The sequence below is a fragment of the Salvia splendens genome, chromosome 13 (assembly GCF_004379255.2).
Source record: "Salvia splendens isolate huo1 chromosome 13, SspV2, whole genome shotgun sequence".
Classification (NCBI taxonomy): Eukaryota; Viridiplantae; Streptophyta; class Magnoliopsida; order Lamiales; family Lamiaceae; genus Salvia; species Salvia splendens.
In genome coordinates this window covers 8,799,587-8,871,675 of record NC_056044.1, presented here as the reverse complement: position 1 = coordinate 8,871,675, position 72,089 = coordinate 8,799,587, and the positions used below count along the sequence as shown (strand labels likewise).

At 37.0% G+C, this 72,089-nt stretch overlaps 4 protein-coding genes across 5 annotated transcripts; 3 read left to right on the top strand and 1 right to left on the bottom strand.

Annotated features, from left to right (window-relative positions):
* Window positions 1–19,454: 19,454 nt before the first annotated feature.
* LOC121761398 (ethylene-responsive transcription factor 1B-like) lies at window positions 19,455–20,233 on the top strand. The gene has a single exon (XM_042157048.1). The coding sequence runs from the start codon at window positions 19,463–19,465 to the stop codon at window positions 20,021–20,023; it is 561 nt and encodes a 186-aa protein (XP_042012982.1). The 5' UTR covers window positions 19,455–19,462; the 3' UTR covers window positions 20,024–20,233.
* A 3,587-nt stretch (window positions 20,234–23,820) lies between these two features.
* Window positions 23,821–29,106, bottom strand: LOC121759965 (geranylgeranyl transferase type-2 subunit alpha 1-like). The gene is made up of 8 exons (XM_042155550.1): window positions 28,862–29,106; window positions 28,607–28,778; window positions 28,195–28,355; window positions 28,005–28,109; window positions 26,197–26,949; window positions 25,911–26,100; window positions 24,546–24,732; window positions 23,821–24,428 (listed from the first exon to the last, which is right to left on the bottom strand). The coding sequence occupies exons 1-8, from the start codon at window positions 28,975–28,977 to the stop codon at window positions 24,040–24,042; spliced, it is 2,073 nt and encodes a 690-aa protein (XP_042011484.1). The 5' UTR covers window positions 28,978–29,106; the 3' UTR covers window positions 23,821–24,039.
* An 8,827-nt stretch (window positions 29,107–37,933) lies between these two features.
* On the top strand, window positions 37,934–41,722 carry LOC121762289 (protein root UVB sensitive 2, chloroplastic-like). Of its 2 annotated transcripts, none has more exons than XM_042158119.1 (10): window positions 37,934–38,071; window positions 38,176–38,307; window positions 39,004–39,092; window positions 39,198–39,282; window positions 39,408–39,467; window positions 39,553–39,646; window positions 39,752–39,849; window positions 39,922–40,101; window positions 40,980–41,102; window positions 41,183–41,722. In XM_042158119.1, exons 1-10 carry the CDS (start codon window positions 38,060–38,062, stop codon window positions 41,606–41,608), a joined length of 1,299 nt encoding a protein of 432 aa, XP_042014053.1. In that variant the 5' UTR covers window positions 37,934–38,059; the 3' UTR covers window positions 41,609–41,722. The 2 variants fall into 2 exon arrangements, with proteins under 2 accessions (XP_042014053.1, XP_042014054.1); XM_042158120.1 differs by having other exon boundaries at window positions 37,973–38,103.
* Window positions 41,723–66,811: 25,089 nt separating this feature from the next.
* On the top strand, window positions 66,812–68,020 carry LOC121760276 (transcription factor MYB14-like). The gene is made up of 3 exons (XM_042155928.1): window positions 66,812–67,016; window positions 67,236–67,365; window positions 67,478–68,020. The coding sequence occupies exons 1-3, from the start codon at window positions 66,884–66,886 to the stop codon at window positions 67,869–67,871; spliced, it is 657 nt and encodes a 218-aa protein (XP_042011862.1). The 5' UTR covers window positions 66,812–66,883; the 3' UTR covers window positions 67,872–68,020.
* Window positions 68,021–72,089: the final 4,069 nt, after the last annotated feature.

Here is a 72,089-nt window from a genome sequence, read left to right as displayed (position 1 = left end):
TTTCCAGCAGGGATTTCTCCCTTTTACCTACCTTGGAGTGCCTATCCGACAGAAGATGGTGGACCGGATTCACAGCTGGTGGCATAGACATCTTTCTCTTGGAGATTGCCTTGCTCTGATCAAGAGCACCCTTGTCACAATCCATCTTCACATCTTCCAGGTCCTGAAGCCGTATGAGTATTGGATGAAGGATTTGGAGCAGATTTTGGCAAGGTTTTTTTGGGGTACGGTGGCGGAGCAGAGGAAGATTCACTGGGTTAGCTGGAAGAAGAAGATTTGCTTGCCTTTGGATGAGGGAGGCCTCGGCATCCGTCGTTTTCGTGAGCTCGTTAAGGCTTTCATCATCAAGCTCTGGTGGAGATTCCTCGCGCAGGATTCTTTGTGGGCGCAGTTCACGTTGCGCAAGTACTGTTTCCATGCTGAGCGTGCTTTTATTTCCCCTTACTCTGTGCATGATAGTTCTATTTGGCATCGGCTCACTTATATTAGAGGTCAGGTGCATGGTCTTATTAGATGGTCCCTAGGCAAAGGGCGGATTAGTTTCTGGGACGACGTGTGGGTCGGGGATCGCCCCCTTAGGACCTATTGTCCGCCCGGGACTGATCTTCCTGCCGCTGAGGTTTCTAGGTTCTGGCATGATCATACTTGGCATTTTGAAAAACTGTTTGATTTTTTGGCTATGTATGATGTGCCTTTGTATGTGTTGGATCTTATCAGGGCTGTTCCGATTGAGGTGGGAAGGCGGGATGTGATGCGATGGAGCCTCACTGGCGATGGCGAGTTCTCGACGGCCTCAGCTTGGGAGCTCATCCAGACACGGTCCCCTAGACATTTCGGACTTCGCATGGTTTGGAATGTTGGGCTGACCCCGACTATCTCTGTCTTCATCTGGCGCCTCCTCCTCCGGCGGGTCCCTGTTGAGTGTTATGTTCAGACCCGTGGTATCTCTCTCGCATCCAAGTGTCTGTGTTGTGTCTCTTCTTTTTCAGTTGAGTCTTTTCAGCATTTGTTTGTGTCGAGTCCTGTGGCGAGATCGGTTTAGGATTTCTTTGATGGCTGGTTCCCCTACATTAGCACACACATTCACACGTGCACTGATATTGCACATAGATTAGGTTTTTGGTGGAGGTCCTCTCACAATCCCTTGTTTAGTATACTGGTTTATTTGGACGGAGAGGAATAGCTGCAAGCACCGCGACATTTCTTTCCGTTCCTCCCATATTATTTGGTAGGTTATTCATCATTTGCGGATATCGGTGGCGGCGGGCGTGCTTTTACCCCTTCACTGGCGCGGTTGCACTCCGGCTGTCGACTTCATGTCTTCGGTTCCTTCTCGCCGGCGAGTTCTGAGGTCCCTGAGTGTGCTTTGGCATCCACCCGACGATCCTTGGGTGAAGCTGAACACCGATGGAGCCTTTATCACCTCGACGGGACAAGCTGGCGGTGGGGGAGTGGTTCGTGGTTCAGACGGTTCTCTCTCGGCGGCCTTTTGCACGCCACTCATAGTTGGGTCGGCCTTTGAGGCGGAGCTTTTAGCTCTTCTTCACAGGTTGACAATGGCTATGGAGTTCTCATCGCAGGTTTGGGTCGAGATGGATGCAGCAGCAGTGGTCGCGGTGTTCACTTCAGGACGCGGGGGAGCAGCGGATGTGAGACATCACATGGCTCGCATTCGCACTCTGCTCTCACAGCTGCAGGTCAGGTTCTCTCACATCTATCGAGAGGGCAACCGGCCAGCCGATTTCCTGGCAGGCAGGGGGGCCCAGACCCCTGCCGTCACCTTCTATGATGTGGATTCAGCGCCTCGGTATTTGAAGTCGCTCGTGAGGATGGACCAGTTGGGCTATCCAAACTTCAGATTCAGATATCGAGATGGATGACTTCTACACTTGGCTCGTGGTTTTGATTTATGGTTTTTATTTTTTTCCTTTGGAGTTGGCCAACACTTGGCCACCATCCTTGTATTTATTTGCTTCTTTTTTTAGTTCTCTCGTTAGTTAGATGGTTAGTACCCGGTCTGTGGGGATACCATTGTAGCTTTGTTAGCTCTTGTGATTTGTATCTCCTTTGCGGACCGAGTCACTTTTGGGCTTGGTTAATGTATGTTCCTTTCGTATTTTTTGATATAGACAGGTTGGGGGTCTGCCTTAACCCCCCACCATGATGGTGTTTTAGGAAAAAAAGAATTAATGTGCGTTCTAGCATGCAATTGATTGTTTAACATGTGAATCAATTAATCCCATAATCGGTCAAATAGATCTGTAGATCTGATTTATTTATTTATGCATGTCTTCCGCTGTGCAAGGGGCTCCAAACCCCAGCAGGGAGTAAACATGCCCACCGGTTCCGGTTCCGGCGGTTAACCGCCGAACCGGAACCGTGGACTTTTTCCCGAACCGGAACCATCGGAATTCGGGTTGCGGTCCGGTTCCGGTTCAAGATATTTCGAACCGGAACCGTGACCGAACCGGCGGTTCCGGATGGTTCGGAACCGGCGGTTAACCGGCCGAACCGCCGGTTTGGGTGCTAATTTCGAGGCATTTTGATGGGGGAACCGGCGGCAGCTTTTCAGCTGAAAAACCGGCCGGTTCCGGCGGTTAACCGGCCGTTAACCGGCGGTTAACCAGCGGTTAACCGTGAAAACCGGCGGTTAACCGCCGGTTCAGGGCTTCTGGATGCGGCACGAGAAATGAGGCGACATGACGCAGCTTTTGCAGACGGTTTCGTTGACTGAATCGGCGGTTCCGGCCCGGGAACCGGCGGTTTTGGCCGGAAAACCGGCGGTTCCGGCGGTTTTCCGCCCAAAACCGCCGGTTTTTGCGAAAATTGAATTTTTTTTTTTTTCAAATTTCAAATTCGAAATTCTTCCATTTTCCCCCCATTTTTATCTATAAATACCCCCCTCTATCCTCATTTACATTCACCCCACTCTTGTGTTAATGAGAGTTTCTCTCTTCAATCTCCCAATTCTCTCTCTTTGTCTCCAATTTCTCATTTGTGCTATTGTGCTTCCATTTAATTACGCAAGTGCTACTCTTATTACGCATTGTTATACACTTATACTTGTTCCCGTAGTTCTATCTATAAGTTGTCTTCCTTTCTCAATTGCTAAAACAAAAAAAATATTATTCCATATTTCTACATTTCTACTTCTATATAGCAATATGTCTTCATCCCGAGAAGGTCGTGTTGATAAGGGAAAGGGAAAGGCCAAGAGGCCATCTCGGAGATCCGTTATTGATGAAATTTCTCAAATGAACATGGATGAGTGGCAGGTTAATATTTATTATCTACTAATTTAATTAATTTTGAATTACATTACATTATTGTTCATAATTTTATTTTGTATTTACAATACAAATATTATTTTGTAGGCTCGAGAAGAGCAAGATGTGGCACATGCTATTGCTCTCTCTCGCTCTCAATATCAAGGCGATGCTTATGTTGGTACCTGTAGTGGTGCTCCCGGTCGCGGTGCCTATTCCCAACAAAGTCCAACCCCTGTGAATGTTGATGAAGACGATGATGATGATGACGACGAGGAGGAGGGGGAGGAGGTAGAAGAGGTTCAAGAAATGCCACCCCCACCCCCACCAAGGAGTCGGCGTGGTCGTGGACAACCTCGTCCTCCTCAACCTCCTAGACCAGCTGATAGGTCTTTAACCTCCAACATCATGGTGAAACACTTCAAGAAGGTACAAGATAGTAACGATCCTAACACTTATAATGTGTATTGCAACTATTGCGAAAACGTATGCACATTCCGAAGGGGTGGAGGATACGGTACATTTACCCGTCACATGGAGAAAGCGCATCCGGTCGAGTTTGGTATCGCTCCAACCCAAACTCAACTCAACTTTCAACATGGAGTCGGGACCGGTAGTGGGACGGGTTCATCCCAAACATCAGGTACGTGTAGCAATACTCTTTTGAAATATGATCACAAAAATGCTCTTAATGTGATGTCTAGATTTGCCGTTATGAAACATCTTCCATTCAATGCTTTTGATAACGATGCTTTTGAGTCGAGTATGCGGCAAGTTTATAATGCCGCTGCAAAAAAATTGAGTCGAACTTCAATGACTCGGGGCCGTTGTTCGACAATGCATGGAAAAGAAGGCACAATTAGGTACGTTTATTATTAACTTAGGGCATAAAGTTTCTATTTGTTCTGATGTGTGGACTGATTGTTTTTGTAAAAATTCGTATATGGGCATCACTGTGCATTTCGTTGATCACAGTTGGACTTTAAACAAACGTTTGATTGCATTTCGGGAATTTCCCGTACCACACACTGCACAAGCAATTGCTCAATTGATCATTCAAGTTTTGAATGAATTTCAATTGATCAATAAAATTTTTTCTATTGGTTTTGACAATGCTAGCGCTAACACTGCTAGCATAGATGAACTAATCAGTGCATGTTCTCCTGTTATTGATGGTAAATATTTTCATGTGCGATGTATTGCCCATATTTTGAATTTGTGTGTTCAAGATGCGATCGATTTGTGGCAAAAGTATGTTGATCCTATTAGAACTGCTGTGAAGTTGATTCATAACAAAGCTCCTATTGGTAGAGCTTGAAAGAGATATTGTCATGGTAAGCAATGCAGGTACACCAACTTTCGTTTGGATGTTTCAACTCGTTGGAACTCGACATATGATATGTTGGAGTCGACTTTGAACCACATTGAGTATTTATGTGATTTTTTTAGAAGTTGTCCTCATGTTCCTTCTGATTTGATTTTGATACCCGCTTGTTGGGACCACAGCATGGATTTATTTCGATTATTCCGCGCTTTCAAAAATGCCACTGTTGAGTTATCCGGAGTTTATTATCCTACTTCTGTGCGCGTTTTGGAGCATTGCATGTATGTGGCAATTGGTTTTAAAACTTGTGTGAAAAATACTCAATTCATTGAGTTGAAGGCTATTTTGTTTTACATGGTTGAAAAATGGTTAAAATATTTTTCACGTATTCCAAATGTGTTTTTGATTGCAAAATGCTTGGATCCAAAGTGGAAGTTGCATGGTGTTTATAAAATTTTAGACATGTACTATGGTTGTTTGCACGCTTTGGATTTTTCTCAACTCCGCGAAATGGGCTTGACAAGAGGAGAATGCTTCGAACTAAGTATTCCGGATGTTGATGAAATCAAACTAAGGTTAGATAGTGCACTTCGTTCTCTCTACGCGGAATATGAAATGCGGTATAACACCGCTCACCAGGTACGTGCTCCTCCTAGTCCGTCTACATTTGATTTTGGTGGAGGGGATTTTACCAATATCATGATTGATCCCGACGTAGTATCACAATTGCAAGATCTATACGGTACTACAACCAATAGGACTAGAGCGACTAGTGAATTAGATATATATTTGGAATCGCGCTCTATTTTTCAAGATGCAGGTCCTCCTACTCAACAAATTGACGTCCTTAATTGGTGGGGAACACATGACAAAGAGTTTCCGATACTCTCCATCATGGCTAAGGAGATATTCGCCATTCCCGCTTCCACCGTCGCCGTTGAACAAGCTTTTAGTGTCGGCGGTTGTGTCCTAGACGACAGAAGGAGCAATCTCTCCGCCAAGAACATGGAAGCCACTATGTTACTTGACGATTGGGCAAAGGCGGACATGAGAGCACAAGAGCCGGATTTCGACTTCCGTGTAGAGAGTGATGGTGAAGAATTTTCTTCCGATGGCGATGACGAGGTCAGAAGCGAGAGCACTCAACATTAGCAATGAGTCGACGGGGGGCGGTGAACGGCGAGCACAGCCGACCAAAAAGGTAAGCAAGGTAAGAGAACTACGTGGGCTTTGATTCCTCAATAAAATTGTGGATACGTAGGCACCTCAACTTAAATTTGAAAAGTTTAACTTCGAAAGTTTAAGTTGAGCTCAAGCCCTTTTCAATTTTTTTCCCCCCCCCCCATTTCATGTTTTTTTATTTGTAATTGTAATGTATCATTAAAATATATTCCCCATTTGATATGTATCTTATTGGTGAAAAAGTGGATATCTTTGGGGCAAATGGTACTGGAACACAAATTTATATATGATCTTGAAGTATCATCCAGATTCCATATATAAATTTGTGTTCCAGTACCATCTGCCTCAAAGATACCCACTTTTTCACCAATAAGATATTTATCAAATGGGGAATATATTTTAATGATCTTCAAGTACAATTTACCTTAGGATCAACCATTTTTTCTTGCAAAATGTTGCCCATTTTCTAAGCAAACACATATCAGCACGCCATATACACATTGCTGCATTTCTAATAGGGGCAATTTGATCTTCCAAAGCAATCAATGCATCTCGAACACATTGATTGCTTTGGAAGATCAAATTGCCCCTATTAGAAATGCAGCAATGTGTATATGGCGTGCTGATACGTGTTTGCTTAGAAAATGGGCAACATTTTGCAAGAAAAAATGGTTGATCCTAAGGTAAGAGAACTACGTGGGCTTTGATTCCTCAATAAAATTGTGGATACGTAGGCAACTCAACTTAAATTTGAAAAGTTTAACTTTGAAAGTTTAAGTTGATCCCAAGCCCTTTTCAATTTTTCCTTTTTCCCCCCCATTTCATGTTTTTTTTATTTACCTTCCGAGTCCCACGAGGCGACGACACTTGTAAATTATATTATATTGTTGTATGTTGTTGTATTGTATACTTATGTATTGTAAATTGTAATGTATCGTTGTCCGTTACAACTCAAAATCAATAAAATTTATTTCATTTTCTCCTTATTCGTCTTATTTGTGCTTGAATTATGCATTGTCTTGTTCCGATTTATTGTATAAAGCCAAATTTCAAATTTAAAAAAAAAAAAAAATTGAACCGGCGGTTCTGCCGGTTCGAAAACCGGAACCGCCAAAACCGCCGGAAAACCGGCGGTTCCGAACCGGAACCGGAACCGCCGGTTTTCGAACCGGAACCGGAACCGGAACCGTGAAATAGCCTCACGGTTCGGTTCCGGTTCCGAAGACGACCGAACCGGAACCGCCGGTTCCGAACCGGAACCGCCGGTTCGTGAACCGTGGGCATGTTTAGCAGGGAGCCCTAGAGAGAAACGACACTCGGGAAAAGCGCAAAAACCAGATGGCAAGAAGGCAGCTGGATGCAAGTGGGTGTTTACCATCAAACGGAGGCCAGATGGGTCTATACAGAGATACTCCCTTCGTTCCACAGTAATAGAGGCATTTAATTTTCTGCACTCGTTTTGAAAAAATGATATTAAATAGTTAAAGTGGAGAGAGAGTAAAGTAAGAGAGAGAGTAATGTAGAGAAGAGTCTTATCTGTAATATTCTCTCTCTTACTTTACTTTTTCTCCACTTTAACTATTTATAATTATTTTTTCAAAATGAGTGCGCAAAATGAAATGCCTCTATTACTATGGAACGAGGGGAGTACAAGGCACGACTGGTTGCAAAAGGATACACACAAACCTACGGAGTTGACTATGATGAGACATTCTCTCCAGTGGCAAAAATGAACACCATTCGAGTGTTACTATCAGTGGCTACAAACAGGGACTGGCCACTCCACCAATTTGACGTGACCCGCGCGATCCTACATGGAGAACTGAAAAGAAAAGTGTACATGGAGGCACCCCTAGAATTCTATGAGGGATTAAAAGGGGAGAAGGATGTTGGTTGAAGAAGACCCTCTATGGACTGAAGCAGTCATCAAGGGTCTGGTTTGGAATATTCAAAGAAGCCATGGTCAAGTATGGATTCAAGCAAAGTAATTCAGATCATACTCTACTTTTGAATAAGAAGAAAGACGACAAAATCACATGCCTGATCATCTATCTCAAATATTTCTTGGGATAGAATTATTGCATTCTGAGGGAGGAATCTTTTTAAGACAAAAGAAGTATACCCTGGATATTTTGGCAGAAACGGGTCTGATAGACTGTAACCCGTAGATACACCAATCCTAGTAAACTACAGACTGCAGATCTCTGAAGAAGAAGAATAATAATAATAATAATTAGCAAACCAAGGCAAATACCAGCGCCTAGTGGGAAAATTCATCTATCTTTCTCACACTAGACCAGACATCGCTTATGCAGTGGGAATAGTGAGTCAATTTATGCATCGACCACAGAAGGATCATTATGAAGTTGCATTGAGGATTGTGCGGTATCTGAAGGGAACATCTGGGCATAGATGGGCATAGAATACTGTTTAGAAAGAACGATCATCGAGGAGTATATGGATTTACTGATGCTGATTGGGCCAGTAATCCCGTCGATCGAAAATCAACAGCTGGATACTTCACCTTTGTTGAAGGTAATCTAGTAACATGGAGGAGTAAGAAACAAAAGGTGGTGCCACTATCAAGTAAATAAGTTGAGTTTAGAGGGATAATAAGTAGATTAATGGAGATCCTTTGATTAAGGAGACTGGTGGATGAAGTAGGGTTCACCCAAGACAAAAGTCGATTGTACTGTGATAACAAGACGACAATCTGCATATTTGAGAATCCAGTACAACATGATAGGACGAAGCATTTCAAAGTTGACAGACACTTCATAAAAGAGAAGCTAGAAAGTGGAGTTTTGGAGCTACCATTTGTTTGGTCAGAGGATCAATTAGCCGATATCCTCATCAAAGCAGTCAACTCAAGAAGTCTCATGAACGTACTTGGCAAGTTGAGTTTTGGAGACCTCACTACTCAAATTGAGGGGGAGTGTTAAAAAAGGAAAAGATGTTGGGGAATAATCCTAATTATACTCCACAATTATACTACAAGAATATAATAGATTAATTGATATTGTTCCTTATTTACACATGTATCAGCCCTATATAAAGGGTCAACCTCTACAATAATGAAATATCAAGGAATTATCAATCATAGCAATTCTTCTATTACTTCTCCTCCTTTATCTTCCTAAGCTATGCCTGATACACCATTCAAGAATGAAAATGCTCATACTTTTTTTGGACAAATGGAAATGAAAAACGCACATATTTTTATGTGACTAGAGGGAGTAGTTAGTTTCACCTGAAGAATGACTTGAAGAATGTAGTAACTTCAGATGGAGAACCACAAATATTAGCAACTGCAGGCAGAAGACAAAAGCCCACCTCTTAATACCATTTTAACCATTTTGGTCCAGACTATTCATCTCCCCACAATCCCTACGATTATTTTATCTCCCATTGCCATTGCCACTCTTCTGCAAAACCATCATCCATGCCGCCGTCGAGAAAACTCTCCCTTGCCATTGCCAATCTCTTCATCTGCGCCGCCGCCAAGCCTCACAACTTCTTGTCTTCCAGCAGCTTATTTCTATCACCGTTTTTTTTAACTGATTTTATTGGTTTTTTTACCGATATTTTTTGCAAACATTGGGTGATTTGCCTTTTTTGCTGCATTCGGCAGTTAATAATTTGGGACCATTGTTTTTGTTGAGTGAATTATGCAAATTTCGCTAGAGTTTTTTTTTTAATTGTGTTTGTGGTATTTTATATATATTGGACCATTTGAGGCAGTTTATTTTGTTACAATTTGATTTGCAGGTCTTTCTAATCATTTCTGATTTTTAATAGAATGATGTTGATCTTGTTTATTTACCAGCAGAATCCATCAATTAGTAGAATTCATGTCGATTTGGAGTGTAGAAGTTAGTGTTTTTATTTGGAGTAATTTATTTTAATTACTAATACCCAATATATCAAATAAAAATAATTTGAAATAGTTTAAATTTTATTTTAAATAATTATGCATTTTTATTATTTTGAATATTTTTTGAAAAATAGATAAATGTAGTTAATCTGGTCAACCAAACATCATACTACTAAAATTATCCAAGATATACTTTAGTAAACCAAACAATAATTCCAAATTCAATATTAATTTTATTCTAGACAAGGCCCGTCTTGTACTATATCTTCATACTAATTAGTCTCATGAATCGAACAGCCACTAATTGTACAGGTGTGTGCATTTAACAATGGAAAGCAACAATATCTAGGCACACATTCATGATCCAGTGTATGTAATTGCCAAAATAATAATACATACTTAATACAGGGCAACAGATGCATGTGCTATTATTTACTAGTAAATGACGAGACTATATAAAAAGAGGAATGATATGTTACATACCTGATGTGTAAGCACATTCTGTGAGCATCACGCTCGTTTAAGGCTCGTTTATCATAATTTGTTTTTGTTTATACATTTAGTTTGATTATGATACATTAAAATTATTGTTGGTACTTTTAATTTTACAATTTTCACAATAATCAAAGCTCAATTTATTCGCTTTCTCTATAATTTTAAATAAATAAATAAAATGACAAATAGAACTTTGATTTTTATAATAATAGGCATGGCCCTCAAGTTGTCACGATCGCATTTTGCTAATGATAGCGAAAGCGGGTAATCCGCGACTAATAAGAGGGATTAAAGAAATGGGGAAAGAAAAGGGGTAGAACTCAAGATACTTGCCGAATCGATTGATACCATAAAATAGAAGCCAAGTATTCAATTACATGGTCTCAGAAATAAAATAATCATCTCATCAACTAAATCAGAGTTCGATGGTGAGACTTTGAAATTCTCACTTAGCAAAAGTACAGCGGAATAAGTCCTTACTAAACGACTTCGTGTATGAAGACACGAATCGTGTAAAGATCCACTTGATTAATTAATAACGTCGACTCCGATCAATAATCCTTCCTCTTGACGTTCAACCTGCACATTTAGAAATACATGCAGGGCTGAGTACAGGACTACTCAGTGGACACGTGCCGAAAAGCAAAACATACATTATATAGTTGTCATCCATCAACAGTAACACACGGGAGTTTTCTTAAAAAGACCCGAGCTTACTAAATTCTTTTATGATCTTAAAAGTCCAACTGATCAGTCTAAGTTCTTCAAATTCATACCATAACTGAGAATCGTGTACCGTGAAGGTGGTCACCTTCAGCGGACACCATAGCAGGCCAACCCTCTTAGATGGCTCACAGCCGTCTCCGGCTCTCTCGCTCCCTTCCACGGCGGTTCAGCATTGCTGCCAGAGCACCGCTGTCGTTCCCTCCGCGAGATAGTCACACCGACGCCGGCGACCCGCGTCGGCTGCCTTCGTCGAGATCCCTGTCGCTACTCCGTCGGACAGCTCATTCCCTAAGCTAAGTCCTCTCCCCTTTCCCCTTCCACTCAATTTCTTTTGAGTTCTGGCATCAACCATGTGATTTAAAAGCATTGACTATGGGTGTGATCGAATTCTTAATCTTGTGATAACTTGATTATTGTATCTTGCTCTTTGGGGTTTATGGTAGAAGCTTCCTATTGTGAAACTTTGGCAGTAGCCGGGGCACTTAACTCTATGTTCTCTTGCTATCTATTTGTTCTAAAGATCATGCATTTGGTTGTCGATGTTACTCCTATGATTCTAAGTTCTTGTTCATGTGGCTGTTCTATATGATGCGATGGAGGGGTGTTGAGGGGATTACCTCACTTGGTGAATCCTTGGTTTCTTGGCTGACCTCCTTACTCCCTGCAACTGCCTCTCCTTTGATACTCCTTGATAATACTCGAACTTTGGGGTGCTTGAGAGGTGTGGGAGAGGAGTGGCCTTGGGTGGTTTATAAGGGCACCCGCAACGCTGTGCCGTTGCGGTTCCTATGCCGTTCCGCGGCGGCACGCGTTGCGGGGTGCGTTCCGTCGCCGTTCCGTGCCGTCGCCGTTCCTATGCCGTGCCGCGTTCCGTTCCGGAGGAACGCGGAACGGAACGTTCCGCCACGCGCCGAGGCGACGTGGGGGCCTCCCATTCGACGCGTGCAGCCCACTCGCTGCCCCGCGAGTGGGCTTCGTCCGGTGACGCAATAATTAATTTTTTTAAAAAAAATTCGAATTTAATAAAAAATTTTTTTTTTTTTTGCAACGGTAATGAGACCGTTTTTTTTATATCCGTTTTTTATTTTTTTTTATTTTTATTTTATTTATTTACTCTATAAATACTCCTATTTCATACTCATTTCAATCACAAACACACATCTATTCCTCTCTATTTCCACCCCAATTTTCATCTCAAATCAACTATATTTTCCTTCTCCCAAATTTAATCAAACTAATGGATCCTTATGAACAAATGCGTCAAAGTGGAGCGCATCCGTCTATACAAGAACGGTTATCTATTCGTGCAAGGACACGCGACTCTAGTGCCCACACCCAACTCCAACATGATCTAATTGAGCACATTTGGGCAAATTTTGGCGGATGAAATTATTAAAATTGTGTACTTTTATTTTTTTAGGATTTTAATTGTGTGTTTTTATTTTTTTACGTTTAAGTTGTAATTTTTTTTAATGTTGTGTGTTTTTTTAATAAAGTGTGTTTGTTTTTTAAAGTGTGTTTATTTAAATTGAATTGGGTTGGAAAAAAAATGAAATTGAATGAATAGTAATTTAAGGAACGGTTAAGGAACGGTTAAGGAACGGAGGGTTGCAGGTTCCGTTCCTTAGTTAAGGAATGGAGTAAAAAAGTACAGTGGGGCCCTCAAATAGTGGTTTAAGGAACGGTATAGGAACGGTATAGGAACAGCGTTGTGGATGGCCTAAAGCCACATTTCTTGGTTGTTTGTGACTAAAACTTGGGGAACAAAGGCTCCTACCTCTTTACTTAATTTGTGCAGGTCTTGGGACCTTAAACTGGCTGATCTCATGAGTTTGTAGGGGTGTCTTGGCTGCCCCTATGCTAGCTGCCCATTTCCTTTTTATTTGTGATGTCATATTTGTCCTTACTATACTTGATCTCCTTCCTTTAACTATTTTGGTATCACAAGTGTAGGTACTCTTGCCTATGTTGCTGCCATTCCGATGCAAGAATTTGCCAAGGAGAAGGAGGCATATGGTTGTCAAATTTGGAGTCTTATGTGGTCGTCGATCGAGAAGAAGAAAAGGGAAGGGACTTGTCCCAATCCTAATCTACTGTTTTTAGCTAACAACCAAATGCTTAGTGTTAGAATCTTTAAGGTGGAGGTTTTTGCATTCCACAATTGTGGTACCACATGATGTAAGCAACATAGCGAGTCTCTTTCACTTTGTCTTCTCAAAACATATGTAAAATCCTCTTCACAAAGTATTGCACTAATTTATTCTCTTTTGCATGAATGATTTCTTATTCCTTATTCTCAAAGATCGAGCACTTATAATTTCAAAAGGTCGGGATTACAACGAAAATTCTACGATCACACGTCTTCTAAACGAAAATCAATTAAGCTAATAAATCTGATTTATCTCGAAAGAAAGGAACGAAGGGGCGTCACACAAGTTGACTAATTCAGCCCACTTTACAAATCCATGTGCATCTCAAAATGAGAAGATTGAAGAGCTTTTATTGTTTACATATGAAGCATAATTTAATTTGATAATATTATTGGAATTATGGTTATTTAAATTAAAATATTTAGTCAAATTTTGAATATAAAAGATCAAATAAAAAAATTTAAATTTTCTCAATTGTCTCATACTTGTAAAAAAACACCGTCTTTAGTAATGTTCAAAACATAAAAGAAGAAAGGAAAATAGATACTAAAATGAAAAGAAAAGAATAAGAAGAAAAAATATGTAATCTAATTAAAAAAAAACATTGTTTCGAGCATTGTCAAACGACAACATTTTGTACACAAATGAAACGAATCAGAAAATTTTAACTTCGTAATTTAATTTTTAAAATTGATAAGACTGACTAAAGTTTGACTAAATTTTTAAATTTAAATTGTTATTATTCCAATGTTATTAAGGTTTAATTTTATTTTAAAATATTTTTAGTCCTTCTAGTAAAAGCACTATATATGAAGCCTATGATATTCCATAATACATCCATCCTTTAAAAGTAGAAATTATTTTCATTTTAGCTAGTCTTTTGAAATTAGAAAGTCTTTTTTATAAAAAAAATTTCTTTTATGAAGTGAGACCAATTCTTTACTAATAATACTTCAATCTATTCGTATCTTTATCTCTCTCTAACTAATTAAATGTGAACTAAAATTTATGCTATTTTTAAAGTTTCTATTTATAAAAAACAGTCATAAAGTATAATCGGTCATTATAACGCAGGAGTATAAAATAAAGTTAAAGTATGTAATATTCAAATTATATAGATTTGCGATCGTCAGAATTGAAATTTACTACAATAAATATGGTTGATGATTCCATGTGAGTGAAGCAAAATCATTTGACAAATTTGACATGGCACAGCCGCTACACGACAAAACATGCTTTGACTCAAATTATTGGCCAATTGACATTTTCAGCCCTACATGTCTCCATCGTCATTTCACAATAATACTATCCTATATATTCATATTAAATATCCTACCTCTAATTCAATATTAATATTTTCATTATTGCATCAAATTGCATAACTATTGTTTCTAATAATTATTATGTCTTTTACTATATACATATATATAACTCATTTTTATTTGATGAACTATTTTATATTAATTAGAAATTTTAGAACATTGTAACAAAAGTTCTTGTACAAGATTTTAATTATTTCCAATAATAAAATAAAAGCTTCAAGTTTTTCGTGGTTGATATGGCATATGATTATTTGATTTCTAGTCGTCCGTTTTTCCTCAATTCGTACTAAATTTATTGTCATCTTGTAACCTTTAAATGGGACCAAATATCATTTTTTTTCATACGTGACATTTATTATTGATTTTTCTCGCAACTATAATGACCATTTAACAATAACATTGAATGCCAACTGACTCTATCTAAACTGGTTAGCCGTCCCATAAAAATCTTAGAACACAAATTTTAATAAATTCAGATATTGGATATATACTCACTCCCGTCCCATAAAAATAAAAGACTATTTCCATTTTGGTTCATCCCATAAAAATTGTTTACTTCTATTTTTGATAATTTCTTTCTTTATAATGAGGTGAGGTCCATTCTCAACTATCAATACTTAAATTTCGTTTTATTTCTATCTCTCTTTTATTTGACCATTTATAAATTAAAACTCGAGTCATTCCAAAATTTCTATTTTAATAGAATAGAGGGAGTATGATTTTTTTGGTAAATAAAAGGTATTTTTAAATTTGAGATATAAAATATGGTTTGCAGTCAAATCTTAGAGAAAGAAAAGACTTTGTGAACATCAAATAAGATAAGTATTGTAGAGTATATTTTTTGGTGTACGGTGGTAGGGTCTTTTTATTGTAAGAAATTAATACGTACAATGCAATTAATTATATATGTATATAAAGTCATTGCACATATAGTAAAATTACAGCACTAAAAAGTAGACAAAATATTCGTCGATCATGGGTTTTGAAGCTTGGCATTGCACTTATTCAATAAGAAAATGCATCAATGCATAGTCGATTTTCACAAGAATGACTGAAAAATGATTCTCTGAATTTTGCAATAATATAAATTGATTTTTGTGTATTCATATACACACATACATATATGCAAAGTTTAAGGTAAAACATCAAGTATTTATTTTGAGAACTTCGGACCAAAAGTTCAAACAAATGAAGTCTCAATTTAACATTTTAGTCTCTCCCACAAATTAGTCAATTTCCAATATTTGGAAACAATTTCACTACTAATAAAATATATCTCAACTGACACTATCTCTAAGTACTTTTTTTCTCTTTTATATTTTACTATTTTCACCGAATTGAAACTAATAAAATTTGTACTCTTATATTTTACCAATTCTTCATTAACTAAATTGAAATATATAAACTTTTCTTAAGCCCACTTGCTACTAATTACAAATAACAAGTTGTTGGTCACTAAATGAGGACTTTCATTTCAACCAAACCCCCAAGCATGTAGGAACGACTTTCAGGGGCCTGAATCTGGACTCCTATTTTTGTTTTAAATGAATAATTTCACTATACGTAAATTTTGGAAAAAGGATTTGTTTGGATTACTCTCGTGCTAGTTAGTAGTGTTATCATATGAATTGAATTTTTTACACGTTCAAAAATCATTCATATTTCTTCTAGATTTTTCCTACCTCTGCATGTCACGTTTCAAGGATAGTTTGGTGACTTGGTTGGTATTTTTACAGAAGTCTTGACCAGATGTTCGACTTTTCAAACTTACCCTAAATATATGTGATAATTTGATTGTTACTAATTAACATATATTTAGTATCGGTAAATCTAAATGAAATTGACTATAAATAGACAGACAGGCGTAGATATACTTAATTTATCTAGTACTATCATTCTTAGTATAATTATAATATCCAGTACCAGCTTCCAGTAAAATGCTTAGAATTTAAGTACTGTACAATACTTCGTCTTAGAAGATAGTAATAACAATAAAACAATAATAATAATATTAATAGTAATAATAGTAATAATAATAAAAAAATAACCTGTTGGGTGTTGTGAATAGAAAAAAAACTACGAATGCACCGGTAGAGCATTTGTGTAATAAGAAATAATTCGGTAACAGTAAATATTTTTTAGTACATTATGGTTTAATAAGAATGGGTATAATACAAAAACTACATCATGTTGTCAATAGATAAAAGCTACAAATGCAACGGTAGAGCATTCGTGTAAATGTAATGAGAAATAATTCGTAACAGTGGATATTATTTAGTAAGTACTACAGTATATTTTTATAAGAATGTGTATAATACAAAATAATTTGTATATCAATCATGTTTTACCTCTAAGTGATGTAACTTGTAAGAGTTCTACAAAGTATTTTAACAAAATAAAATATTTTAGAATTTAACTATTCACGGATGAAGATAAATCTACAATAACCTCAGCTAATGCTAAAAAAATTTAATAAAACCAAGCTTATTCACAATTCTATGGAATTTTGGTGTGTTAGTAATTAAATTATACTATCACTATTAACCTTACTACCACTTCACATCTTCATAGTCTTTAAAATATTATTTCTCCTAGATCCGTCAGTGAAATTGATAAATATACACTAATGAATATCATCTCGCATTTGGCCTGATCCCGTATATTAATACATAAATGAATAGTAGTTGAAAACAAATTTGGTGAATTAGTGTAATCTTTAATACTCCTCCATCCCAAGTTAGTTGAAATGTTTTTTACCGGAAATTTAAGAAATTTATGTCTAAATGTTAATGTATAGATAATAAAGTAGGGGGAAAAGGGCAAAGTAGGAGATATACTCCCTCCATCCCTTAAAAATATACCACATTTGCATTTTTGGATGTCCTTTAAAAATAAACCAATTCTGTCTCGTTTACTTTACCAATTGTGCATTAAAACTTGCGTCGTTTCAAATGTTATCTAAGTATTTTTTAGGGATGGGGGAGTATAATAAAAAAATCCAATATAGGAATGATTCAACTACCTTAAAATGACTAAAAAATGAATATGACTTAACAATCTGGAGACGGATAGAGTATATATCATATGTGTGCATCACTTGTGCGACTTACCTCGCTTGAATATACTCCCTCCACCCTATTCTAAGTGGAACATTTCTTTTCCGGCAAGGGATTTTATGTAGTGGTATTTTGTGAGTTAAGTAGAAAGAATAAAGTAAGAAAGATGGAAAGAGTAGAGTCGTAGAGAGAGTGATATTTCCAGTTTTAGAAATGTGCCATTTATAGTGGAACGTTTCAAAAAGAAAAATGAGTTACTTAGAGTGGAACAAATAAGATAATAAGGTGATTTAGTTCATAAGTGTGGTGTTAAACATCCATCCACCCACCCACCCTACTCTCATGAACTCAGATTGAATTTTCAAACGAAAAATTCTAGAATTCAAAGAAAAAACTGATCAGTGTTTTGAAATTAAAAACAAAAGGCGTGTGCTGAATCTCAAAACTGGCAGTCAGAGAGAGAGAATTGTTTTTTTTAGTATTCAAGTGGGCTGACATGACTCAAATAAACTAATCAAACTATCTCTTGACTACTAATTTAAAGGTATATTATCATAATTATACTCGACATTTCTCTTTAATTAGAGTTTACATTTATGCATTTTTAATCCGACCAGATTTTTAATTCAGATATCATGATACTATTGGATTTTAGTTATAGCTGTAAAGTGAATGAATAATTAGATTAAGTAATAAATTAATACTAGCTAGCATATACTCCCTCCGTCCTATTCTAAGTGGAGCATTTCTCTTCCGACACGAAATTTTATATAATGTTATTTTGCGAGTTAAGTGGAGATAATAAAATAAGAGAGAGAGAGAAAAAAAAGTATAAAAAGTTATGTTTCTATTTTTGGAAATGTGTCATTTAGAGTGAGACATTTTAAAAAGAAAAATGGTTCACTTAGAGTTGGACAAATAGAGTATAATATTCTAAAATTGATTTAGTAAAAAGAAAATTCGTCTGGTCATTAGTATAAACGTTGCATGTTTGAATACATTTTTATTTACATTACTATCAACCGGCCATTTTGATTTCTTCTAGCTACATCATTAAATGTCTTTTAGTTTTCAACCTCTTTTTCATATACTGATTCCTAATCAAACCTCAAGAATATGTTTAATCATGTAGTGTATCGGTTTAATTATTCCAATTCCTTTACGGTGTCACATATTGTGGAGATAAGATATATCCTTCAAACATCATTACTTTGATATTCTATCAAATTCGATTACAACTAAAGATGAACGTCTTTCAAGATAAAATTATAAAATAACTCAGTCCCACAAAAAAAATACTATCGTACACCAAAAATTAAACTAGTTTTACCAATTTAAACTGTCCACCAAAATTATATCAATTTCTAAATATATAAAGTTTTAAACAATTAAAAAACTATTAATAATATGAACCTCACAATGCACTATCACTACTTCTATCATATTTTTTTCTTCATCTTTCTTACTTTACCAATTATGCACCAAAACGTGTACTATCATTTACTACAACTTAGTCTATTTTTTAGGAATGGTGATAGTAGTTTTCTTAGTTTCGTCCCACAAAATTAATTTACTTTTTATTTTATAAACATTTTCATCATACATTATATTACCAAAAAAATTGAATCTTCCTATCTATTAATATTACTTTTTTTAATCTTTAATACATGATCTCAGAAATCATACTTTAATTGACTGATTGAGTAGTATGATTGTTCAAACGAACATAACAAACAATTAGAGAGCTCAAAAAGAAACAAAAGCTCAAAAACCAAATGAAACAATAAAAAAGTTATGAGTCGCAAGCATATAGATTGTGAATTATACTGTGGGACCCGCGCCGCCGGGCGTCAGCGATCCAATTAAATTTCACCATCATTTTCACATATAGTGAAAATAAAATACCAACTCCAAACACATCAATTCCACCCCACCCTACTAATTTTAAATAATCTTAGGTATACTATTATTATTATTTAATCAAATAATCCACTTAATCGCAGGGTATATAAAGCCCCCTAATATTCAAAAAGTATCGTCAAACTTGTAAGAACAAAAATCTAAATTATGGATTCTTCTTTGTTCCAATTTGAATTCGAACACATGTCGTGGGGCAACGGCGTCTCCGGACTCCCTTTTAACGTTAACGACTCCGAGGAAATGCTCCTTTACGGCGTCCTGGCCGAGGGGGCGGCCTCCTCGGGGGAGAGAGCGTATAGAGGGGTGAGGAGGCGGCCGTGGGGGAAGTTCGCGGCGGAGATAAGGGACTCGACGAGGAACGGGGCGAGGGTGTGGCTCGGGACGTTCGACAGTGCGGAGGCGGCCGCGCTGGCGTACGACCAGGCGGCGTTCGCGATGAGGGGGTGCGCGGCGGTGCTGAATTTTCCGGTGGAGAGGGTGAAGGAGTCGCTGAAGGAGATGATGAAGTGTGGGGAGGAGGAGGAAGGAGGCTCGCCGGCGATGGCGCTCAAGAGAAAGCATTATTCGATGAGGAAGAAGAATAATAAGAAGAGTGTGAATAGGAAAAGAAAGAATGATCACAACAATAGTAGTGCTCTTGTGGTTTTGGAGGATTTGGGAGTTGAATATTTGGAGGCCCTTTTGACTTCTTCCTCATCACAAACTTAGCTGATTTTTCATTTTGTTATGTGTATTAGTAATCATTTTCTAATGGTGCTAGCTAGCTCTCTTTTGGTTTAGCTAATTAATGGATTTAAATGATGCGTTGAGACCTTCTATAATTTTTTATTGTCTTGTCTATAGTATCATTAGGGGTCGTTCGTTCGGTTGCTTGCGATTAAAGGTCATGACTAATATTATCTTTTTGTCTGGTCTGCCTCCATATTGTCAAGATTAGATTTTTATCTTGTGATTAACTATCTCACATGCACCCTTATGGCTAATTTAATCTTAGACAAATCATGGTATGGCTTATCCCATGTAGTACTGGTGTCTGTTATTTTATCTAATGAACCAAGCACCACCAAATATGTACTCCCTCCGTTCCCTCATAGTTGAGGTGAAACTTTTCGGCATGGAGTTTAATAAATGAATAGTTAGTATGTTAAAGAGAATAGAGAATAAAGTAGAAAGAGTTAAGTAAGAGTGAGAAAGTGTTTATTATTACTATGTATGGAAATGACTCAACAGTTATGAAACTTTCCAAAATAGAAAAATCACTCAACTATGAAGGAAGTGATGGAGTAATACATATAATTAGCGGGCTATAATCAAAATAAGTTTATGAGTGATTAATTAGAGTGATAATTGGATCATCATCTCTAACTTATTTTGGGTGAAATGAAATGTTTGAGAATTGATGTTCACTCCAATTGAATTGAGAGTGTGACATTAAATCGTTTGGATCATCTCAAGATTATCCAATTACTACTATTATTTTTGTTGCCCTTAAAGTTGAAAGTGATGTTGTAATACCCGAAAGTCAAGTCAGCATCCCACTTGGTGTGTCTATATTAAGCTAACAGTTAATGTTTTCATGTTTAGATTAAGCTAATACATGTTACCAAATTTAATACTCCCTCTTCTTGTTATTTGATAGCAATCATAAAATTTTGCAATAGATTAAAATTAAGAAAGAACAAATTCTTCATCTCATAGAACAATATAATATTATAAAGGGTAAATTGCCTAAAAAGTCACAAACTTTGGGGGAAATTTGGTTTTTCCCACAAACTACAAAAGTTGCGCCTAAAGTCACGAACTTTATCGGATCGTGCAAATTTTCCAAACTACCCTACCCGGTGGCATATTTCCGTTAACAACTTATCCCACATGGCATGCCGAAGGCATGGCTTGGCAAAATTTCTGGCTTAACCCTAAACTCAGGTAATATAACATCTTTTTGGCTGATTTCGAAAGCGCAACCCCAATTCAATCGACGAAAAATGTAATCGGCAAAAGTGAAATCGTCGGCAAACGGTTTAGGGATGAAATCGGCGACGTGTAAAGAAGATTCAATAAAAAAAAGCATAAAACGACGTCGTTTTATGCCCAGTCACAAATTTTGCCAAGCCACGCCTCTGTCATGTCACGTGGGATAAGTTTTTAATGGAAATAAGTCGTCAGGTCGGTAGTTTGGGAAATTTGCATGATCCGATAAAGTTCGTGACTTTAGGCGCAACTTTTATAGTTTGTGGGAAAAATCAAACTTTCCCCAAAGTTTGTGACTTTTTAGGCAATTTTTCCTATTATAAAGGCATGTTTAGTAGTTATGTTTTCCTATGATAATAATATTTATTTAATATTTATCGGACATTTGGGGTGCAATTTAAATTATCTCTTGGTCTATGTTAGTTTTTCAGTCCACCTTATTTTTTATATTTTAATGTATTAAATAAACCAACTAAGTAGCCGAATTAATTAGCTTATATTAGAAATCCAATCATGATAACTAACTTAAAGTATCTTATTCTTATTTTTGCCTTCAAATTTTTCACCTTTTCATTTAATTGAGATTTAATAAGGATATTTTAGTACTATTACAATTTAAACTTAAAAACAAACTAATGCAACCCGTAGAGTTTGAAAAATTGTTTTACTATCTCTCTAAATCATGGAATTAGAGTTTAAATATTATTTGTTTTACTATTTCTCTAAATCATAGAATTCAAAACTCAAAGACTGCAGATTAGGACGTGATCAACAAATCTTGATTTAACATTTTAAACTATCCCCCGTGTAATAGAGAGAAGAGCAAAACATTTTCCATGTTTGATGAATAAAATATTGAAGAAAAAGAACCTGGGATAGAAGTAATGTCGTTACATAGGACATGGAATTAAAGATAAGACAGAAACAATAAAAGAATTTGGGATATTCTATTCCTATATAAAGCCCCACTTTCTACAAAGCCACTACTGAGTTCAGTGAATCTATCAATACTTCATATCCAGAGAGAATTACAAAAATGGTCCATGAACTATGGATTTATCTAGCTCATAGTCTTTGGACTTTAAAAATATCATCAGATATCCATGGACTAATAGTTTATCTCGAAAATGGTCCTTTTTTACTGTTTCGGTCGAAAATATCCTTTTGGGGGTTTAGGCAATTTAGTCTTTTTACACTTTTAACATTTTAAATCTGATATTATTTCAGTCATGTATTAAATCTGATATTATTTCAAAATTATCATTCTTCTTCCTTTTATCATCATTCACTTTGTTTCTTTATTTCAATATTAGATTTAATTTTATAAAATTAAATTTTAAATTTAGATTTTTAAATATCAATAAATTTTTTTAATTAAAACTATTAATTCATGGACACTATAAATATTGATTAAAAGTATTAATTTTTGTTATTTAATATAATATTCAGCTGAATTGAAGAAGTATAGAAAAATAATATTAATCATGATGGAAAAATAAGAGCTATTCTATTTAGCCTTCGTTCGGTTGTTATAATTGCTTGTGATTGAATATTATGAAGTTAACTAAAAATTTGATCCTACTAAAAATTTTATATATGAGTATTTTTGTTGAAATTTTCTAGTAAATTTTGATTGTTTTCAAATTAATAAACGAAAATTATATTAGTCTTAAATTAGATGCATATTTATTTCAGAATATTGATTAAAACTAAGGCGTTGTAACACCTTATTGATTAAATATTAGACACTATCAAATATTGATTATGACTATTAATTTTTGTTATTTAATAATATTCATAATTAAAAAAAATTATTGATACTTAAAAATTGAAATTAAAAATTTAATTTTATAAATTAAATCTAATATTGAAATAAAGAAACAAAGTGAAGGATGACAAAAGCAAAGAAGAATGATAATTTTAAAATAATATCAGATTTAATACATAACTGAAATAATATCAGATTTAAAATGTTAAAAATGTTAAAAGTGTAAAAAGACCAAACTGCCCAACCCCCCCCCCCCCCACACAAGGGTATTTTTGACCGAAAACAGTGAAAAATGACTATTTTCGAGATAACCCCTTAGTACAGAGATGTCTGGTGATATTTTTAAAGTCCAGAGACTATGGGCGAGATAAACCCATAGTCCAGAGACCATTTTATAGTTCACTCTCATATTTATTTGATTTTTAAAGCTAAAATTTCAGAATAGTGATAAGGGCAGCACCATTTCATATAATATGCCAATTGGGTGCAGACATTATTCCTCAATTATCACGTGAAAAATATTCAAATTGGGTACATAATTGGGGGCTTAAACCATGTCCCATATTTCAAAACATGTTGTTCCTCTGTCTCATTAATAATCTCATTAATAATGAAACGTTTTCTTTTTCGGGTTGTCTTACTAAAAATAAAACGTTTTCTAAAATGAAAATAACACTATCTCTACTTTTCACTTCTCTTACTCCATTCTCTCTTCATTAACTTACAAACAACGCTATATAAAATCCTATGCTTAATGGGACGGAGAGAGTATAAATATCGATATTCTTATAAGAAATCTTTGAAATGTACACTGTTAAATGATGATAAAATTGTCATGGTAAAAAGAAAAGAGAAGGAAAAGAGAGACGCCATACAGTTAATTCAGTTAGTTTTCCGACTTCAGTTGGGTTGTTTTTCAGACAAAAAATTACAGAACAATAAGCAGATGAAACAACTTCTTAAATAGCCAACTGTTGAAACATATCTAATGGCAGCTCTCTCCATCAAACCACTTCAATGCTGGCATCAACTTGACCAGAAAAGCTTTCAATCTCTCGTCGACAACTGCATTTCCCACGATATCCAATTGCACCAAATTCAAGTCCCTGAAGAGTAGATAAGCATACCAGAAATGCTTCAAATCAGCATCTCCATCAGTGAATATCTTCGACTGCCACTTGGACCCCGTTGTACTATTGAGAGGAGACGAGCACAAGTATCTTCTTGTGTCGATGGTGTGGGCGCCAATCTCGTTGTATGATACATCCAAAACTCGTAATGAGTTGAGCATTTTCAAGGGTTCTAGGGCTGTAAAACTGCTGAGCCTGTTGTTGCTAAGCTTTAAGCAGGAGAGCTGTTGCAGAGCTTCCAACCCTGTCCCAGAATTCGGACAAATTTGAAATAGGAAATCAAATCAGCTCATCCTATAAATATTTAAAAAGGAATTTTGTAGCTCTTCACAGTAATGATGTCAAGGATAATATCAACTACCTTCAATTGATCTAAGTTTGTTGTTGCTGAGATCCAACATTTGAACCCACAGCAAGTGCTCCAGACAAGAAACTCGTGACAATGAGAGGCCCTTTAGCCGTACACTTGTATAAGAACTAATACTTGGCGATGACAATTCTTGATAATTACCACAGAGCTTCAATAAAGACTCAGTATTTGGAGTCAGCTGCACAATAGTAATTTTAGATTATTTTTAGGATTCATGCAGAAAAAATAACAAAATGCATTGATGAAAATATTTGTGAGCTTGAAGCACTGCCACCTCCCACTACCACACATGAAATATAAAAAAGAAGTTTGTAATCAAGATGTTATACCAAGGAAGGCAACTGCACGCAAAGAACATAAAATAGATTACAAGCACAGAACTTTAAACAGTGTATGATCAATTGCCACAATACAAGGTCTATGCGATGCAAGCAGTGCTTATAAATTAGGGACCATTGACTTCCATCTAAATGAACATTCATTCCCCCAAAGTACAATGAAAATACTATGTATTAAGATTGTAAAGTAAATACATATGCACAAATTTTTACTCATATGAGAGTTTTCCGGATCCAGCATCTGCTATTAGCATTCCTTGTCTATAATCACATATGATCAGCTTCTCAGAGTTTAAAGTGCTTTTGAATTCTCTAACTAAAAAGATCTTTCCTCAAAACTGTTAAGAGTACAAAGGAGATGGAAGGCTGGCAATGAACAATAGAAACAGAAAATATATTTGATATATATATGTAATACCGTCCTTTTACTAAATACAAGACTTTGAAATTTCTCTCAAATCTATAGGCACTTATTTATAGGACTCCCAAAACTCAAAATACTAAGGAAATTAAAATGACATATAAAGATAGACTTATTGACTTCTAATATATAAGGATAAGACTTTTAGACTTCTAATAAGTACAGACAAACTTATGGACTTCTAACTTCCAAACTCTTGATGAGTATCAAAAACTTGTGATAATGAGACTCTACTTCCTTGAATAAACAGAAGACTTTAACAGGGATCATAGGACTTTCTTATCTAGCTTGTAATTAAACTAAGAGGTTTCAGGTGAACTAAGAGTTAATAACGATTTGACAATTTTCACGAGACCTAAAGCAAAAGGTCTCCATGACAAAATGACATTTATTGGGTACAACAAATCTTTGATCCAACTACTCAAACTCCAAAGCGGACCGATTCTATATTGCTTTATGTATGTTCACACTATTTTCATGGGATTGCAGATTGACCAAGTAATGACTATCTAACATGATGAAATGCACATTCCGCAACTGAAATGACCAGAGCATTCTGTATTGTCCAGAAATAAAGATATATGAAAGAAGATTCACCTGCTTCATTAGCACTAAGCTATACTCATCCTCATAATAACCAATATGTGCAGGATCCATCTTCATTAAATCATGATAAAGTGCAAGAATTTCTTCATAATTAGCCTCAGTTCCGGAATCCATGCAACCATATGTGATCAATGTGTTGTGTGCCACCAAGAGTCTTGCAAGAGTAAGTTTTCCAATTTTACTACAATAAAAAGACAGAACAAGAAAATAAAACTACTTTCCAAATCAAGAAGCTTCTTTGAAAATGTGAAAGCAATCCAACATTAATCCAGCTTACCAGTTTGATGACAACAACAGTTCCCGGCTGCAAGCAATTTCATTAGATATAGTCTCCATGCACAACATAGGGGTGGTTGGCTTATTCTCCTTTGTAATGTCTAATTTACATAGTGAGGCAAGCAAGTTTGCATCTTCAGGATGGGTAGAATGAGGTTTAATATTCTCCTCATTCCATGATATTTTGTGTGTAGTTTGCAGCTCGGAATCCTCTTGATTGTTTAAACATATACTTGCAGTGAAATATATATAACAAGACCGACTACATGGCATACCACTTGAAGAAATAATGCCTGGAAACTGTGCGATAGTAACCTTTACATGGAAGGATTCTAAGGTGTCAAGAGGATACTTAATGTAAGTTAACCAAGCCTGGGAAAACCCAAGTTTATTTGCCGCAAGTGGAAACCAAATAAGACCATCACCACCATCATAAAAATATTCTACATTGACTGTAGACGAACTAACACCTCCAACTGCTTCACTGAAATATAAAATTAGGGGAAAATGTCTTTCTCTGTATGGTTTATCAATTGATAAAGATAGATTAGAACCATGAGGGGGTGATGAAGAAAGAAATAGAGGCTCCCGCTTCAATGTTTGACCCAGAAGCCACGAATGGTAAAACCAGCCACTTTGATCATCAGGGTCTGTGAAGAGAGCATTGCGCACAAACTCAAACTCCTCACTCAAGACATTCTCTCTTTTTTCATATCCTTTTGCACTTTTCTCAAGTAGTTTAGACAAAAGCATGCTGCAAGTGTTGAGGGAAAAGTGATATAATTATATCAAAATACAAGTGACTGCTCAAAGAGGAAATTAAAAGCCATTTATATTAAGTCTCATGTTCAATCTATGAAGAGGTTATTAAAATTGACATTAACAGTACTTAACATCTGTTACATGTCATGTTATCAAATAGCGGATATGGCGGTGCAATGGCGCTATGGCATGACGTTCGGTGGTGGAAACGCCATAGCACCGCCATATGACAACATTGCGTGTGTACTGCATTTAGGATTGGGGAATTATGCAAGAAACATGGAGGTTAGAGTTGTATTTTATGCTTTATTAATTGTTTTAAGAGTTTTAGATGTTATATTTTTATTATTTTCTATTTTTTGAATTATATATAAATATATAAGTATTATTTTATTTATTTAATTATTGACCGCCATATCCGCCATACTAATACACCATATCCCCCATACTGATACGCCATATCCCTGTGGCGGTTTTTAGGCGAACCGCCATAAGCCCCCATACGAGATTGATAACATTAGGACTTACATGACATTTGTGATACAAAAACCAACCTTTGTTGTAGCTCTATTACATTCGAACATTAGTATCTTTCATGAGCTTCTCACAATGTAAATTTTATATAAATTATTGTGACCAAACTCCACAGTTCACATAAGTTGATTAAACCAAAGTGCAGACTAGAAAATATTCAGTAGCGAAACTGTGCCATACCTAACCAAAGTGCTGGTACTATCTCTCATGCATCCGTTGTGGACACTACTTATCAAGTTCAAAAGAAAATGGAGGTGTGCAAACTAAGATAGCATGACGAGATATCAATGGAATATGAGCAAAATATTATACTACCATACATATTTTTTACTTCAGAAAACCCACTGTTTCCATCAGAAAAAATACATACAATTTTATAATGATGATAGATGGTCATTTGATTACTATAAATGTGCAGTGAAAAATAAGACTACCCATGGCATGGAAGCTAAAGCATGCGCGATGAACGATCATTTAAAGTGATTAAAAATTTCAAGAAACAAACTAGCATACCTTCGGTTATGCCAGGCAGAATAATTACTAAAATTGTCATATATCATATCAGTGGTGTATTGAAGTTCATCTTCATCCGGAATCTTCTTTAGTTCTGTTATAAACCTGGAAAGGGAAGCACCAAAGAACCACATTAGCAGGTCCAAATCACTATATTACCCAAATGAACACCAAATTTGCAGGACTTCACCTCCTGTAATTCCATGCGTGGAAATTTCGGGAGTCCAGTTTCTGGAACTTCCCCAGAAGCCGCAACTCCCTATCCGAGGATGAATGACCCTTACTTAGGACCCATTTGCGATGATGCCACGCCCCATAAGCCTTAAAGTTTGTCTTCAATGCATTCTCTACCTAAAAGGACAATTCATACTCTTAACAAATCCATCAGTCATTTAACCAAATCCTACTACAAAAGAGATGCAAAATTTCAAATTTAAACACTTTGGATCTAAATTTACACTGAATCACAGCTCCATCAGTTATTTAACCAATCCCTACTACTAAAAAAAGTTGCAAGCTTGAACACCTCCCACATATCCTATATAACTTCCAACTCACGCAATCAAGAGAAATCAACGGATAAAAAGTAAGCACAAACTTACAAGTATCAATTCATCATCAAGAATTGATTGGGGCGACTGCGAATCAAGTTGATTCTGCTGGTGCCGATCGAGAAGGTGCTGAACCGCGAGCTTCCGGTAATTCCAAGCGGTGTAATGCTCGGGATTAGATTCCAACAGCTTGGCACTAATTTCAATCGCTTCTTCCGTGTATCTGCAGTGAAAATTAAACACGAGAAGAAATCGATCAAGATCGAATTAATAGTACATCTCGATGGAAAAGGGAAAAACGCAAACATTTTGTTGTGGTGAAAGTGGAGGAGCAGAGATTGGAGATCACGAAGTTTGGCGGCTTTGAGAGAGGAGTCATCTCGCTCTTCCTGAGTTGGGGCTTTGCGCGGAATCCCGTGCATTTCTGGAGAATTATTGATTGAAAGGGTTTGGATTCAAATGTGAGGAATATAACTGTTTTCCTTTCCTCCCAATAAAGTATAGACATATGGGTTTTGAGTGTTTGACTACTGTAAATCTGTGATAGAGTATCCGCGATCAAATCGGAAGGGGTTACAGTTACACAAATCATGAGTAAATCTCAGAGCATCCACTACGCGTCCCGCGCGCGGCTCGAGTTCCACCCGGAGGGAAGGTTCCGCCGCGGGACGCGTTGCAACGTTCGTCCCGTCCCGAGCCCGTCTCCAGCCCGTCCCGTAGCCCGTAGCCGCTAGACAAGGGACGCGCCGTCCCGGCACGTGCCCGGGAGACATGTCGCCCGCCCAATGCATGCATGACGCCCACTCGCTGGCCCGCGAGTGGGCGTCGTCACGGATGACGCAATAATTCATTTTTTTTAATTCGAATTTTAATAAAAAAAAATTCAAACGGTAATGTTACCGTTAATTTTTTATTTTCTTTTTTTTTATTTTTTTTGGTTTATTTACTCTATAAATAATCTTATTTCATACTCATTTCACACACAAACACACATTTATTCCTCTCAAATCCTCTCTATAAACCACTCCAATTTCATCTTAAATCAACTCAAACAAATGGATCATTTTGAGCAAATGCGTCAACTAATGGAACAATCAATTGAAGAAGATCAACGACGAGAGACGGAGGAAGCCGCACCGCCCCCACGACGCTTCCGGAAGTACATCCATCGGAACTGGGAGGAAGCCGCCGCATAGACGTCTCCAAACCGAACCGGCCCGGATGAACCGGCCCGGAACCGTCGCCGGCGGTTCCGAACCGGAACCTGAACCGTCACCGGCGGTTCGAACCGGCACCGGAACCTCCGGAACCGCCGGGCCGGTTCCGGTTCCTCATTTTATGCAAACCGTAACCGGCAGGTCGGAACCGCCGGTTCCGGCGAAACCGGCGGTTCGGCGGTTTCCGACACAATTTCAGGCCTACTCCCTAGCCTTTTCACAATTTCAGGGTTAAACCGGCGGTTCCGGACCTAAACCGGCGGTTTCCCACCGCAATTTTCAAAATTTGAAAATTCAAACGGTCCGTAAACCGCCGGTTCCACCGAAAACCGGCGGTTTCGGCGGCGAACCGGCGGTTGCACATCCGTTCGTGTTTTAGAACATTGCATGATCATATCACTTGGTTTTAAAACTGCAATGAAAAATTCCGCAAACAATCTTGAGCTTATGTGTGTTTTATATTACATGGTTGAAAAATGGCTCAAGTATTTCAATGAGATCCCAACAGTTTTTTTGCTTGCCAAAGTTTTGGATCCAAAGTGGAAACTAGTTGGTACTTTCAAAATTTTAGAATTTTATTACAACAGTTTAGCTTCTATTGATCTTGAACCACTCCGAGCTTTGCAAACTGACGACGACGACAACTACATAAACCTTGCCCAAACATTCCAAATAAACCTCCCCCACCTCCCAAGCCTCCAAAGAAATTTTGAGTTCGACTTGCGGTCTCTCTTTCACGATTACGAAGTCAAGTACAACACTACCCACCAAGTTCGACCTAGACCCCCCCGTCAAACACAGAACTTTGGCTTCTTCCAAGTTGATGACCCCGACACCCAATCCCAATTGGCGGACCTATACGCCTTCAGCAGCGGAGGAAGGACGGCACATTCGGTAAGTGAGTTAGATTTATATTTAGACTCACACTTTTCATTCAATGAGGAAGAAGGAGGTCCCGTTCCCCAACAAATCGACGTCCTAGATTGGTGGTCTTCACACGAGAAAGATTTTCCCATCCTTGCATCAATGGCCAAGGAGATCTTTTCGGTTTCGGCTTCCACTGTCGCCGTCGAGTCCGCCTTTAGTGTTGGAGGCAACGTCTTGGACGACCGAAGAAGTAGGCTCACCGGACAAAACATGGAAGCCACCATGTTACTTGATGATTGGTGCTCCGCCGAAATTAGAGACCAAGAACCGGATTGGGACAAACTAGTAGTACAACCCGACCAAGACTACTTCCCCGACGAAGAAGAGTAGGCGCCAATACTTCCGATCAAGCCAAATAGGTAAGCAAGGTAAGAGAACTACGTGGACTTTGATTCCAAAATGCAATTGAGCATTGAGGATACGTAGGCATCTCAACTTATATTTCAACTTAAATTTAAGTTTAAATTTAAGTTGAGCTCAAGTCCTTTTCCTTTATTTCTTTTTTCTCCCCTTTATTTCGAATATGTAATTTTGTAAATTGTAATGAAGACTTTAAGTCTTTTGTAATTTATAATTTTGAAGTTGTAATTTCTAATTTTTATGTTGTAATTTGTAAATTTTAACTTGTAATTTGTAATTTTAAAGTTGTAATTTGTAATTTTGAAGTTGTAATTTGTATCAATAAAATTACATTTGTACATCGCTTCATTCTAATGTTATTTACGCAAGTTTTTTTACATTTTAAACTTGAATTACAATTTACAAAATGCAAAAAAAAAAAAAAAAATCGGATAAACGCCGAACCGCCGAACCGGCCCGGAACCGGGTAACAACCGACGGTTAGGCCGGTTCATAAACCGGAACCGTGCGGTCTTCGACGGGCCGGTTCCGGTTCCAACAAATCTTGAACCGGAACCGCCGGTTCCGAACCGTGAACCGGCGGTTCACGAACCGTGGTGACGTCTACCGCCGCACGGTTAGTACGCGACTACTTCTGCGATAACCCGATTTGGGGAGATACCTACTTCCGTCGCCGTTTCCGCATGAGTAAACCGCTATTTCTCCACATAGCGAATACTTTGGCGGCCAGGGAAGAGTTCTTCCGAGAAGGCTTCGACGCGGTCGGTCGTCCCAGCCACACGACGAAGGACCCGAGTCGGGAAATTGGTTCGACCCCGAATCCCCCGGAAGCTCAACCGCAAGTAGTCCGCCGCGAAGTGGAGCGCATCCGTCAATACAAGAACGGTTGTCTATTCGGGCAAGGACACACGACTCTAGCGCCCACGCCCAACTCCAAGAGGATCTTATTGAGCACATTTGGGAAAACTTTGGCGGAGAAAATTAAATTATGTCATTTTTATTTTTTTAGGATTTTAATTATGTCTTTTTTCTATTTTTTTTGAATTTTAATGTTGTTTTAATTTTAATGATGTTTGTTTTTTAATAAAGTGTGTTTGTTTTAATTGAATTGGGTTAGAAAAAAAAAATAAAAAATGAAATTGAATGAATAGTAATTTAAGGGACGGAATAAGGGACGGTTAAGGGACGGAGCGTTGCAGGCTCCGTCCCTTAGTTAAGGGATGGAGGAATAAAGTACAGTGGGCACCTCAAATAGTAGTTTAAGGGACGGTGAGGGGATAGCGTAGTGGATGCTCTCAGATTCTCACTATTTGATTTTTTTTCATTTTTCAAAAATCACTGCTTTACGCTTGTCCCATAATAATCGTCACTCTTTTTTAATTCGGTCCCACAACACTAACTCACTTCACTCACATTTTTATTATAAAACCAATATAAAAAAAGTGGTATCATCTTCCACTTACTTTTCCAATCAACTTTTCTTTACCTTTCTTAAAACTGTGCCCACAATAAGAGGAACAATTATTATGGGACGGAAGAAGTAATATACAAATTAAAAATGGAGTATATAAAAACTAAAAATCATTTCATTATAAATCCTAATTTATAAAGACTATAAAAAATAATATAATTATATTTTTTAAAATTACATTAATTAACACAGAAAATTAATTTTTAATTGAAGCTTCATCCACCCAAAACCTTGTCCTCGTGGTATCTTAAGCTTATTTCTTTGTTATTGTGACCATCATGTGGCTAGAGCTTGTGATTATTCTTAATTTTAGTAGCATTGTTGAAAATTAACTCCTTTAATTGAATTTTTATGATTTTCTTTTCTTTTTAATTCTTATCTGTGATTATTTTTATCAGTGTTGATAGTATAGCAATAAATTTAATTTGAGAATTGTCTTAATTCTAATGTCTCCTTCATTTCGAGTAGGAAGCAAACAAAGATAAGAAACTTTCGTGCTAGACGATTAGGCCACCCGCAACGCGTCACGCGGGTGGCCGGTATTCCGTCACGAAGGAACGAGACGGCGTCGTGACGAGTTGCGGCGCCCCGTCTCGTCCTCAGCCCATTCCGCGTTCCGTCACGCCGTGACGGTTGGCAAGACGTCTAGCCACGCGCCGAGGCGACGTGGCGCGCCCCGGCGCCATGCGTGACGCCCACTGGCCGGCCCGCGAGTGGGCATCGTCACGCTGACGCAATAATTCATTTTTTTATAATTCGAATTAAATAAAAAAAATTAAAAATAAAAAACGGTAATATTACCGTTTATAGTCGTTTTTCATTTTTTTAATTTTTTACTCTATAAATACTCATAATTCATCATCATTTCACACACAACTACACATCTATTCTTCCCAAATCATCTTCATTTCCTCTCCAATTTTATCTAACATCTCATCACAAAATGTCCGGCGACAGAAACTCCGGCAGTGGCGGCTCCGGCGGGTGGGATCTCAACACATTCGGCGACTGGGGGAGCATGTACAACACATTGGGTGGTTCCGGTTCGTCGACGCCGAGCTCGTCGACGCCGGGGGGTACCAACCACCCAATTTTGACGTGGATGCATACGCCCGTCCCTCCGCCCCGCGGTATTCGCAGGGATTATCCCAGACTCGGGAGGATTATTCCGTTGAACCCACTCCGGAAGAAGCCCGAGGCAGGGGAGGAGGCCAAGGCGGGGGAGGAGGCCGAGGCGGTGGAAGCTCCAGGGCGGAGGCGGAGGAGGATTTAGGCCGGCATCCGTACGGCCCCAAAGAAACGCTGGCGGTGTACAACGTCTGGATCAGCGTCTCGTACGATCTCATCGTCGGGAATCAACAACCCCAGAAGTGCTTCTGGGAAAAGGTCACCGTGGCCTACCACCAGATTAAGCCGAAGGGGTCCCACCGCCGCACATATAAGATGCTCCGCACTCACTTTGACTGAGTCTACAGAGATGTCAAACGATTATGCCCCATCCACAAGAATGAAGCGGCTCATTACCAAAGCGGAGCCACGGGAGCCGACATTCTAAGGTCGGCTTTGCGGGTCTACTTTGACGACACCGGCAAACAATTCAAATATGTCGATGTTTGGGAGGTCGTCAAGGACGAGGAAAGGTGGGCCGGCGGTGTGCGGTCCAGCACGGTCTCGACCTCGAAGTGCACAAAGCACACGACGAGTGGCCAATACTCGTCTGGTGAGGGCGGTTCGGGCAACGGGCCACAAGAGTTTGCCTCGCAGGAGGTTGAGACCCCGACAGACGATGCCGGGGGATCCTCCCGTGGGCGCCGTTGGCCGCAAGGGAGAAATGCGGCAAAGGTGGCTAGAGGGAGGAGGGGCCGAGCCGAATCAAGCCAGGCGGGCTCGGGCTCGGGGGGACCCCCCAACTCCCTTATGGCCATGTACATGACCGCCACAATGGCGGACATTTCGCGCATGACGCCCGCCCAATACCAAGCCTGGCTTAACGGAATTACGTTTATGGTAGCACAACTTGGCATTCCGCCTCCTCACGGCTTCAGTGCACCTCCACCGCCTTCGGGGGATGATTCGCCGGCGGAGTAGTTTTTTTTATTTTCTATAAAATTGTATTTTAAATTATGTCATTTTTATTTTTGTAGGATTTTAATTATGTCTTTTTTTTTGAATTTTAAGTTGTATTTTTATTTTATGTTGTAATTTTATTTTATTTTTAATGAAGTGTGTTTTTTTAATTGAATTTGGTTGAAAATAAAAATAAAAAATGAAATTGAATGAATAGTAATTTAAGGGACGGTTAAGGGACGGAGGGTTGCAGGTTCCGTCCCTTAGTTAAGGGATGGAGTAAAAAAGTACAGTTGGCCCCGCGAATAGTAATTTAAGGGACGGTTTAGAGACAGGTTTGTGGATGACCTTAGGGGATACACTGGGGGTTGGATCCTTTGTGTTGAACTGTGATAGAAGTTAATCTAAAGCCAACTATGCGTCTTGTGTGGGTGATCAGGTTAGTGAGTTGAGCCTATGAGACGTGATCAGCCTATCTTAGGTGTATAATTCCTCGACCAGTGATCAGCTGCGAGCGAGTGTAAAATCAACACAATCCCTAAAAGCACGAGAAAAGTAATTACTATTAAATAGGAGTCATGTGAAAAAACAACCTAAATCAAATTAGGAGTAGTTCTTCACCTTTGTTCGTGTTATTCTCAAGTTTACTTTTTTGATCTTTTTGCTCGAGTTGTTTGTCTAAACCCTATAAAACCACAAATTTAGTGTTTTTCGTTGTTTTAATTAGTTTTAGCAATTAATATCTTTCTTGTGGGTTCAACACCTTTTGTACTACATTGCACGTGTGTATATTTGCAGAAGTGATATTTTTAAAAATTTATAACTTGTTTTGTGAACTTAATTTACACCCTAAAAATAAGTCTTGATAATGTTACTAAGAAAGGCTTTAGTTATTAGAACTTTGTGTGATTTTCTTTATACTTTTCTTAATTTAATAGGTAGTTTAGTTTTAGTTAAATTTTTAGCTCTTGTGTTTTCCAATGGATGCCATAATTCGTACTGTATTTTTTGTGTAGAGATCATATATCTTCTTGTAAAGGGGAAGGGGCTCGTTTGGAAAGTGTGACGTCAGTTATCATAATTTGCATATTTTGATTTGAGTCGGTTAATTATACGGTGGACAATATTCTATTCCGTCCCATAAAAATACGTACATTTTTCATTTCAGTTCATTCCATAAAAATATAAGTATTTTTATTTATTGAAAAGTTATCCCCGACTCATTATATATATACACCAATTTATTTACAAGTTATACCACTATGATCCACTTTTATAACTCATTAAGCACTAATAATAATTTGGATCTTACTATTCATTAACACACTTTATTTATCATTAACATTATCTCTCTTACTTTACCAATTGTGTATTACTCCATCCATCCTACAAAAATATAAACAATTAATATGACACGAGAATTAAGATAAAATTGGTACTCCAAATAAGAGAGAAGAGGAGAATGGTAGTTAAAGTAGTGTTACTAGATAGTGGGACCCAAATTATTAGTACTCTCTCCGTCCCAACTAAGTTGGTACAAAACTTTTGGGCACGAAGATTAAGAAATTGTATTGAATAAATTAAATGAAAGTAAAAAAAAAATTGGAAAGAGAAAAAAGTATGAGAGATAAGGAGACAGTACAGTAGATGATGAAATAAAGTAAGAGTGATTGTATGTTTTATTTTTTGTTAAAAAGGGAAATGACTCAACTTTGTTGGAACGTCCAAAAAATGAATACGACTCAACTTAGTTGGGAGTACTAGTGTTTAATGGTGATATAGGTTGTAAATAATTTGATTTATAATAAGCTGGGATAACTTTTCAAAAATGGAATGCACATTTTATGGGACAGACAAAAATGAAAAGTGCACATATTTCTATGGGATTGAGAGAATAGTTTTTTGCCATTTCAAATGCACATATTTTTAATAGAGGAGTGAGTATTAAATTTAAATAGAATACTTTATTCATTTTCAGTGAAATATTTTACAACAAAATTATAATAAGAGTGAACTACATAAATAGTATATGATCTTTCACTTCGCACATAAATGGTACTTGATCTTTAATTTATATCATTTTTTGTACCTATAAATCACATTTTTGGTACCTGATGTCATTTTCACCCCAAAATGCCCTCTAAACAAATACTCCCTCCGTTCGCCATTAGGAGTCCCATTTCTAGGCGGCACGAGTTTTAAGAAATGTTAAAAAAATTGGGTGGAAAAAAGTTAGTGGAATAAGAGTCCCACTTATATATATTAGTTTTAAATGAAATGTGAGTGGAATGAGTTAGTGGAAGATGAGACCCTATTACCATTTATGGTAAAAGGAACTGAGACTCCTATTCGTGGACGGACTAAAATGGGAAAACGGGACTCCTATTCACGGACGAAGGGAGTACATTTTTCCATTTGTATCATAAATGATATTTTGGGCATACACAAAACTAATATCAAAAGTGATATTATAATAACTTCTCTAATTCTCTTCACTCTTTATACTATTATTATTAATCAATATTAATATTATTATTTTGATGTTATAAATTAATAATTAATTAATATCATTCAAATATACTTAATTATAATTATAATTATAGTTATAATTATATTTTTATAATAATAATATTATTTTTATAATACTAAAAACTAGCACTAATTAATAAATAGTTATAGTGTAACTATTTAAACTATTATTATTATTATTATTATTATTATTATTATTATTATTATTATTTTATATTAAATTAATAAATAATTAATACAGTCTTAATAAAAATTTAAAATTGTGAATTATATTCATAATGATATAAAGAGTTGAATATTTTTAGTTAGGTGTTTCAACCCTAAAATGAGTATAAAATAATTTAATAAAAAATATTTAATTGATTTAATTACTTTAAATAATTAATTTAATTATGTGTTTTGTTCTTGATTTATATTATGAATTCAATTAGATTTATGTATAAAACACTTAAAAGAAAGAAGAAAAAGAAGAGAAAAGAATAAAGAGGAAATATAAATTAAGGAGAAAAAAGAAAGAAGAAAGGAAGATAAAATACTAAAAAGAAAGAAGAAAATGAAGAATAAAGAAAAAGGAATAAACTACGGAAGAAAAAAAAGAAATAAAAAAGGAAAAAAATCACATGTTTAGTATTATTTAAATAAAATTTTAAAAAATATCCTTCATAATAAAAAAAATTCACAAGTTTGATATTTAAAATTAATTTTTTCACGGGATACCAAAAACCATATAAAAAAGATCAGATACCATTATTAGGTAAGGCAGTTCATTAACATAATAAAGCAAATCTTGACAAAAACAAATTTGGTAAAATGGCCAATTTTCATAAAGGGGAAAATTCTGTGACAAAGACCTGTCACCTATTTAGCAGCCGTTATTAATGTCAAGCTTCCAACTTTGATGAACTTGCCGGCAAAACTTTTAAAGTCTTATCCATGAATTTCTTCGTAATTCCTTACCATTCCAGTCTCAATTACTAGTAAGATTCGTATATGTATACATATTCTAAAAAATGGATTATTAATTCGCTCATTTTTGGTGGCTTCTTCAGGAAATATTGAAGATGCAAAGGATTAAATCAAGTGAGCTGCCGCCACCGCCGCCTCCACCGCCCGTGTGGTGGATAGAGACCTCCGATTCAGTGTCCCACCGCTTCCAATTCGAACCCGATGGCCAATTTTCTGTGAGCCCACTTTCTTTTACCTACTTACTCCTTTTTCTTTCAAACACCTTCTGTGCTCATACTTCTTGTCCTTTTTTTTTCTTTTTCCTGATTGATTAATTCAATGTATAGTTGCTCTGGTTTATGTTGTTTTGGGTTAATGCAAATTTCTTGTTCATTCTCTTGTTTGGTTGATGATATGATTTTTGTATGGTTTCCAATCGGGGTTAATTGGAGTAAAAGTTCTAAATAAAGAAAATGTTGTGGTTCTGTGCTAAAATTCTGCAGGTGGGATGTGTTGTTTTTTTTTTTTTTTGGTGGGATGTGTTGTTTTGCCATATGAGATTTTATTTAATAATTATTTTGAATGTGATTGTAGATCTTTGGTTTCATCATGTAAATGCCCCTCATTGCGTATCACTCTCCTACAGATAGCCGAGCGTTAGCTGAGAGGCTGCGATATACAATCTGTTCTGATGAATGCTGATAAGAATGGTGAAATGCCATAAATCTAATAGCAGCATTAGTTTGTTTGTGTGTGTGTGTATGTGTTTTTGTGTCTTTCTTTTTTCCTTTTGGCGTCCTTCTACGTGTAAGGTTGTATGGTTTTCAGATATATCTTTCTCTGAATGAATAATTTTCCGTACAAAAGACACTAGAGATTTATTTTTAAGATTTCCTTTGTGATATTGTTGAACCTTATAATTGTTTATTCAGGTAAAGATGGTTGAAGACATGAGACCTGCCTCCCGGAGGGTGGTCGAATCCTTTCTTAATAAATTCTTTCCATCAGGTTATCCGTATAGGTAATTCGCATATATCAGCCCTTTTTCCGCATAGTTTAGCAGACAAACAAGTCTGGTCAAACATCAATATCATTTATATGTTCATATTACTTCTTACACCTACAGTGTGAATGAAGGCTATCTTAGATATACACAGTTTCGTGCCTTGCAACACTTCTCCAGCGCAACACTGTCTGTATTATCGACTCAGGTTTTCTTGCTATTTTTTTACTTTGTTCATAACAAATCATGTGGTACTAGTTAGTGATCTTAATCTAAATGATACGAATACACAACTACAAAAAGGATGTTTCTCAGTTACTGAATCCCTTTCAGTCGCTGCTATTTGCTGCAGGCTTGCGACCTACACCCGCTCAGGCTACAGCTGTTAGTTGGGTAAGGATTATCGTTTGGAAAACTTATCAAGTAGTTTACTGAATTTGTTGTGTTGTGAATCAATATATTATGTTATTTAATGCAGATATTAAAAGATGGGATGCAGCATGTGGGAAAGCTCATATGCAGCAATTTGGGCGCAAGAATGGACTCCGAGCCTAAATGTTGGAGGATATTGGGTTTGTGATACTGGATTTGTTTCATAGTCTCCGATTCTTTTAATTATCAGTGAAGTTATCCATCCACATAATTTTGTTCAGAGGATTAAATCTTCCTTCATGCAGCTGATGTTCTTTACGACTTTGGCACTGGTCTCGAAGTAATTTCCCCTTTATGTCCGCAGTTGTTTCTTGAAATGGCCGGGCTTGGTAATTTTGCTAAGGTGGGTTGCCTATTTGCATTTGTACCTGCGCCATATTGTTGTGTACATGGAAGATGACTCTTCACTGTGCAGGGAATGGCAGTTGTTGCAGCAAGAGCAACGAGGTTGCCCATATATTCTTCATTCGCTAAAGAGGGAAATCTCAGTGACCTCTTCGCAAAAGGTGAAGCTATTTCTACACTGTTTAATGTTCTCGGAATTGGAGCAGGTATTCAGTTAGCATCTACTGTTTGCTCGTCTACACAGGGCAAGGTACTAGTTATTATTTATTTAGTTTTTAATCTTTTTTAGCAGGACAATGCACTAGTGAGTAACTTTTATATACCTAAGTAACTTCAATCCCATCCCATCTCACTTAAAAGAACGTTCCACGAAAAATATCTGCCTCATTTATGTGGTGAGTTAAAATTTCTATGATTGTTTAATAGATTAAACTGCTAAGCATAGGACATGTTTCAAGACGCTTCTTTGAAGCAGGATTTATGGGTTAATATACTTTAAAGTTTAAACATTAAGATATATCATGTCATTTGAGGAAGAGTTGGTAGTTACTAAATTTCAATCTAATTGGTGTATCAAGTATCCTATTATTGATTTCTCTTGAAAAAATGAGTACCTTATTATTGATATTTTGTCGTTAGAAACTTAGAATATCACCTCCGTAACCCCTACTTAGATACTGCTATATTTCGGCAGTTTACATTTTTTGTTTTTCTAGATGCTGAGATTAAAGACAAGTACAATCACACTGTATATGGATTGAGATATAGGGTCTCATTTTCCTTTTACTAACCCATTCATGTAGATGTACAATATATTTTGTTGTCATTTAATTTGTATTTTCCCTGTGGGCATTGGATGCAAATTTCTGATATGAACGACCCCTTGATTTAGCGTTTGTCATGACGAATTTAAGTTGAAAACTGAATATATGCTTTTCAGCATAATTACTTGTCTTTCTGCCTCTTCGGGATTAGTTTGGCCATTTCCCCGATAGCTGGATACCAAATCCACTATTTACAAATGATTCTCAATCCATTCGTGATTTGCTCCCTTTCTAAGATATTGATAGTAGATGATACTTCTTAAATTTATTTATTGAGATTCTGACGAAGCTCAGCATCTTGCAGCTGGTGGTTGGACCTCTCCTGTCTGCGTTTCACATTTATTGTGTTAGAGAAGAGATGCGAGCAACTCCTGTCAACACTCTAAACCCACAGAGAACTGCAATGATTGTAGCCGAATTCTTGAAGGTTCTAACCTCGTTCGGTGTTACTTGGTTTGTGATTCTCTCTATCCCCTGTAATGAAATGTTTTGGTCATGTTACACCAGAGTGGCAGAATATCGAGCCCAGCCGATCTCAGGTATCAAGAAGACCTCTTGTTCCCAGGCCGACTCATAGAGGAGGCGGGGAGTGTTAGGGTGGGAAGGCCTCTGCACGACACCATCAAGCCCTCAGAGCTACACGGGGTGAGGGAAAAATTTGGTAACGAGAGATTCATTCTACAGCGCAGATCCAGATGGACAGACATGATACTGGAGCGCAGTGCGAGTGGTGAAGATGCTCTGAGGGGATGGCTCGTTGCTGCATACGCCGCTGATATTGAGAAGAAGTCCAACGAGCCTACCGAGAAGGCGCTGATGGAGGCTTACGAGAGAATGAGCGTTGTGTTTGCTCCTTTTCTCTCTCAGCTGCAAGCCAGAGGTTGGCATACTGATCGCTTTCTTGATGGGAATGGATGTCGTTTTGCTTTCTAGTCTGATCTGCTATTGCGCTCTGTTTTTTTGTTACTTTGTGAGGTAGTATGGATTCTCTCGTTTAAACACACAATTATTTCTAAAATTAGCTCATCTGAGTATCTGCTTTCGTTATTTTGTGTTTTATTTTCTTAATTCGGATGTTTGGTCCCTAAAATCACAAACTTTGGTCAAGGTTTGGTATTTCCCACGAACTTTAAAATTAGTCTAGAATATAACAAACTTAACAGTTTGTTTGTTATTTCCCAAACTGATCTAAATAAGATATTTTCATTAAAACCTTATTTTACATGGGCAACCTTGTACTATGTTTTATGATGTTTTAAACCACTTTTTAAGTTCATAACAAGTAGAATAAAAAGTTAAGCAGAAAACAACATTGATTTAATTGTGTCAAATATGATAAAGAAAAAAAAGCATTATAAGTTAGTCAAATATGGTGATAGACATGCCGTGAGAAATACCAAATAAATTGCAAAGTTTTTGATATTCAAGACTAATTATAAAGTTCATGCGAAATACCAAACTTTGATCAATGTTTATGGTTTTAGAGGCCAATATCATTTCTTAATATACGTTGCATCATTTTTCTTATAGACAAATGAATAAATTTAAAGGACGTGTCACGGTGAACTTGAACTCAAGACATTTGGCCTGAGACATTATTATTACACTACCTATTAGGCTAACTCAACACATATACTATTATCATAGTACTCTATCGTCATTAGATATCACATTTTGACTCGATACGAATTTTAAAAAATGTAATGGAAAATGAGTTGGAAAAGTTAGTGAAATATAAGTCTTATTTTTATATATAGTTTTATAATAAAATATGAGGGAGAATAAATTAGTGGAATGTGGGGTCTATTATCAAAAAGTAAGGGCGACAAATATTGACGAGCGAATAAAAAATAAAACTAGTAGCAGGTAACGATGGACGGAAGGAGTGATAAATTGAGAGTTGTTAACTTTTTATGTTAATATTTGACTAGAAAATGGAATCTACTTTTACTACTCCTATATGCTCAAAGAAAAGTCACAACGTTTATTATATAAGTAAGCCTCTTAGTATTAAATGTAAAAATAATGAAAAATAAAGAAAATGGTAAGCTAATCAGGAGGATGTCAATTGTTGCAACTTTGCATCCACTACCATACCTATAAAAGATCAATAAGTTTAAAAGGGAGCATGTTTAAAAATATAGTAAAATATAAAATAGAAAAGGTGGAGCTCTTTATTCAAATCATACCAAAAATTTAGATTTTGACTCGGTACCTTTTCATTTATAATATTATTACAATAAAAATGTACAGGGGAATTACACATGATTTTTTATATCCAATTTATATACATGAATTAAGTATTTTAATATTCTTTGTTTGTTCATTCATTTTATCTAAATTTATTCGTAGGAATGACGCGAGTTATGTGATGCAAAGAACGAAGGCTTTTTTTATAAACCAGTATCAAGTCACATATAGCTCTTTGGATTCGTATCTTTATAAACATAGAAAATGTTAAAAGTGGTAATATAAAAATGCATTGATCTAGCTTTATTTGCCAGAATTAGATATGATAAACAAGAACAAGATTTAGCTTTTGGATTCTATCTTATAATTAATTCATCATTATCTCAAATAGCACGCTTTAAAAAGCACTCTCATGTGTCCAATTGCTTTAGTTTATGACAATGGAAAACTCTAATAATCCATCTTGTCTCTCTATATATTCATATTCTATTTACATACGCAATAACCCATACATAAAGGATTAGATCAAATGAGAATTTCCCTTCACATCCAAATTAGGATTAATTCAATACCAAATTATAAATCTTTGTATAATAGTACACGATTGTCACAAAATGAGTAATTGTAATTCAAAAAATGTGCATAAAACATTAATTATTAGCACCAAATAAGAAATGCTACACTTACACTTGGAAACATATTGATTTGTTGTAAATAAATTGAAAACATGTTACAGAAATGGCAAATGCAGCACACTTTGTAGGAGTATATTTTGTTGCAGCAATCGTGGAGTAATACTTGAAGTACTACATTTTTTTTATTACAAGAGATAGCAAGGCTTCTCATATATATACAATTCAGTTTTTTCATCTCACGACCAGCTTGTCTAATAAATTTGCAACTGAATTTGCCTCACGATACATGTGCCTCACCACTACATACCAATTCATGCTACATATACTCCAAATATTTCAAACGAGACTGATGTTGTAGAATGAGATACAAGTCTTGCCGGGCGAAAATTATAATGGAAAATAAAGGAAATTACACGGAAAATATTGAACAAAAATACATGGAAAACTTGTGAAAAGCGGTAAGCCGAGTCGAGGAGTCCTCTTTCCGCAAGACGAGATATGCCTCGGTAGTGCTCACGGTTTGGCGTGTCGTCCCCAAAGATAAAACGGCTTCGTCTCTGAAGTAGCAGCACCGCTAGCAGCAGAGCTCCAGCGAACGGGAGTGAGGCGAGGGCAGAGCTTCGACGGGAAGTTTATGCAGAGAGGGAGAGAGCGTGTATGCAAAATGCTTGAGTATGTTATTTGTCTAGAATGCAATGGATGCATGCCTATTTATAGGCCAAGTCCACATGCAGGGCATTGATGGAGTCAACAGCCATTATGTGTGCCATGATGGCTTGACTGTAACCGCCGAGGGTTATTGACTGGTGCAATAGCCAGTGGGAGCTGAATAGACACGATGCACCTGGACATGCTACACGACGGGATACAAGGGGTCCATCGGGGACCTTTTGTCTCCCGTTATTCATCGGGGTCCAGCGGGGAGTTTGGGTTGGTCTAAAAAGAACAACCGGGGCACGAACCACGCTCAACGACTAGCTCCAAAGAACAGCTCAAAGACCACCCAAAGACCAATTGCCAAGAACCAAGGCACAAGGCACCAGGCACCCGGTGCACTAGACACAGGTCACGGGACACGGGACACGGGACACGGTGCGCGGGTCGCGGGCGGGCGGCGGCGGAGCGCGTGTGCGCGCGTGTGGGCTCTGTCACCCGTCTTATTCCACGATAATTATTACACATGATAATTCATCTGATTAAATACTTCATCAAAGAAGTTTATCATCCCCGATGTGGGATAATTAACACCTAGTTAATTAATCCCTTAGTCTTTTCACATAGCTCATTTCTAGCTTTATTGTGACCAACTTTAATATATTATTTCTCACTCACCGGGAATCGGATTTGAGAAAATGAATATACTACGGTCATCTACTCGGAACGTAGATCGACGCTATTGCATTTAATATCACAAAATTAAATGTCTTGTAACATTTATTATTAGTCAAAAATCATTTGACTAAGCACGATTCCAACAATCCCACACATTAGTGGAAATTGCTCAATGCATATGTATGCAGACACAAGCTCAACCCTCAAGAGGTATGTAATCATAAGGATAGGTAGTTTTTGGCTTTGAACCATCCATAGTCAACACCATCGGATACACATGCGGACTAGTAGCGCGATGCTTTGAACTATTCCTCCACGGCGTGCACCGAGACAGTGATTTTAACACTTAAACACCTCAACCTCATCCTCATCCGTTCTCACGTTTTGTGTCCATTTCAGGCATTGGACACCACTTTGGATTCATAAGTGTATTGTTTGAAGCGGCCCCACTTCACAGTTACATAGGTGATTCCTCGTTAAGTATCTTGCCATACTTAGTCTCCTTGAGAACTTCTTCTCAACGAGATCCTTTAGGGGTCATTAAAAGTCATAGACTTAACCTCACCACTAGGCAAGTTTTCCAACACTCTATTGCGCTATAGGGAATAGATATAGATGAGTGTGTCAGACGAACTCTCATAGCTTAGTTTTCCCATTGAACTAAGTTCTTGGGATCTCCAGTCATCATGATTGGGTTACCACTATGACAATTCTTTAGTTTGTGGATTTTAAACCCATTCCCTCTAGCAATTTATTCATTTGATCACGATTTAACCCTTTGGTTAGCGGATTCGCTAGATTATCCAATGACTTTACGTAGTCAATTGTAATCACCCATGTTGTGATCAAATGTCTCACGGTATTATGTCGTCGACGAATGTGTCGAGACTTACCATTGTACAAGCCACTGTTTGCCCTCCCAATAGCGGCTTGGCTATCACAGTGAATTAACACTGGAGGCACAGGCTTTGACCAACATGGAATATCTTCAAGGAAGTTTTTAAGCCATTCGGCTTCTTCCGCGGCTTTATCTAAAGCTATGAATTTAGATTCCATAGTGGATCGGGCTATACATGTCTGTTTCGTGGATTTCCACGAGACAGCACCACCCCTAATAGTAAAGACATATCCACTTGTTGAAAGTGAGTCTTTGTTATCGGATATCCAATTTGCATTGCAGTACCCTTCAAGTACCGGGAGATATCTCGAAAAGTGTAGCCCATGATTTTGAGTATACTTGAGATACCTCAAAACTCTTACAAGAGCTTTCCAATGCTCCTTGCTTGGATTGCTCGTATAAAGACTCAACTTGTTCACGGCGCAAGCAATATCAGGTCGAGTGCAATTAGTAAGATACATAATGCATCCAATGACCCGTGCATAATCTTCTTGTGCAACGGGCTCACCCCGGTTCTTGCTCAAGTGAACATTGAGCTCTATAGGCGTCTTAGCCGGGATGCCATCATAGGCATTGAACCTCTTTAATACTTTCTCAACATAATGAGATTGTGTTAATGTGATTCCTTCGGATGTTCTTAGAATTTCCATTATCAGTGTTCTTAATGTAGACACATTTGTCACATTCGTTGATTTTAAATCCATTTGATAACATCACGTTATCAAATTTCAAGTGCCACTACAACGGCGCTTGTTTCAATCCATAGAGGGATTTAACCAGCTTGCATACCTTTTTCTCCTGTCCAGGTACTACAAAACCTTCAGGTTGTTCCATATAGATTTCATCTTCAAGGTCACCATTTAGAAACGCAGTCTTGACATCTATTTGATGAATCTCAAGATTGTGTACAGCAGCAATCGCGAGAAGCACTCGAATTGATGTAATCCTCGTTACAGGTGAGTAGGTATCGAAGAAATCATACTCTTCCTTTTGCTTAAAGCCTTTGACTACCAGTCTAGCTTTATACTTGTCCACTGTTCCATCGGCCTTAAACTTTCTTTTAAGGACCCATTTGCATCCTAAAGGTTTAGCACCTTCAAGTAGATCAACCAACACCCACGTGTGGTTTAGCAAAATTGAATCAATTTCGCTTTGAACAGCTTCTTTCCGATGCAACCCGTCTGGGCCAGCAAAGGCTACTTTTATTGATGTTGGCTCTTCATCCAACATAAATGCAATATAGTCAGGGCCAAATGTCTTTGGTGTTCTGACCATGCTACCACGTCTTGGTACCGCATTGTTTGGATCAGGCCTTGTTCGCTTGCGCGATTCTGGCTCTTCATCCACTGATTTAGAACTAGTGGCTTCATCCTCAATTCTCGTCTCAGAATTGGGTGCAATATTTTCCTTGTCTTTGCGAGGAAATATATTTTCAAGAAATACAACATTTCTTGACTCGATTGTTGTTCCCACAGTCACAGTCGGTATTTCAGACTTGTGGACAACGAATCTATAAGCACTACTATTAACTGCATACCCAATAAAGATCCAATCAATCGTTTTATGACCAATTGTAACTTCTTTGGGCGGAGGAACCATTACCTTAGCCAAACACCCCCACACTTTGAGGTATTTGTAGGATGACTTCCTTCCCTTCCACAGCTCATAAGGAGTAACGTCCTTACCTTTGCGTGGGATTTTGTTTAGGATGTAGTTGGCTGTCAAAACAGCTTCCCCCCACATGTTCTGGGGTATCCCCGAACTGATTAGTAACGCATTCATCATCTCTTTGAGAGTTCGATTCTTGCGTTCTGCAATACCATTAGATTGTGGTGAATATGGTGCAGTCGTTTAGTGAATTATACCACTTGCGTTGCATAATTCCTCAAACGGGGCTACGTATTCACCCCCTCTATCACTTCGAATCATTTTGATTTTACATCCAAGTTGATTCTCGACTTCGTTCTTATAATTTTTGAACGCTTCTATTGCTTCGTCTTTACTTCTTAAAAGATAGACATAACAATATCGTGTGCAATCATCTATGAATGCGATAAATTGTTTTTTACCACCTCTCGTTTGCACCAATTTTAAGTCACATACATCCGTGTGAATTAATTCAAGGGGTGGGTTTTGTGTTCCGTTCAACCGAATGAAACGGTAACTTAGTCATTTTCACCTCAAGACAAGTTTCACATTTGTTTTGAGTTTCTACTTCATTTGCCTTTAGTAAATCTAAACTTACTAATCTTTTAATAGCATTTGAATTTACATGTCCCAATCTACTATGCCACAAGTTAGATCACTCAGCCAAGTAAGAAGAAGTAGATGCGTTCTTATTATTAGCCAACGGCTTAGGGACATGGCTTACAGCTACACTAAGCTTGAAAAGTCTGTCAGTTACAAAGCCTTTTCCGAGTGACTTTCCAAACTTGTACAAAGAAAACCTATCACATTCAAATACAAGTTTAAACTCCTTATTCACTAGTATTGATCCTGACACTAGGTTCTTGCGGATGTCCGGGACGTGCAGCACATCCTTCAAAGTGATGGTGACGCCGGACGTCATCATGAGAATCACGTCTCCAATGCCGAGGACTTGAGACGAGGCTTGATTCCTCATGTTGATTTTCCTCCCTTCAACAACGGTGTAGGAGGCGAACTTGCTCTTATCGGCACAGAAGTGGGCAGTAGCTCCAGTGTCGATATACCAGTCACCTTTGTTATCAACAAGGTTGACTTCTTCCGTGACCACAGCAACAAGGTCACTTTCATCCCAGTCCTTGAACTCTTTTTCAACAACGTGGGCAACCGGCTTCTTCTTCGGCTTGCGGCAGTCCTTGGAAAAATGGTCAGGTTTGCCACAGTTGTAGCAGTTGCCTTCAACCTTCCTCGCAGGCTGCTTCTTCTTGCCCTTGTCCTTTACAATTGGACGGGAGCGTTTGTTGGAGGGACCGTCCCGCTCCAACAGATTGGCCTTAGCAACAGGTGGGCCATGGCCCTTAGCCAAACCATCGGCGTTTGCACACGTTTGACTCGATGCGCAACTTCATGATCAAGTCTTCAAGATTCATCTCCTTTCGCTTGTGCTTAAGGTAGCTCTTGAAGTCCTTCCAGCCGGGTAGAAGTTTTTCAATGACTGTGCCCGCCGTGAAGGCTTCAGGCAGGGCCATTCCCTCGGCGGCGAGGTCGTGGATGATCAGCTGAAACTCTTGCACTTGGTCCATGATCGGTCGGGAGTCGACCATTTTGTAGTCCAAGTACTTGGCTATTACAAATTTTTTAGTACCCGCATCATCACTACGGTACTTCTTATCTAGCATTTACACGTTATAGAGACTATCATCTAAAGCACTTAAAATAAAGTTTTTACAAAGATAGTCTCCTTTGCTCCAAGCGTCATACTCGACGTACATCTCGACACGTGCCTCGTCCTCGCTTGGCGGGGTTGGCTCGTTCTCCTTGAGGAAGTTCACGACGCCCAACGTTGTTAGGTAGAACAACATTTTCTGTTACCATCTCTTGAAATCCGTTCCCGTGAACTTCTATGGCTTCTCGGCGGGTGGCATCATCCTTGGTGCCATTGGTGCCGAGATTGTCCCATGAAAGGGACCAAGTCCGTTGCCCCTGTAGGAGCTAACAATTGGGTGGGACACAACGCCCCCCACAGTTGCGTGGAGCATGGAGGCCCTCGCATTTGTGCCGACCCCGAAGGATCCAGCACCCGTGCCGACCCCGATGGATCCAGCATCCGTGCTGAACCCGAAGGGTCCAGCACTCGTGCTGCCCCGAAGGAGCTAGCACCCATGCCAACCCAGAAGGATCCGACACCCGTGCTGCCCCCGAAGGAGCTAGCACCCATGTTGACACCGAAGGATCCAACACCCGTGCCCTGCCCGATGGCCCCGACACTCGACCCACTGAAGGATCCAATAGAACCACTGAAAGTGGAACCGACTGACCCACTCGAGGTGAATCCGGAAATCGTCCCAAAGGTGTTGTCAAACACCCAAGGGGTTGTTGATGAAGAAGTTGTGAAGCCAGGAGTCGGAATCATCGTTATGTCCGACGACGTGTCGACGGGAGCGACGGGGGACACGGTGGATGGAACGGTGGTAGCGGCGGTAGACGGGTCAGTCGACATCTCCAAGCCAAGGTGTTGATTTAAGTTCAGTTGGTGTGTAAACTCCTTTAGTGGCAAGAATATCTCGTCTTGCGATTGTTGTAGAATGAGATAAAAGTCTTGTTGGGCGAAATTACAATGGAAAATAAAAGAAATTACACGGAAAATATTGAACAAAAATACACGGAAAACTTGTGGAAAGCGGTAAGCCGAGCCGAGGAGTCCTCTTTCCGCAAGACGAGATACGCCCCGGTAGTGCTCACGGTTTGGCGTGTCGTCCCCAAAGATAAAACGGTTTCGTCTCTGAAGTAGCAGCACCGCTAGCAGCAGAGCTCCGACGAACGAGAGTGAGGCGGGGGCAGAGCTTCGACGGGAAGTTTATGCAGAGATGGAGAGAGCGTGTATGCAAAATGCTTGAGTATGTTATTTGTCTAGAATGCAATGGATGCATGCCTATTTATAGGCCAAGTCCACCTGCAGGGCATTGATGGAGTCAACAGCCGTTATGTGTGCCATGATGGCTTGACTGTAACCGCCGGGGGTTATTGACTGGTGCACTAGCCAGTGGGAGCTGAAGAGACACGACGCACCTGTACATGCTACACCATAGACCGACGGGGTCCATCGGGGACCTTTTGTCTCCCGTTATTCGTCGGGGTCCAACGGGGACCTTTTGACTCCTGTTGTGAGTCAGGGTCTAGCGGGGACCTTTTGACTCCCGTTGTGCGTCGGGGTCCATGACGTGGACCAAGACCCGTCGGGGATAGAGTGGAGTTTGGGTTGGTCTGAAAAGAACAAGTGGGGCACGAACCACGCTCAACAACTAGCTCCAAAGAACAGCACAAAGACCACCCAAAGACCAATTGCCAAGAACCAAGGTACCAGGCACCAGGCACCAGGTGCACGGGGCACGGGACATGGCTCGCGGGAGGCGGCGGCGCTCACTGGACTCTGTCACCCGTCTTATTCCACGATAATTATTACACATGATAATTCTTCTGATTAAATACTTAATCAAAGAAGTTTATCATCTTCGATGTGGGATAATTAACACATAGTTAATTAATCCCTTAGTCTTTTCACATAGCTCATTTCTAGCTTTATTGTGACCAACTTTAATATATTATTTCTCACTCACCGGGAATCGGATTTGAGAAAATGAATATACTACGGTCATCTACTCGGAACGTAGATCGACGCTATTGCATTTAATTTAATAAAATTAAATGTCTTGTAACATTTATTATTAGTCAAAAATCATTTGAATTGATCTTGTAACAACCGAAGCAACTTCCATCCCCTCTTATCTGAATTGATCTTAAATACCGCAGCTTAGTTGTTGCTCTTGAATTCAATATTTCGTATGTCGTTGTCCCATACAAGCTGTAAATCATGCCCATAACTCAACAATAATTACTGACTCATTACCTAAACTTCTGGAGTATCATTCATTTATATGTACATCTAAATTTGATCAACTTCTGTTATCACAAATATAAATATTTTAAAACGTATGCTAGTATCTTATGGAATTAAATACTCTCTCTCTGAAATAAATCATTGATATTTAAGTTTGAGTCTTGAATTTTAAAGGGATATTGGTCCCTAAAATCACAAATTTTAACATAATTCTAGTACTATTTCCTATGAACTTTATAATTTGTTTTTTGCAGTTTGAAATTAAGGGATATTGATCCCTAAAATCATGCAAAGTCTTTTTGATGTTTGAATTTTTAACTCGTGATTTAAGCATGTGCCAAATGTTTGAAATTCGATGCCTTTGTGTATCATTCTTTACGCTAAATCAACTCTCAGAAACATTTTGCAAGATGTAAGAAGCTAATTAATTATTACACACTCAGAATAATCTTAACAAAATAACTCTTATTATATAAAAAGTATTGTGTTAAAGTTTAGTGGACTTAAAAGTGTTGAATGACCACTTGTGTAATTGAGGTAGGCTGCTTTCGAGATTCATGCATGATCATTAATTTTATTTTACGTAGAATATTAATTTGGTGGACTAAGATATATTAGTTATAATTATGGTAGGTCCGGCAATTTGAATGGGTCACTCACCTTTCTAATCTGGTAGTAAATTCAAGATTGAACTCTTAGCTGCTGAAATTTTATTAGATTAATTCAGATTAATAATATTATTATTATTATTATTATTATTATTATTATTATTATTATTATTATTATTATTATCTGAACTCAACCTATGACGCTCATATCGTATTCAAATACATTCGTGCTAATAAAATTAATCTACATCGTTACTTTGATTAATTTACAAATATTTAATCATGCTATTTTTATTCGCATATAGTTTGATATCAAGGTCCACTAGTGAATGGCTTTAGACATAAAAGGCAAAACCAGGGGAAAAAATCGATGCAAATCCATCCTAATCTAAAGTGCAAGTTTGATGAAAAGTCTTTAATGCCCTTTTTGGAGGGATAATGGAAAGATGAGGTGTCTTCTATTTAAAAATAATTTTTTAAGGCAAAAACAATTGGACAAATAATAGCCCAATAAAATGCTAATTTCTTGAAAAAGTTTTAAAACACATTTAAATAGTGCACTACCATTAAATTTTTTTTATAATGAAGTTATTAAATTTATATATTAATTAGACTTATATTTGAGTTAAATTGGAATTGTGCTAGAGAGTTTAGTTTGCCTTCCATTTATTTAGGTTAAAATTGAGATTTAATCATTTATTGCAATACTTTTTCTCCGAATTAATTCACAAGCTAAACGACAACACATATATGTAATGCTTACAATTTCCATCCTATATTTACTCAATTAAAGTTTTTAGTTCTTATATTTTAATTCGCCTCTAATTAAACAATACTACTAAGTTTATAGATTAAACTAAGGAATGAGATGACATTATATATATTTAAAATTAAATCTAACTTATAAAGTTTGTATAACTTCTTAATATAAAGAGTAGAGTAAATTCTCACATTATTCAAAACAAACAAGATGCAAAAAATATTTTCGTTATTTTAAGTGATAGTAGTAATTTACTTTTTATACGTATATGTGGCGGGAAGTAAGAAATTTATTATTTTCAATATAAAAAATTCATTTAGTCTTTGGCAATATATATCAAGTTATGCTATGGTCTGAAATTAAAAGAAAGAAATAAACAGTCAACTAAAATGTGATTATTGGATAATATAAATTTTCTAACTTGACTTCTCAAAGAAGTTTTAAATTTATATGATTTAAATTATTCATATATTTAATGTGGATATGTTTAATATTCCATATATTTTTTTAAAATTAATTTTTTATAAATTAAGCTATTAAATTTATATATTAATTTGCCTTTTATTTGGATTAATGACTTGCATAGCACTTTCAATAAACATCTTTACTCACACATATTTTCTTTATTTGTGTATCTTATTCTAATTAATTCATACTCTTAGATCATTAGTCACACATCTTATTTTTGTCATTAATTTTATTATTTTTACTTCACTTAGATTATAAATTAAAATTGCATAAATGTTTCATTCACTGGGGAGTAGTAAATTCTTCATTTTGAGTGAGACAAGATAAGTACATTTCTGTTTTTTTAAATCTCCATATTGCTTTCAATTCTTATTTTCTATATATTTATTATATTTTATATTCATTATTTAAAACTCTTATGTCTCGTGCATAGCTCGGTGTTAATATTAGTAAATATATGACCACTAGTTAAATATGTCGATTCAACATTAAATAAAGGTTATTAAATGTAGGACCTGAGATGTACGGTGAGAGAAAGTGGATCAAAAAAATATTCTGTTTTAGTTTATTTTATTTTATTATTTTATTTGTCTCGAAAAATATAAACACTGATTTGATTAAAAATTACATGCCGCACACAACTAGTCAGATTCAAATTTCAATATCACTGGTTTTGGTTTCATGCTGTGAATGCAAGAATACTTGTATAAATCATGCTGTTCATCTAACTTTTGAATAGTCATACTAAAAATAATTTTGGTTTTGAAACAACATTTTCTCCCAATATTGTCTTCTTATTGCGGCAGCCAAAAGATTTTTCAGCTTAAAAGTCAAGACAAATATTGGAAAGTAAATTGAGATCTAGCTAGATCTAATTATATATATTCGTGTCTAGTATGATTCTTTATTACATTATGGTTCTGAATATGACTTTTGATTCACTAGTATGATTCTTTATTACATTATGGTTCTGAATATAAATTGAATTCGAAATATTACAATATGATTCGGAATATAAAGTTGAATTTGTGAATTTTGAGTCATTTCAAAGATGAAACAATCTTATGCAATATGGTACCCTAGCTCTTATACCCTCTCCCCGTTCGTAATACTCTCCCCGTCCCAAAAAATTAAAAATATTTGGAACGGTACGAGAATTAATGTATAATTGGTAAAGTAAGAGAGATGAACAGAATAGTAGTTCAAATAGTATATTAGTGGATATTATTTTTCATATTATTATTAGTGTTTAATGATGAGTCCTGGTGATATGAGTTATAAATAAATTGATACATATAGGTAATGAATTTGGGAGAACTTTTCATCAATGAAAATGAAATATTAAGGGACAGACGAAAAAGAAAGTATAATTATTTTTATGGGAGAGAGGAAGTATAATATATCCCTTTTTAATATTAATGAAAATGGATAAAAAAGAATTAATAGAATATAAATTTCATTTTTATTTGCTCTATTAATTAGTTTTACAGTAAAATATACCTGCGATGATTTAGGCAAATTTGTGATCCAATTACCTAAAATTAAAAAAGTACATTTCTAATTAAGAATGTACAATACATATTGAACTATTATATCGCATACGGATGAAATATATATTATGTATGGAAAAATATCTGGCAATTTTTATTAAAATGCGGAACACTATACTACGAAAGTAAATTTCACGTACTATTCACACTTTATGTATAGTTAATGTCGTGTACTCAATATTATAAATATATAGAAATAACAATCACCAAGACCTTTTCATTTCTGATTTAGACAAAAAAAATTTATCTCACTATTTATTCAGTATTATACTACATCAGTGTTGTTAGTCTCCTAAATCAAGAAGACTTCCGGACAGATTCTGCAAACGTTCACGATAGGTAGTTTTGCATGAATTTAGAGATAGGATGTGAGTTATTTTGATCGATATTTGGTCGTTAAGAGGGCATATTTATATCTTATCTTATTCAGTATTTTGACTGTTTTGTGAAATTGTGTAGAAAAAGAGTTCAAAACAAGTGAAGAATGGAGTGAGAAAGAGCTCGGAACGAAATCGAGGACAGAAGAGTCTAGGCAACTCGCTGAGTTGCAACTCAGCGACTCGCTAGGACCTACAAGAAGTCCAGAACCGAGTCAGCGACTCGTTGAGTGACAACTTAGCAACTCGTTGAAACACCCATTACTCTGTAGAAGGCCCAGTGAGTCGCTGAATGGTGACTCAACGACTTGTTGGGATGTATGCGAATCAGATTCGGAAGCCTGCCTATAAAAGGGCCACAAACACGACTTCAACCACAACTATTCACGCCCAAACATCTTATTTTCGTCCTAGAGCAAGAGGAATAAATCAAGTAGGTTTTGATCAACAAGTTGAAGACTTCCATCTGCACAACTCTTCTCTGTGACATTCATCTTCTCGTTATTCATATTTTTACTTGTTTTCTACAGAATATTTTGTTAGAGTTTTTTATATATTTTAAAGCATATTTCGAGTGCTTGTATATTGTAAAAACTCTTTGTTTATTTTCAAGGAATAAAACAGATTATTTTTGTCACAATGTGTTATGTTTGTACATTTAATGATTGTTTTACATATTTAAATACATAAGAAACAAAAACAAGCCAAAGTCTTTTGTTAAAGTAGACTAGTTGTGAGCGTCGTACACTTTAAGGTAACACTGTAAGCTCTTAACAAAAGAAAAAGCGTATTTCATAACCTAGATAGGCCTTTAATACGTGTGCGAAAGGTTGAAGTGTTGGTCCGAATATTTCCAAACCTTAACGAAATAAGATGACACTAGTGTGGTATAACACTAAACAGATTTAATAGTGAGACAAGTCTTTAATGCACAATTGAAAAAATGAGAGAAATATAGAAAGAAAAAGTGATTGAAATATTGTTATTGAAAAATGGATCTCGAGAGAAAAAAAATCCTAAAATAGAAAGAACATAAATTAATTAAATAACTAAGTTTATATATTTCCCAAAGATTAGTAATGAAGAAATAAATTTATTGTTTTCAGTATTAAATTTAAGCATTAAATTAAACATAAAACATTATTCTAATGATAAATATAAGTTGACATTTTTAGTTGTATTAAATAAAGTTGTCAATTAAGAGAAAAAAAGGAGATAATAAACAGAAATAAGAGAAAAGAGAATAGTCCTAAAAAACAAAATGGTAAAAATCTTAGCTTGGAATTCTCTTGTTTATTTTCATGAATTACGAGAAATATTCAATTTACATTTACCGGATATCAAATTCATTATTCATTCTGTATATAATATAATAGGTCATTTTTGGTTGATAGAAGTACTTGATAGTGTGCAAATGCTTGGGAAATTACATTTATTATAAGAGCATCCAGCGGTGACACCACGGCGTCCGTCCGTCCGTGCCAGCGGCGCGGCACACCGCTGCTTGCCGCTGCGCTCTTGCCGTTGGTGCGGCGCTGCTTGATGCATCGAGCATGTCCGTGCCAGCGAGCAGCACGCGTGTCAATGCCTGATTGGCCAAAGGCAATGCCGTTGGAATTTCCTTTTTTTTTAAAAAAAATCGGATTTTAATTAAAAAATCTGATTAAAAATAAAAATGTATATATTTTCCCACTTCCCAAAAAATTTTATCCGTTTTTTCCCCACTTTTAATTTATTTTTCAATTTTTTCCCCAAAAATTCACATTTTCATCTATAAATACCCTCACTTCCACACAAAAAATTTCATACCACACTACACAATTCTCATCTAAATTCTCTCATTTACATTCTTATAATTCTCAATCTTTCTTTCACTCTTACAACAAAAAATGTCCGGCTCCGGCGATCACCCCTCCGACTCCCTCGGTTGGAACCACGAATGGTTCGGCTTGCAACCATTTCCTAGTCCGGAAACGAAAATTTCGGCCCCTCCTCTAGGCTTACACACGGTTCATGAACCGGCGGTTCACGGTTCACGTTTCCCATGAACTGGAACCGACCCGCCAAGGGTCCCGGTGGTTCCGGTTCCGGTTAAAAAAACCGCCGGTTTACGGGGCGGTTCAAAACCGCCAGTTTTCTGCCTGAACCGCCGGTTCCGGTTCCGGTTCGGCGGTTCGTCCAATTTTAATTTTTTTTTTTACATTTTTTTTATTTGTTTATGTATGAAATGTGCATAAATAAAATTCAAAAAATCACGATGAAAGTTGCAATTTTATTGAGATTACACGTTACAACAATTACAAATCACAAAAATCTTGAGGCCTTGAATTCTTAAACAAAAATTTATATACAAACGAAACTACTAGTCAACAACGAAGCTAATTACAAATTACAAAAAAGACTTAGAAGTTATATACTTTTAATCTGCGAAGGAGATCTTTCTACATAACTAAATTAAGGACACATTTAGCAATTCAACTTTAAATGTTGAGTTTAGTCTAACAATCAACAATTATAGTAGAATTGTCAAAAGTTTCCCGGATTTAGCCTTATAGAGAAATCTACTTCATCGACTAGAGTATATACAAATACAAATTGTATTTGCATATTTTTAAAGTAGGAACCAATGGGAAAAAAAGAAATAAAGGAAAAAGGACTTGAGCTCAACTTAAATTTAAAATTTAAGTTGAGGTGCTTACGTATCCCCAATGCTCATTTGCATTAGGGAATCAAAGCTCACGTAGTTCTCTTACCTTACTTACCTATTTGGCTTGGCCGGCGGCGGTTGACGGTTGGCCTGCGATTCATCCCCAGTGAATTCATCTTGTGATCCCTCCTGACGATCATCCCAATCATTTTCTTATTCTCTAACGTCAGCTTTGGCCCAATCATCAAGTAACATCACGGCTTCCATATTTTTCGCGGAGAGCTTACTTCTTGATTCATCGAACACACGCGAGCCAACACTAACAGCAGACTCGACGGCGACAGTGGAAGCCGGAATAGAAAAAATCTCCTTGGCCATTGATGCAAGTATGGGAAAATCTTTCTCGTGGGTTCCCCACCAATCGAGGACGTCGATTTGGGCGGGAGGAGTAGGAACTTCATCACCAAAGGGAAAGAGTGAATCGAAATATAAATCTAATTCACTTACCATACCTGAGGACCTTCCGCCGGTGCTATAGCTGTATAGGTCGGCTAATTGGGATTGCGCGTCGGGGTCATCATAATCGGCTTGAAATGCGAAGCCGTAGTTATGTTGTGGAGGAGGGGGATCTTCTGACTTGGTGGACATTGTTATACTTGGTTTCATATTCGGTGTAGAGAGCACGCAAATTTAACACGAAGGTTTGTTGGATAATTGACCGGTCCGGGAGGTTTATTTGAAATGTTTCGGAAAGGTCTACTCCAAATTCATCACTGATATCCGATTGGATTGCTTGAAGTGGACCAAGATCAATAGAACTCAAAATGTTATAATAAAAATCTAAAATCTTGGAGGTACCGGCTAATTTCCATTTTGGATCCAAGACCTTTGCAATCAAAAACACTGTTGGAATCTCACTGAAATACTTAAGCCATTTTTCAATCATATAATATAAAACACACATCAATTCAGGTGAAGATGAAGCATTTTTCATTGCAGTTTTAAAACCAAGTGATATATACATGCAATGCTCTAAAACACGAACATCAGTGCAATAATAAACACCCGACAATTCAACAGTAGCATTTTTTAAATATTTAAACAATTTAAATAAAGCCACACTATGTTCCCAACAACTATGCGAAAGATATAAATCATGAACGAGATAGGTTCTATAAAAATCACATAAAGAATCTTTATGCGTCAAAGTAGAATTCGGACAATCATATGTCGAATTCCATCTATGAGACACATCCATAGTAAAATTCGTATATCTTACATTCTTTTGATGGAAATATTTCTTCCAAGCTTTGACAATAGCTGACTTTTGATGGATTAATCTAACTGCAGTTCTAATAGGACTAACATGCTTTTGCCATAATTCAAGCGCATCTTGTACACATAAATTTAAAATATGACATATGCATCTTTGGTGAAAATACTTACCTCCAACAACCGGAGCACAAGCCGCAATCAAATCACCAATACTTGCGGTATTGGCAGTTGCATTATCAAAACCAATAGAAAATATCTTATTGCATAATTGAAACTAATTCAAAACTTGAATAATTAAATAAGCAATTTCAGGTGCAGTGTGTGGTGTCTCAAATTCTCTAAAACCAATTAAACGCTTGTTCAAAGTCTAACTATTGTCCACAAAGTGAACTGTAATGCCCATGTATGAATGTCGGTTAAAATAATCAGTCCATACATCTGAGCAAATGTTCACTTTGTGGCCCAAGTTAACTAAATAACGTGATAATTCAACATTTTTCTCTAAACATTGTCTAACGGTAGATCGTTGAACGGTCATTCGACCTATTCTTTTTATAGCTACGTTTAAACCACTTTGCATAGTAACCTCAAACTTTTTGTCATCATAAACATTAAAAGGAAAATGTTTCATTGCAGCCCATCTAGTCATAACGTCAGAAAATTTTTTTTGATCATATTTAAAAAGAGGCGTACCTGACGAACCTGAGCCACCTGGTTGAAAGTTTAGTTGGGTTTGGGTAGAGGTAGTGCCACATTCCACCGGATGCTTTGTCACCAAATGACGACGGAGGGTGTCATATCCCCCCACCACTCACAAATTTGTAGACTTTATCACAATAGTTACAATACTCATGAAACGCCAATGTCTCTTCTTGAGAGTGCGGATCATGAGGACTTGGAATCACCACCGGGACCTTCTTGTAGTGTTTAACAAAAATATCAGATTTCAAAACTTTTGTAGTATTAGTGGGTGGAGGGGGAGGAGGCATCCCCTCATTTCCGTCGGTGCTAGACGGAATACGAGAGTGAGATCTATCATCATTGTTGTCCGAGTCCGACGATATAGACACGTCGTACTCGTCATTTTGTTAGGAACCACCGCCCCCGCCTTGATGCATTTCAGCGAGTAGCATGGCCATCCTATGATCTTCTTATATCTATAAATATAATATAAGTTGAAGTTTAATTAGGAAAACAAAAAAAATTAAAAAACTCAATCTTATGAAATTATGAATTGTAAAAATAATTTAATTTTTTAGAACTTACTTGCAGGCGTTCATCCGCCACTCGGGAAACCTCTTCCATAACTTCTCGACGACTAGGTCGCCTTGATTTTGAGGGATGACTACTTTGATCTTGGGCAATTCCTTTGCCCCGATCACCACGTCCCGGTCCACCACGAGAAGAAGACATAGTGATAAATGAAAGTAGTATGGATGGAATATGGAGTATGGAATAAATGGTAAATTAAGAACACAACAACAAATATAGTAGTAAGTAGCAACTAGTAAACAACTTGAGCAATTAGAGAGAATAGAGAAAGGGAGATTGAGAATGAAATATTTGTTAACACAAGAATGGGGTGAGTAAAAATGCAGGGGGAAGTGGGGTATTTATAGGAGTAAAATTGGAAGAAATAAAAAAAATTGAAATTTCAAATTCGGCTGAAAACCGGCGGTTTAGTCAACGGTTTCTGACGGAAACCGCCGGTTTCTGGCCGAAAACCGGCGGTTTCTGACCGGTTTTCAGGCCTATACACTGCACCCTATGCCATGCCACCTGAAAAAGAACCGGAACCGTCATGAACCGGCGGTTTTCGTCAAAAACCTTCGATTTTTCTGCAACCCCCGCCTGCAACCCTGCCCCCATAGCCGGAATCAGTCGTTGGACCCGTTGAACAGTCGGTTTGAACCGGCGAACCGCCGGTTCACGGTTCAAGATTTCCCCGATCCTGAATCGGCCCGCCTGAACTGCGAAACCGCCATTGCCGGTCCCGGTTCCGGTTCATGAACCGGCGGTTAACCACCGGGCCGGTTCGATTTGTGCATGCTTACCCTCCTCAAACCCAAAGTTCGCAAGCTCCGGGTGGCTATCGGCCTTACCCAGTGGAAGACCAAGATGCCCCCGATGGGCAATACGGGTGGGCACCCGAACCACCCGTACATAGTGCGAGAGGGAGCGGCAGCTCTCAAACTCCTCATCTTCCTACTCGTGGTATCCGCACCTCGTACACTCCCGGGGAGATGGATCAATTATTCAAAGCGTTTTTGTCTATCTCCGAGGATCCGGAGATTGGCACGAACCAATCCGGGGACCATTTTTGGTGGCGCGCCTGTCGCCGGTACAATCAAAACCGGCCGGTTGGAACAATCGAGCGCAACGACAGTATGATGTGCAATGCCATATACAGAGCCAACGAAGAAATCCAAAAGTTCCAGAGGTATTACCTCCAGGAAGAGCGGTCGGCGGGGAGCGGCAGAAGCGAGGTCGACATCATCAGTGCCGCGTTGGCGACCTACAAACCGTTCAAGTACCTCAATGGTTGGCAGGAGGTGCGAGTGCATCCGAAGTATAGGGGATGCGTATGATCCTCCTCTAGCTCCTCTAGCAAACGGTCGAGGTTGGTATCCCTATCCGACGCCGGCTCTGATGAGGTGTCCACCCAGCCGACCGGAGCTAACTTGGGTAGCCCCGACGCCGGCCCTAGCAGTTCTCAACGCCGGCCGCAAGGAAGGAAGAAGTTGACGGCCAACCGCTGTCATGCCGCGACTCCATCCGCCCCCAATCCCGCTCCCGCTCCCGCTCCCTTTGTGCCACCTCAACCCCCCACCAACTCGTTGTGGGGGTTTTGGCCCAGCTCAATTTGGCCGATAGGTCAACTATGACCCCCGAGCAACTTTGATCGCATGTGGCAATGATACGGGGTCTCCAAAGAACATTGGGGGTAGAGCCGGATGAATAGTCTTCCACGGGGGTAATTTTAGCCTTTAATTATGTAATTTTTATTTTTTAGGAGTTTAATTATGTACTTTTTAATTTTTAGGATTTTAATTATGTAATTTTTAATTTTTAGAATTTTAATTATGTTATTTTTATTTTTTTTTATAATTTGTAATAGTCTTACGGGTAATTTTAATGCATTTTAATATTGTGGAAATGTTTGTATTTAAATTGAATAATAGAATGGTGGGACCCTTGAGCTTGTCCTTGAGGAAGAACACTGATGTGAGTGTCGTGCTCTTAGCTAAGGACATGGAGTAAAAGTGGGTCCGAGCCCATATCTGTGTTCGTTGGCAAGAGCACGGATGGGGATGGTCTAACCTGCAACTATTTAGCTTCTTCTGTTGACTTTTCTGTTTTGCCATTTCTCCTTGTATTATCTGCATAAGTATTCAAAATAAGTATAATGCAGAATAGTTCAATAGTATTGTATTGCATGACGACACTTTATGTCCACTTGCTTATTTTTGACTTCGCACACACATACATGGCTAATGGACACACATAATAATGGCTCTCATTTTTATTAATTTTAGTATTCTCAGTGGTTTGAGTCGACATTAAATCAATTTTATTGAACATGATTTATGTCATATTTTATTTCATTAATTATTATATACATGGCTCCCATTTATATAAAAAGATTAAAATATACCAAGTATGATTGAAATTGATTCGATTAAATTGGACATAGTTACATAAAAATAATTTCCGTTTGACTCGATTCTCTAACGACATATTTCGAAATAATGGTCTCAATTAGCGGGTCTTTCAAAATTTAGGATTAATTTCGCTAACCTTTCAGAATATGGGATCGAGGCATGCGAATTTTTCAGAACAAGAAATTTTTGAATTTTTATTTATTTTTTCTTTTTTTCTTATTATTTCTTTCCCAACATTTACAAATTCACCAAATTACCTCTAATATATTTATCACAATTCGATATTTTATTACTCCAATTTTATTTTCACCCAATTTGAAAATCATCACCTAAGAGCATCAGCAGTGTCGCGGAATTTCTGGCTGAATTCCCCGCGGAATTCCCAAAAACACCTCATGCTACGTCATACGGACTTCCCACTGCACTGCCACGTCATAAGGACTTCCCACTGCACAGTGGCGGACATCTCCAAGGACTTCCCACAATTAAAAAAATTTAATGCAATAAACGAGAATTCCGCGCGGACGTCCGCACACCTTCGCGACGGAATTCCGCGTAACGCCGCGGAACTGCGGTATCCTCAGCGGAATTCCGTATCCGTGCATACCATGCACAATGGCGGACGTCCGCCGCGGAATTTCGGCACGCCGGGACGGGCGTCATTGCTGATGCTGTGCGCTTCGGATCTGGGTGAGATTGTGCTGGAACTGCGCTGCCGTACACTTCGCCAACTTCCCCGTGGCACGGCATTCGAGGAGCATGCTCTGCGATGTCTGCCAGTCGCTGACACCATTGACGGCCTCCGACGGCAAGTTCGCCCCCACCGTCTCCATCTGCGAACAATGCGCCGGCCAGGAGCGGTGCGAAAACAGCGACAGCGAAGAATCGGAGGCGGAGGAGAACGAAGCTGAGAAGCTCAGATCGGTCTGTGGTCTCCGCCGCCGGCTGAGAGCTCTTCCAGCGGCGATGAGTCGGTTGACGGCATAGACGTCGTTATTTCGCGTAAGCTATTGAGAATTGAGGGTTGCTCTTTTTTATTTAGATTTTTCAGCTTTTGAGTCAGATTCGAGAAATATAATTATGTTCTTGTGAGTGAATTGTGATTCAATCCATTGGGATTACGGCAGGCAAATCGGAGCTGCTCCTCCGCCGGTGGAAGCAGCGTCTAGAGTTAAACCGCCACCGCTTCATACAGTTCGTGCAGCGGATTCAGGTCGGTTTAATGTGTTCGGAAGAAGATTTTGGATTCATTGCAGCAATTTTACCGGGAGGAAACGTGGTTAAGTCACGGCGGCAGAATTTTTATGCGATTATTCGGAGCTGTCGATCTGAATATCCAGGCATTGATTTTAGCCGTAGAGATTTGGATTTACTGACAAAAAAATAAAATTGGAGTAAAATATATTAAAATTGTGGTAAAAATATTAGGGGGTAATTTAGTCCATTTAAAAAGATTGTAAGAGAAATAATAAAAAAAAGATAAAAAGATAAAATTTTGAAAATTCCTTATTCTGAAAAAATCGCATGTCACGATCCCATATTTCGAAAGGCATGCGAATTAAGACTCTTTTTTCGAAATCTCTCATCCCTAGATAGTTAAATATTACTACCTCCGCCCCACAATAAATGATAAGTAGACCACACATTCCACTAACCAATTCTACTCACATTTTGTTATAAAACTAATATATATAAGTGAGACTCATAATACACTAACTTATTCAACTTGATTTTCTTTACATTTCTTAAAACTCGTGCCAACATTAAATGTGACACTTAATGTGGGACGGAGGTAGTAGTTTGCAAGAGGTGATTTAGTAATTATGCATGGATATATTTACATTTTATTTATATTAATGGAAATTAAGAATAGTTTTATGGGTAGTGATAAATGTACATAATTGTACGTACATAATCGAACTTGGTTTTAACATTTTACATTGAAAATTGATTTATAAACATTAATTGATTTAAAATAAATTTCATACTAATTATTTGCAACACTTCGAAAAAAAAATTGAAATTTTAACTTAAATATTTGTATATTTAAGAAAAAAATATATTTTTTACTAAATATTGTATAATTAATTCGAATCAAGCTCGATATCATGTTACGATTTGACATAAAATTTATATATCACTTCTTTGTTATTGCTACATATAATATAGTACTCCCTCCGTTTCTTCATAATTGAGTCATTTTTCCATTTAGGGAAATTTCTTCATAGTTGAGTAATTTCCATACATAGTAATTACTTTACCCTCTCTTACTTTACTCTCTCTTACTTTATTCTCTCTACTTTATTCACTTTCTACTTTATTATCTTCACCTTTTTCTCTCTCTTACTTTTTTTATCTATTTATTTAACACACTTAACATCCCTTTCTTAAACTCCGTGCCGAAAAGTTTCGCCTCAACTATGAAGAAACGGAGGGAGTAATAAATAACAAAATTAATTTTTGATTAAATTTAAAAATTTAAGGATATTATGTTATGTACATTTATCTTTTCTCTAGTTTTATATTTAAAACTCTTTACAAATATGATAGTAAATATTTTTCTATATTTGGTTTTTATGTGTATTAGTTAATATCGATTAATAATTAACCAGGGATTAAATAGAATCTAATTCCGACGTACCCAAGATAGTCTCTACTTAAGTCACAAATTTTACCTGCGCTAGCCTATAGTGAGTCGATGTAAAAGAAAACAGTAGTGTTTAATTTTGAAATATTATGTGGAGGTCAAATTTTGTCTGTATTTTCGTTTAATTTTTTTATTAGTTTTGATGGCAAGCAAAATCCCCAAAGATTTGCCATATCTGAATGATGGGGAAAATATCATGAAAAGTTACAATACTTATTTAACCTTCTAACCTCTATACATCTCTCTGATTTTTCAATTTGCCCTATATAAGTATGAAATTTAATGCGCAAACATGTTTATTTTTCAATCCACCTAAATACTCACTCCATCCAGAGAAATTAAGTGAAACGATGAGACGAATTTTGATAGATATGAGAGAAAAAAAAATGTGGACACAATATGAGAGAGAAAGATAAATAGATGAGATGAATTTTGATATATAAATGAAAATGAAAAGATGAGATTATATTATAAATGAGATGAATTTTGATATATAAATGAAAATGAAAAGATTAGATTATATTTTGTGGATGAAGAAAATATTACGAAATTTTGAAATTGCTATTATACTAAATCATGTTTGTATGTCATTTTAATATATTGTTATATTCAATTAATATATTTATGAAAAGTTGGAGTATGAGTATCATTTAACATATTCATATTCATATTCATATTATAATTCGTCTGGTGATGAGATCGGTTAATGTTTTCAAAATTGAATTTGTAACTGTATTTATCAAAACCTATGCATATATATATATATATAGGAGATGATCAAAATAAAAATACATTTAAATCCAGAAATGTAGCCCAAATCTTGGCTCTAGGATTAGATGATCTAATAGTCAATAATTAACCAAAAACACGGAATGTCATAATTAAGCAATTTTAGGTCATATTATAATATTTGGGTTTAATGTCATGCTAAGATCATTTTAGGTCATGCTTTGTTAGCATGGCATAAAATTAACTAACTATGACCTAAAAGTGTCATACGTATGATATTGTTCTGTGTTTCTGTATTTAAATCTAGTTTTGTATAGATCAAAAGTCTATATATATATATAGATGTATATATATATTATTTGAGGTCAATATTGAAACTGCAATTAATTCATAAAATTATACAACACTAGCATTGAGTGGAGTATTTTTCCAAGGGTACTGGTCTACTGGATATTCTACCAAATATTCAATTGTGATTCCATTTTCCATGTGAACTGCCTCGTTACAATTGAATTAATTGGTAATTGACTTTGCAAAAATGGATTTACATCTAACCGAAGTGAAGGAGTAAGTAGAGTGGTAATTATATTTTATTATTTTAAGGATAGAAAATTCAATCTGGAAAATAGCCACAAAGCGGCAGGTCAATTAAATCCACGTTTAATTCAATTCACTCTTCACTCTCCTTCCTCGAAACCCCACCCCACCTCACCCCACCCTCGTGCATGCATTTTTGTTTTATTATTATTATTATTATTATTATTAGAATATTGATTCGTCACATCATTGTGCCACTAATATAAATCCCATACACACACACAGAATCATTTATTCTCTTCAAATCCCAATTTTTGAAGGAAAAAGAAGAAGAAATAGGAGGTTGAAGGAATGGGGAGGGCTCCTTGCTGTGAGAAAATGGGGCTGAAGAAGGGCCCTTGGACTGCCGACGAAGATCTCATCCTCATCAACTTCATCAACCACAACGGCCACGCCAATTGGCGGGCCCTACCTAAACTGGCCGGTATGTGTTACGGACTCAATGTTCCACATCAGTTGTTAGAGCAACTCTTGTGGATTTGTTTAGACTCTTTTGGATGAGTTCTTTTATTTGAGTGTTAGTGTTGGATTTATAGACTAAATGAATTCCTGTTAATAGATTAGTTTTTTTTATATGAATTCTCTTGTTTGATATGTAACAACACAGTTATATTTTTATTTCGTAACTTTAATTACAAAACAGGGCTTTTGAGGTGTGGGAAGAGTTGCCGGCTGCGGTGGATGAATTACTTGCGCCCCGATATTAAGAGAGGAAATTTCACTCATGAAGAGGAAGCAATCATCATCAAATTGCATCAAGAATTGGGAAATAGGTTTGCATTTTATTACTTTGTTTTGATTCGATGTGATTTACTAAGAGATATGTTTGGTAAGAAATATAAATAAACAAAACATGATAAGAAAACGCATTTTATGTTGATGCAGGTGGTCTGTGATTGCATCTAGATTACCGGGCCGCACAGACAACGAAATCAAAAACATATGGCACACACACTTGAAGAAAAGGCTTAGCCAGAGATCTCGGCCCGAGCCCGAAGCCCGGATGTACGCGAACGAGACTTCGTCATCGGAGGAGAACTCGCCGGTGCATTCGTCTGGTGAAGTGTCATCGGAGAATCTGCCGGAGATGGACGAGAGTTTCTGGTCTGAGGTTTTCTCCGGTGATGATTGGAGTGCTACTAGTGATTTGTTGTCTGGAAATAGCGATTCTTCAATTCCGTTGTCGGAATCTGTTTGTCAGGATGAAGCTGGAAGCATGGATTTTTGGCACAACTTGTTTAGTAAGGCTGATGATATTGTAGAATTACCCCAATTTTGATTAGTTTAAACTTTTCTTTTTAAAAATCCATTTTCATGGTCCTACATCTTGAATGAGAATCATAAATATTGATATATGAATTGTAAATATCAATCCAATATACTATATCAGTCTTGAAAAATAATACTTACTCACTTTCTTCTTTAATTTATCCTCATAATAATGTTTCATTTCCATTTTTATAAAAAAATAAATCATCATTATTATACATATTTTCTCTTTTTCATTATTACTTCAAATACTTTTTTTTCTCATGCATTCAAATATATATTTTATTTTCATTTAACACTAAACAAGTTTTCCGGAAATCCAGTGTATTCTCACAAGTATGATACTTCCTCCGTCCCTTGTTAAATTTCCCTTTTTGATTCGTAACGAGTTTTAAAGAAATGTATAGAAAGTGAGGTGAAAAAGTAAGTAAAATATGAATCTCGCTCCTTTATATTTATTTTATAATGAAATACTATGAGAAAAATAAGTTTGTACAATATAAAATTTATCATAATAAATGCAAAAATGAACATTTAATAAGGGATACATGGAAATGATAAAAATGGATCTACTTAGGCCATTAGCAGTGGGGCGCCCTGTGGCGCGCCACGTCATCAGTTTTATCCTCATACTCCCACCTGCATTGGGGCGCCCTAAAGCGCACCCTATGCATTTTCTTTTATTTAAATATTTAAATAACTACAAAAATTGAGAAAAAACTCCATTTCATTTATAAAAATTAATACATTTATAAAAATTAGTGTTCATACATTTATAAAAATTAATGTTCATATGCTTATGAGTTAGTCAAGAGTAGAGTCACATTATTAGTAATGTAATTGGATTTAAAATTAGAAAAAATCATGTTAAAAAAATTACATACATTTTATAAAAATTAATACATTTTATAAAAATTAATTTTTATCACATTTTCATCTTAATAAATGTATAAAACAATTTAGTTTTCAAGATATCTCAACTAGTGTGTAGCCCAATGGTTAGGATTATGGCCATCGTCCGCGCTATACGCCGCGGACGATGTATCGGGCGTGGGCTTCGGGCGCGCCCGATGGCAGACACCCACAATGGTGCCAATGTCCGCGCCCGAGGACGATGGACGCCATCGGGCGTGCCATCGGGCGCCCCATTGTGGGTGGCCTTAATAGTGGGACGAAGAAAGAGAGTACTCCTATCTTTTATAGGGTGGAAAAGTAATTAAATGAGTTGTAGACATTACATCTATATATATATGACAATTAAAACGTGATATAACTGTGTGTCCGTGTCTGCTTCCAAAATAATCCATTATTAATTCACTTAATTCCTTTGCATTGAGAATCTAACACATCATTAGTGTTTGTGCCCGTTGATTACAAAATTTAAAATGTACTTTACTTATTTCGTTTGCAAGATTGAGAATCTAACACATCATTAGTGCCTGTGCCCAATAATTACAATGTATAATATTTCCTTCGCATCACAAAAATAAAAAAAATCTAGAATTATCATAGATCTTAAAGCGAAATTGGTAAATTGATAAGAGAAAAAAATGCATGTATTTTAACATAAAGTTAGTAAAATAAGATTATTAAAATATTGTTAACAGTATAAAATAATAAATGTCGATAATTACAATATAACTTGTAATTTAAATATTACTCCTACAAGTCTACAAATACTCATTTGTGACGCATGATAACGGTGAACAAGTTTGAGTATGTGCCTGTGTCCCAGAGAAGAAAGTTTGAGTATGTGCCTGTGTCCCAGAGAAGACGATATAATGGCCCGGATTTTATGCACTTTTATTTTAAAGAGAAGTGAAGAGAGAAAATATTCTTAGATATTTTAAAGTAGGAAAAATGAATAAAATAAGATAAAAAATTTGTTGGGCGTATTAAAATAGGAGAGTGGAATAAAGTAAGATAGAAAAAGCGGGTCTTTACCTTTTTGTTCAAATTTAGGATTAATTTCGCTAACCTTTCAGTATGGTGAATGCAGGCATGCGAATTTTTTAGAAACGCAAGAAAATTTTTGAATTTTTATTTATTTTTCTTTTTTTCTTTTATTCTTTCCAACATTTACAAATTCACGCAAATTACCTCTAATATATTTATCACAATTCGATATTTTATTACTCCAATTTTATTTTCACCCAATTTGAAAATCATCACCTACGAGCATCAGCAGTGTCGCGGAATTTCCGGCTGAATTCCCCGCGGAATTCCCAAAAACACCTCATGCTACGTTATACGGACTTCCCACTGCACTGCCACGTCATAAGGACTTCCCACTGCACAGTGGCGGACATCTCCAAGGACTTCCCACAATTAAAAAAATTTAATGCAATAAACGAGAATTCCGCGCGGACGTCCGCACACCTTCGCGACGGAATTCCGCGTAACGCCGCGGAACTGCGGTGTCCTCAGCGGAATTCCGTATCCGTGCATACCATGCACAATGGCGGACGTCCGCCGCGGAATTCCGACACGCCGGGACGGGCGCCATTGCTGATGCTTTGCGCTTCGGATCTGGGTGAGATTGTGCTGGAACTGCGCTGCCGTACACTTCGCCAACTTCCCCGTGGCACGGCATTCGAGGAGCATGCTCTGCGATGTCTGCCAGTCGCTGACACCATTGACGGCCTCCGACGGCAAGTTCGCCCCCACCGTCTCCATCTGCGAACAATGCGCCGGCCAGGAGCGGTGCGAAAACAGCGACAGCGAAGAATCGGAGGCGGAGGAGAACGAAGCTGAGAAGCTCAGATCGGTCTGTGGTCTCCGCCGCCGGCTGAGAGCTCTTCCAGCGGCGATGAGTCGGTTGACGGCATAGACGTCGTTATTTCGCGTAAGCTATTGAGAATTGAGGGTTGCTCTTTTTTATTTAGATTTTTCAGCTTTTGAGTCAGATTCGAGAAATATAATTATGTTCTTGTGAGTGAATTGTGATTCAATCCATTGGGATTACGGCAGGCAAATCGGAGCTGCTCCTCCGCCTATGCAGCGGTGGAAGCAGCGTCTAGAGTTAAACCGCCACCGCTTCATACAGTTCGTGCAGCGGATTCAGGTCGGTTTAATGTGTTCGGAAGAAGATTTTGGATTCATTGCAGCAATTTTACCGGGAGGAAAAATTGATTATTCGGAGCTGTCGATCTGAATATCCAGGCATTGATTTTAGCCGTAGAGATTTGGATTTACTGACAAAAAATAAAATTGGAGTAAAATATATTAAAATTGTGGTAAAAATATTAGGGGGTAATTTAGTCCATTTAAAAAGATTGTAAGAGAAATAATAAAAAAAAAAGATAAAAAGATAAAATTTTGGAAATCCCTTATTCTGAAAAAATCGCATGTCACGATCCCATATTTCGAAAGGCATGCGAATTGAGACTCTTTTTTCGAAATCTCTCATCCCTAGATAGTTAAATATTACTACCACCGCCCCACAATAAATGTAACATTTTGTCATTTCAGCTCGTCCCACAATAAGAGTCAAGTTTCACTTTTACCATAAATGATAAGTAGACCACACATTCCACCAACCAATTCTACTCACATTTTGTTATAAAACTAATATATATAAGTGAGACTCATAATACACTAACTTATTCAACTTGATTTTCTTTACATTTCTTAAAACTCGTGCCAACATTAAATATGACCCTTAATGTGGGACGGAGGTAGTAGTTTGCAAGAGGTGATTTAGTAATTATGCATGGATATATTTACGTTTTATTTATATTAATGGAAATTAAGAATAGTTTTATGGGTAGTGATAAATGTACATAATTGTACGTACATAATCGAACTTGGTTTTAACATTTTACATTGAAAATTGATTTATAAACATTAATTGATTTAAAATAATTTCATACTAATTATTTGCAACACTTCGAAAAAAAATTGAAATTTTAACTTAAATATTATATATTTAAGAAAAAAATATATTTTTTACTAAATATTGTATAATTAATTCGAATCAAGCTCGATATCATGTTACGATTTGACATAAAATTTATATATCACTTCTTTGTTATTGCTACATATAATATAGTACTCCCCCCGTTTCTTCATAATTGAGTCATTTTTCCATTTAGAGAAGTTTCTTCATAGTTGAGTCATTTCCATATATAGTAATTACTTTACTCTCTCTTACTTTACTCTCTCTTACTTTATTCACTTTCTACTTTATTCTCTTCACATTTTTCTCTCTCTTACTTTTTTTATCTAT

Coding starts and splice junctions, on each gene's coding strand:
- LOC121761398 (XM_042157048.1), top strand. CDS start 19,463: ATGGATTCTTCTTTGTTCCAATTTGAATTCGAACACATGTCGTGGGGC.
- LOC121759965 (XM_042155550.1), bottom strand. CDS start 28,977: ATGCACGGGATTCCGCGCAAAGCCCCAACTCAGGAAGAGCGAGATGAC. Junction 28,110..28,194: donor CACGCATGGAATTACAGGAG/GTGAAGTCCTGC, acceptor TTCCCTTTCCAG/GTTTATAACAGAACTAAAGA. Junction 24,733..25,910: donor GCTTAGTGCTAATGAAGCAG/GTGAATCTTCTT, acceptor ACTATTGTGCAG/CTGACTCCAAATACTGAGTC.
- LOC121762289 (XM_042158119.1), top strand. Junction 39,283..39,407: donor TGTCTGTATTATCGACTCAG/GTTTTCTTGCTA, acceptor AATCCCTTTCAG/TCGCTGCTATTTGCTGCAGG. Junction 40,102..40,979: donor GCTCGTCTACACAGGGCAAG/GTACTAGTTATT, acceptor AGCATCTTGCAG/CTGGTGGTTGGACCTCTCCT.
- LOC121760276 (XM_042155928.1), top strand. CDS start 66,884: ATGGGGAGGGCTCCTTGCTGTGAGAAAATGGGGCTGAAGAAGGGCCCT. Junction 67,017..67,235: donor GGCCCTACCTAAACTGGCCG/GTATGTGTTACG, acceptor ATTACAAAACAG/GGCTTTTGAGGTGTGGGAAG. Junction 67,366..67,477: donor CATCAAGAATTGGGAAATAG/GTTTGCATTTTA, acceptor ATGTTGATGCAG/GTGGTCTGTGATTGCATCTA.